This window comes from Onychostruthus taczanowskii, unplaced genomic scaffold, assembly GCF_017590055.1.
Source record: "Onychostruthus taczanowskii isolate IOZ18803 unplaced genomic scaffold, ASM1759005v1 scaffold6, whole genome shotgun sequence".
Taxonomy (NCBI): domain Eukaryota; kingdom Metazoa; phylum Chordata; class Aves; order Passeriformes; family Passeridae; genus Onychostruthus; species Onychostruthus taczanowskii.
The window spans coordinates 7,881,578-7,942,525 of NW_024503679.1; the positions used below are offsets into that span (position 1 = coordinate 7,881,578).

At 40.0% G+C, this 60,948-nt stretch overlaps 3 protein-coding genes across 3 annotated transcripts; 2 read left to right on the forward strand and 1 right to left on the reverse strand.

The window, feature by feature from the left end:
* The first annotated feature begins 18,822 nt into the window (after positions 1-18,822).
* On the forward strand, positions 18,823-27,018 carry SLC24A5 (solute carrier family 24 member 5). Its single transcript, XM_041418446.1, has 8 exons — positions 18,823-19,005; positions 20,315-20,398; positions 20,488-20,591; positions 20,909-21,009; positions 21,771-22,054; positions 23,009-23,215; positions 25,975-26,076; positions 26,624-27,018. The coding sequence occupies exons 1-8, from the start codon at positions 18,939-18,941 to the stop codon at positions 26,944-26,946; spliced, it is 1,272 nt and encodes a 423-aa protein (XP_041274380.1). The 5' UTR covers positions 18,823-18,938; the 3' UTR covers positions 26,947-27,018.
* Positions 27,019-27,302: 284 nt separating this feature from the next.
* MYEF2 (myelin expression factor 2) lies at positions 27,303-44,610 on the reverse strand. Its single transcript, XM_041418444.1, is given in 18 exon segments — positions 27,303-27,835; positions 29,563-29,614; positions 29,725-29,927; positions 31,155-31,226; positions 33,485-33,583; positions 33,862-33,930; positions 34,005-34,055; positions 34,256-34,357; positions 34,508-34,571; positions 34,657-34,706; positions 35,131-35,284; positions 35,976-36,167; positions 37,034-37,127; positions 37,239-37,246; positions 38,518-38,570; positions 39,779-40,008; positions 44,442-44,571; positions 44,574-44,610. Coding segments are annotated over 18 exon segments (1,824 nt in total). The 3' UTR covers positions 27,303-27,671.
* A 13,046-nt stretch (positions 44,611-57,656) lies between these two features.
* On the forward strand, positions 57,657-57,905 carry CTXN2 (cortexin 2). Its single transcript, XM_041418799.1, has one exon. The coding sequence runs from the start codon at positions 57,657-57,659 to the stop codon at positions 57,903-57,905; it is 249 nt and encodes an 82-aa protein (XP_041274733.1).
* Positions 57,906-60,948: the final 3,043 nt, after the last annotated feature.

Below are 60,948 nucleotides of genomic sequence, written 5' to 3' on the forward strand. Positions count from 1 at the left end.
AAAGCACTAAACAGCTTCCAAGGTTGTTTTCCTAGACATGGAAGAGGATTGCCGGTGGGGACATACAGACCACTTCCCATGGTTATTTTCTGCACCTTTTGGGAAAGTTTTCCTTTGTCTATCTGAATTCATTTTCACAAAGTACTTGACAGCTTGGCATAAGCTTGATATATTTAGTTTAGTCCTTGCTAATTACATAGCACCTCAGCAATTGATTGTAAACTAGCCATATAAATTTACAAAATAGTTACCTCAGTAAGACATTGTTTGCAGCAACCCAATGAATAAAACTTTAAATCAATGCTTTAAAAGAATAAAATTATACTTTTCTCACTGCTAGTGAAATTGCAGGCAACTTAATTAAGACTATCTTATTAAAGGCTGAGCAAAATTCTCTGCCAGAAAGGAGGCTTAAAGGTGGGTGGAAAAACGAACATGATATACAAGAAAGGCAGTACTCGTCTTTTGGCTACCTACAATGAAAGGTGGCTCCATGGAGTAACACAAACTTCCTAGGAAAAAGAAGTTTTCTTCTAAGGACAAAAATTTTCCCATGCCAGAAACATCATCCCAGGAAGTCCTGTTTAATAAAATTGCAAATGCAGTAAAATCCCCTACTGTCTTCCTGATGGGACAATGAAAGTCTCAAGTCATCAAGGACAGTCATCAATAAACAGCCATCACAGTGACTGTCAACTGTCAAGGCTTGAGTTAAAATAGCCCTCTATCTCAAAACTTGAGTCAATGTTGACAAAAGTTTAGCAAAAGACTCAAAAACACATATCCTCTCTGGAATAATGGGAATAAAACAAAACTCAACCAGCCAAAAGTCACCAGGCCAAACTACAAGCCAATCAGCACAAGAGAGGCCAAGCTAAGCATGATGAAGCCCAACTTCAACCCTGACAACAGTCAGGCATGACCATTTATAAACATTTATATTCACCAGTCACCATCAAATTTCTTTACAATTCTATATATTACACCTATATTTAGGCAAATCTCTCTCTTTTATGTAGGATAACTTAGAAATAAGGTAGGCATATGCAACAAATTCTAATAGAAAATACACCTTAACATGACTAAGAAATACACAAAATGTGGACCTGGCTGTACAACACACAGCTTCAGAATTCCTCAAAAATTCTGAATGAGTTCAACCACCATCTCTCCTGCATCATATTGCAGTATTGAGGCCCATTTTAAAATTCTCTTAACAAAAACATCCTGTAGCATAATCTCAACCAAAACCAAGATGAAAACCGAATTAATGTTTGAATAACACAATTACTTTTTTTGGCAAAAAAAAAAAAAATGCAGGCTTAGTTACATATCACTACAAAATAATGGTGGAATGAAGTGAAATTATGATGTCTATCACCCCTGAGCCATCTGAGCTGGTTTCAGAAATGGATACCAGCAGGAGAACAACTAGATCTCTGAACTGTTTAGCCACTGATAGTTAATCTCGTTTACTGTCCTTTCTCCCCCTCGTACTCTTAAATCTGGACTTCAGAGAATGCACATTAAATGATTTAACAGACCTCAGTGCTGTTTTCTCCCACACCACTGTAAAATAGCAGCATATCACAAACTTAAAAATAAATGTTGTACATACAGTAAAAAATGGCATTTATTCTCTATTAATACAAGAGTTTCTGTCCAGTTCAGAATTACTCTTCAAATATTAAAATATTTGATACAGTATTAGAGATTATTTGACATATGTTTATGAAGTGTTGCAGAGTCAGCTGGTGTTTTGAAACAAAATACAGTAAGTGTTTCTAAGTGAATTATCATTTGTCTATAGTACTCACCCAGTATGTAGAATTTCAGAGGGAATATTTGAAACATCAAAGAGAAATCAGACTGGCATTTACAGTTACTAAGCTCAATATCAAACAGCTTCCATTTAAAACAAACAAACCCCACCACACACGACACAAAAGCTTTAAAGCTGTTTTCTCTTGCTCGGATATCCAAGTCTCTCTGACCACAGAGCAATTCAAGGTTTTCAGACTCAGGTGAAACCTTGTAACAGAGGCTGTTTCTCAGGCATCCACAACTACCATGTAGGTAACCAAGTGCGCTGGTACCACTTTGGCTTTTTGTCCAAAAAAAGAAGAAACTTGTCCTTATTGTACTGTAAATATTAATTCACACTCCGCAGGCAACAGAAACCAAACAAGATAATTCTGTAATATGCAAATCACCAAGGCTGCACATACTTTCAAAGCCAGATTCTGAGAATATTATGGTTTTGATAGATTTAAAGATATCAACAGACATTACAACTTCTATTGCAAGAAAAAACAAATAAAGCAAAATAAAGCAAAACAGTTACTTACCTGTACTAATGACTGCTTCTGCATTAACAAATTAATTACCTTTAGGACCAAGAAAGGGTATTAAGCAAGTTCTGGCACGTATTCACTGCACTGGTCAAATGGGAATTAGCAACACTTACTCATCCACATTCAAAGTGGAATTTTTTTTCCAAAGATATAACCCACCATTTAAACAAACTATGGTCACATTTTAGGTAAGATTACTGCTGCTGCTATTTCTGCCATGAGTTTTTAATCAGTTCTTAGCCACTTATATCACTGAAGAATCAATAAGATGATAGCAAGCAATGCTTTCCTGGACACATAATTAACAAAGCCCTGGTCCATCTAAGTCACAAATACAGATTGTACAGAACAGAATGTGTGAGAGAGAGGGAGGGAGAGAATCAATTATAAATGCATCTAATTTGGCTATAATACAAGCTGCACATGTGGACTGAGAAGAGTCCACGGCCCACAGTGTGTAAGCTGTCGCCAAATTGCATTTTGCTAATATTTCATATCTGTAGCCAGCAAATTAACCAGCCAAAGTGCCTCCTGCCCAGGTAGCTATGCTGACTGTGTTTAGATATCAGTTAGACAGCTACAGCTTGGTTTTGCTTAATGTGGTTTCTCTTAAAATTTCGACAGCTGGCTGAATGCTCTAGCAGCTTTTAGTCAAATTATTGTGAGGTTTCAATTTTCATCTTAAACCCTGCAGAAAGGAGGGGTTATAATCATATTATGCTAATAAATAAGCAGTGCTTTCAAGGTCAACAGAGGAAAGAGATCATAAAATTATACAAATCAAAAATATAAAGAAAAGTCTTAAGCAGGCACAAGTTCTAATTTATTTCACATTGATGCTTCACACTAGTGGTCAAATAAGTGCTGTTTTGCTTTCATTTTTGCCATTCATTTTGATATCCTGAGGTATTGTAACCAGCAGGAGGAGAACATTAGCTGTGATGGACCATTTGCTTCCTGAGAACTCTTAAATTCACCAAATGTCCTCACTGCATATTTGGGTATATAATGGTAGAGATATACCTGAAGCAGACAGAAACCTCAGAAAAACATGACAACCTTACAGTCTACTCAACCAAGCTGATTCCCTGAGAACAAAATATTTAGAGTATCTAGCCATGACTGTTTCTATTTCAAACAAGGTATTATGGTAGTAAGTATTATTTACACACATAGGTAAATTGCTACATCCACAATGACCTAGCAACTTAAGTATTTTATTACTAAAGTAGATTATGTTCCTTTGGAACTTGATACAAAATCAGCTGCAAACACACAGGACCTATCACTTCAGTCAGAGGCAGAATAATTAGAAATGTTGATAAGCACTGCTGCTGAATAATAGCCACTCCTCTTGCACCTGAGGTTCATCTTCGTTTGGATATTACTCCAAAGCATCTGGATTTTTCTTGACAGTTTTGAGATTAGGAACTAGAAGATCACCAGGATTTGGTTGGTAAAATTTTCTCTCATTCGACATTTTAATTATATTTCATATTCAGTGCAACAAGAGAAAATCAAAGTAAGATATTCAAGTGCATGAATGACCTGATTTTTTTTTTTTTTTGCCTGTATCTGTATGGATACAGCTATCATCAGCATTGGTATGGAACTAAGAACATAAGTTTTTCCCTAAAAGAATTAAGTATCATTTGCACACCATATTTACATGTACTCCAATAGAGAACGAATGAGGCAGCATGTGACAGAAGCAAGCTCTAGGGAGATAGGGTCACTCCATTAATAACTCCACATGGACTGCAACAGATGCCATCTCCTGTCTCAGCCATTAGCAAACACTTGATCATTTGGTCCTGTTTTGTTTGCTATGTACAGCATAATCAAGAAAATGACTTCTCAAGTAACACTAATCTTTAGAACGTTATGATTGTTTTACTCCTACACAGAACATTGACACTGTCCTTGTTTTAAAGGCCATAGAAATGGGAGGAACTTGCTAAACTCATCCTGCCAGCACTAGCAGAGGCAGCAATGTGCATTTGTTTCTCAGACTGCCCTCTGTGCTTTGCAGGGTCACTGTTTCCAGACAGTTGTGAAGTATCCACCTGCAGACAGACAGACACACAGCACGGATCCGTGCAGCACTTGTGGAACAAAACACAGAAGGAAACAGTGGTGAGCTGCTGAAGGGCAAGGGAGAAACCAAACTGCTCGGGAGTAAACACAATAATCCACATGTGCCTGGAGCAAACCCCAAGTGGCTACCACACAGCGCTGCTTCAGAGACCCACTTCCCACCATTCAACTGCCAAGTGAAAGCCACTAATAGCACAAACCCTAGAAATCACTGGATGTAGAACAGTCACAAAGAGAAATAAGATTAGTTTTCATCCCCCTCCAAATTATCACAGATCTTCAATACAGAAAACTATTCCCATCTTATGAAAATCCAAGTACACTAATAACAGTTACAGAAAAAGTCACCATACACTGTTGCTTTAGCTGTTGGAAGTCTCTACTCCTACCCCTGGATTTTAAAGACATGCTTGGCATGACTGCTCAACTAGATCTGGCTGAAGATCTTAACAGGCTCACTCTGCGTGAGTACCAGCTGAACAGAAATTGCAGCCACAGCACCCAGCCAAGCATGTCCTGCCCATCACACAGAGCTTGCTACTTTAAACCAGACAAGACTGCAATAACCTCGGGCTTTTAAGACAACAAATACTAATAACCAGCTGACACCAGCAAGTCCTGCTTTCTAGTGTTTTCACTTTTGTATGTGTCACCTCAAGAATCATCACATTTTTAATTGCTTCAAACACTGCAGTGATGGTGCCAAGGACTCTTATCTTGAACTTGTAAATCACTGGTCTTGCTATGAAATAGCATCACAAGGAAATGTTGCTAACCATGGCTAAACACTACCCACAGTACACCTGTCAGACAGAAAAATAATTTCATTTTTTTATATGAAGTAAGAACCAATTTATTGAGGGGGAAAAAGTAAACTGTAGAGCTTTATTGCTACCATAATCATTTTCTGTTATCTGATTCTTTCTTGACTGACTGCACACACAACTGCCTATAAACATCTATGGGAAGTACATAACGACAACTTGGGGAGGGGGAGAAACAACCTTCACCAATCTTCCCAACAGCTTTTAGAATTACCCTTTTCTCCCTCAGCTTTGGATAGTATATGTGGACATAAGTTATCTGAAAAATAGCTGTAGCCTTTTTTAAACTCCCAAGGTATAAGCTGGTATATATTTCCTTATAGCAAATGATATTGTTTTTAAACTAACACATATTGAAGCCAACAAATATTATGAAGAGAGCAGGTGATGTAGCTGGTGACATTAATGGGTGTTAGAGAATTGCACAACATAAGGAATGCAAAAGTGCTTTATTTTCAACAGTTTGCACCCAACGACAAACACCTGGATAAGAGATTCTCTTGACTCTGGAAAATAAAAAACCCAACAACAAACAAACACAAAAAATCCCAATCCAAAAGAAGCAAATAAGGTAGCATCAAAAAATGAGTAAAAACACAGACATGAAAGAGGATTCGGCCTCTGTTGCACAGATCCTCGGGGTGTCAGGCACTAGCTATGCAGGGTAAAAACTTGTATGGGACACTGATTCTAACAGCTCAGAGATGATACACAAGGGCAACCACATCACTCAAAAATTATTCCCCAGTAGGTACCATTTCAGATTGATAACACAGCCACTATAAACCTCTTTCAATTAGATCTCTCTGTTGTTTCTCAATTCCAATACAAATAAAAATTACACTGTTTTCTATCTCTATGGCTGATGTGGGTTTCACATGGGTTCAACGCTTCAAAAGACATGACAAAGTGGGAAATGGCTGTATCACTTTATGAACATTGTGCATAGCTCAGTTTGACTGCTCAAGACAGGTTTTTGTAGGCAAAGCCAAAGAGGGGTGTAGGAGGAATCTGACAGGAAAGAAAAACTATGAGCTAGAGAAGGAGCAACCCAACAAACATTCAAACTACAAGAGAGAAGCTATTAGCTGTGAAGAGACAATCTGCCTGCAGCCAGCAGTTACTTGCTTTTCCCAGGGCTAAGGGAAGAGACACAAGATAAATAAGTAAACAAACACATTGGTCCATTGAAGAAAGGGAGGAGCAGGGCTAATACATCGACTCTTTCAGAGGATGCAGCTGTCAGCAACCAATCCAACCTGTGGGACCTGGAGTCAGCTGGCAAGAAACACCACAAAGAACGGTCAAAGCAGCAGTAAATGCAGGAAGGCCCTTCTTTTTTACTGCTGGGTGAAGAAATAAATTAACATGCTAGGCTTTGCATAGATAAATCCTACTGGGCAAAACTGCTCCAACCACAAAAGGCAAAGCACCTAGGGAGATGAGAGAGAGAGTCTGACACATGCAAGAGCATATCAGCAGTACAGGCAGCATCATAACAGAACATCAGCAACCAGGCTTGAGAGCCAGAGGCAGCCCAGCCATGCAGAGCAGAGCTCAGGTACAGCCAGCCCATGTGAAATGTTGTCCTCATGCCAGCCCAAGCCATAGTACATCTCTTGGGCTGGTCAGGAAACAAACCAGGGTCAGAGGCCCACAGCTGCGTAACTGTCTCCATATGGCTCATCAGAAACATTAATCTCATTTCTCACTGATTCCCAAGGAGATGAAAGAAGCATGCAGGTATAAACTACTCTCTTCCCTACCTGCTTGCCTTAAATAATGAAAATAATTTAATGTAATAACCACTTCATGCCTCCCTTGGCACAGAAGCACCATGATGATTTCTACCTTATCCACAGCATCAGCCAAACACATCCTAGAAACTGCTGGAGCTCTTCTCAGTGCAGTGCAGGTTGATGATGCTCAGGATGGTCAAATATTTAGCCAATGTTATTTGTATTCAAGCTTTCATAATACAAATGTTGTAAAATAAAATGTTCTCTTTTCACAAAAAAAAAAAAAAAAAAAAAAAAAAAAAGTCCTATTGGAATACATTTCCTTGCCATGTGCCTCACTTACCATGATTTTTTGCTGCTGGGCCGAATGCAAGAACAGTTCTGTTTTTCTGTTTTCCAGATTCCAGTCTTGATTTTCTCTGGATGAATACTGGAATGAGCAGACTGACAAAGGACAATGCAGTTAAATCCTGTTTAAGAAAAAAACAAGGTCAAAATATGGCATGGCAGCAGGTTTCCTGCTCTACCAGCAATATTAGGAAGGCTATAACATGTTCTGCATAGGTAACAGTTGTGGTTTATATCCACACACACATTTGCAAGCACTGTCCCAGCAATACAATGAACAGGAGGTGCAGTTCCTCTCAAAGAACCACGCTTTGAAAAGTTGTCTTCTCTGAACAGCTGGGGGAATGCTCTCCCAGTCCTCAAACAGGCCATAAAACTAAAGACTTACTAACAGCCTGGAAGAAGCTGTGTTGCAGTACTACACAACAGAGCCAGTTTCCTACAAGCCATTTTCAGTCCCACGTTGCAGGAGATTTTTATGCTGTCAACTTAATAATGCAATAAAAGGCAGAGGAGAGCTTTAGTTACAAGTATCAAAATATAAAATTCTACCACAGATAATGCTGGGAAGATAAAGTCTCTTCTCACAGACTAGAAGTGACAGCTTTGCATTAGATAGCAGCAGTAGATATTCAAAAGCTCCAGGAAAACCTGTAGTAAAGGCACCAAAAATCAAAGTGCAGCTGCTCTTTTTACTGTTTAAATCATTATATATTAGCAACAAATCTTGTTGTTGGCCAACACTCAGAAATGGCATATGGCCAATAAAAGGTTCAGTGGAGTTTTCCATCTGTCACTGGAATCAGCTATGGCTCCAGCTCATACATAGTAAGTTTAGTGTCATAATTATTTGTGTACTAGATGTCAACCACTCAGTCTAACATAATCATTTGACTACACAATTTACTAAATATACTGCCCAAGCAAAACACGCCATAACCGCGGAACTGCAGCCCAAGAGAGGCATTTACAGGGTGTAAGACCAGCATGAACCAGAGATAAGCCTGTATGCAGAGGGGGCTGGCTTGCCACAATGGGCTATGCAAATCCAAACACACCAATGGATCCTCTTGCTGTGTATCTGAGACAGTAAGAGGCACCATTCTCTTACTAAGTCAAAAGTCAAACACCAGAAAGATACCAAGTCAGTGAGTGGATGAGTGAAAGTAGACACAACATGGTTTTTTTGTACCTATGCTTGCTCCTTACAGAATCTAAGCATATGGATTTACTTTGCTCTCTTCACAGTCCTGCCAGCACAAGAAGGCTGACAGACTAAGCTTTAAACTATTTTGTTTCAGGCTGGGTTCAGGAAATACCTTAGTAAGAGTACTGTCTGAGGTTTCTTTAATTCCTTCTACAGCATTTTCCATTCGTTTTTAACAGCTATGGAATAACATTTTTTCTCCCTCCCCTCACAACACTCCAATGCTCTGGATCCTGCACTGATAGGTCTTTAGGACTGTATTTAAATCTGGATTTTCCAGACACTGGGATTTGTATTTTCATCAGCCAAGAGCGACAGTCTGCTTGGTCCCAGATCTGGGTGCAGGCACAGGCAGATTTTTATTTTTTTTAGTTCAGACAGAAAAATCTGTAATACTCCCAAATGCAGAGCTTTAACAAAGTGGGGGACGTGGGAGCAGGGAGAGAGGGGGAAGAGTTCTAAGTTATGCTGGAAGTCAAACGCAAGAACATTTTTGTGCAAGTTTGCAACTGTACTCTCTCTTCTCTAAACTCTACATCTGCTCCAAGAGGACTGCCAAAGTATTTTCAAGCTACTGGATCTGACCTGTGGCTGGCTTTTAACATTTAGAACCTGGGAAGCTGGGAGCATGGTAAAGAGGGATGTAGGAATTCACTGAAACCTTTTAGAATATTTAATAATCCCTTTGCGGGTTGGTCAGAATTGGCACAACTTCACAGCAGTAAGCTGATTTGCACAGAAATGGCCTCATGGCTCTAACAGATGCTAACAGCTCACAAGAGCAATTTTCTGCTGCAATCAAGGTCCTATCCATAGTGTTGTTTTGCTCCAAACAGGGTTGAGAGTAGAAACAGATTAATTAAAAAAAATATCAAAACATCTCAAATAATGAGAATAACTTAAATGCTCAATTCAGTTGCTGAAACATTAGTTTTATTCATCAGAATTGGAACCTTAGAGTAACCAAAACACTCTGTGAGGCTAGCAGCCATAGCAGGACCTATTTCAGAGCAGCAGGGGGGAAGCTGAGGATACTCTTGAGCATCCAAAGGTCAAATACTCACAATTAGGGAACCAGACTGGCTTTTATAACATTTTTGAATTCTTGGACAGCAGAAAATCCCATTAAGCAGATTCAGTATTCATTATGTCAGAGATTAATAAATTGAATATTTTTAAAGTCTGTTTATATTTGCACTATTTTCTTTATTGCTTCAATATTGAAAGAATATTTAAATTAGAAAGTGCTTGGAAAAAATTGTTTTCAATAAGATATTTTAAAAGTCTTAAGTCCTCTATTGCTAATTGTTTGTCCTGTCTTAAAGTTTACAGATTGTGATAGGTATCTTACCAAGAGCATCAACTCATTAGACAGGACATAAATACACCCCTCTGCCACAGAATCAAAATAAGCATCTGACAAAAAAAAAAAAAAAAAAAAAAAAAAAAAAAAAAAAAAAAAAAATCAGGTTCCTTTAACTAGTTCTGGTTCAAAGACCAGTTCACATGAAAATCCAAGAACCCATCTAAAGCCATTCGTTGTTCCAAGTGATTTTGACTTGGCTTCAGTGGGCATAAACACCAGAAAAGTACAATGAGAGGCTTCACACAGTCTTAACCCAGCCCAAGTTTGTCAAACACTGAAAAAATCAAGGTGTATTTCCAGCTGAAAGTATGGAGACAATTCATAAAGCTGAAGTTCTCATGACTGCTCCTCTTCAGAGTAATGGAAAAAAATGGGGAAAAGTGGTGGAGAAAAACCAGTCCATTTAACTACATATTTGTCAGCATGCAGATGAAATCCACCAGCAACAGACTTAAGAAAGCAAAGTACTAGCTCAACATTTACAAAAACCTCTGAGCCAGCTGTTCTCATTCAAATTGAGTGAAGAGGGTCAAATGTGGGCATAATGGATAAGAGCCAAAGCATCTGAAAGTAGGTCCATTGGATTCACCATTCTGCAGTTGTTACTAACAGAGTAACAACACAGTATTCAATTTCTAGCTGATTTGCTTATATCCCCACTATTTTTTAATCCCAGCTGGTGGCTTTCAGCCTGTTACACTGAATCAGCTGTTCATTCAGGCAAACTCTAGCTGAGAAATCTTTGGCAATGGATGGGAATATCCAAAAATCATCCAGGAAAAAGTAAGTCATAGTTGTTTGTAAAAACTTACTATGAGTAAACTAGTCAGCAGTGAAACAGCTTTCTTGGTTAGCAGAAAGAGGACACCAGCAGGAGACCTGGCTGCCATTTCCATCCCCTGCTTGCAAGAAAAATGGTCCATGAAAGAAGTTATATAAACTTGCATGTACTGGGCACATTGTTTGCATGGCCGTTGATTATGTTTATCAGTGACAAATTACTACAATGAAATGATGTTCCTAGTGACCAGGGAACAGATGCATAAGCTAGAAGCTTTTAGATTTCATGACATGCGAGAATATGAGATTTCTGTTTTAGCAACAGAAGGATATAATAACTGTTGTATCCTGAGGGAAAAAGTTTCAGCTCTAGCACATCAGTTCTTCTGTCAGCAGAACATGATTCTTGTGAAAGATACAGTATTATCTATATATTCTGTGCTAGCAATTAAGGCATCAATATGTTCATTTTTTAAGGTCTGATAGAAACTTAAAAGTTGCCTTACAATATTGAAAACATTATGTTCCAGCATATACAGCAATGACAGAATAACTATTAAATGTGTGAGGTTTTAAATATTCTCCATCTCACAGCAGAGCTTTTTAAAGCTAGCATTGTGAAGGAATCAGTAGTAACCCCACAGAAGTTTATGTCAGCTTTAGAGATACTCAGTCCTTTGACAAAACACAAACTGCATTTCTGGTAATATCTCATGAGGAAGCAGGGGGGGCTGCACCAAAGCTCTCTAAAGCGACCCACTCTCAAAGATTGCAATAATTCTATCTTTTAGTTGTCTGCACTGCTCAGTGTGAGCAGTAATAGCTCTGTCATCTCCTCTGCAGAAGCACAGAATTGATTTTGTTCCTTTGTCCTCACGTTAAGATTACAGTATTTCCAGGGAAAAAGCAGGCATCTACACATATGCAGAACTTGTATTCTGCATCTGTTCTCTCTTATGTTGAGAGAACTGATTTACCAAGAAGCTCCAGCTGAATTTCAGCCTGTTTTCATAAACTCCATGTTCACAGGTTCTATCTATCTGGACCACCTTTTTGGCATACAGCTGTTCTTTTATGTTTCACCAGAAGGTTGCTCTCATCTGTTTGGTGCCCCAGACAACCCCTTCACTGCAGAACTGGCTTATGCTCTGCTGTCCAGCCAGGTTGCAACAAAGGCCTCTGCCCTGACAAAACTGTCCACTCTTATTTTCTCCTCCTCAGCAAAAGCACATCCAAAAAGCAACCAAGCTGATTTTTTCCCTGTCAGCCTCACCCCTAAGGCTACACAGGAGTGAAGGGAGGAAGAAAAAATTTACATGAACATCTGCACCAAAAACTGAAGGTACTTTAAAATCAAAGAAGTCTCCTCTAGACTGATGCACAGTAACATAACCCAACACACACAAGCAGAATTTTGCAACACACTGCCTTGTAACAATCCATTTCTGAAACAAATATCCTCAAATCAACAACATCTATTACATTGTAAATAATGTTAGTACATGATGATGTTACCTGGTGAAACAACTTGGTAGCCTATAAGATAGAATTGAATGTGTCCCTTTCCTAGTATGTCACTAATAATTATTTTTCTAAAGCTTGTTCAGTTATAGGAATACATGAAAAGAAGCAATTGTGTTGCAGAAAACATGATTTGATGTTGTTTATACAGACACTTATGTACTGAGAGTTTATTTTATCTCCTGAGATATCGCTGAGATTACAGGACTTGCAGGCAATAACCATAAGAATAATATTTTAATCATAAGAAGAATAATTTCCATTTTATATATGTAGAATATAAATTTCTAAGTACTTGTAAATTCAAGGTCAGCTGAAAGTTGCCAGAGCAGCTAGATTGTTTCATTAGAAATGCAATGAAAACGAAAACCAGCAAAACTTCAACAAACCCAGCACATGCACTGAGACTACAGAGGCTGTGAGACACAGCCTTCAACACACATCTTGTTCTCCAAAATGTTTCAAGAGATGTACACTGAAAGGACAGCAGGTAGCAGATGAAGCCAAGCCAGAGCAAGAACTGAAGTAAAAAATTTCAGAGCAAACAGGCTTCAAAGAGTGGAAGAAACAAGCTTATACTCTAGTGTATGTACAAGCACAACAACTGGTTGAAGTGTTTGTGTCAACAGGAAGAGTAAAGCAAGTGGGAGCAAAAGTCACTGAGACACCAGAAGTCCTTGGTGCACAAAACTGGCAGAAAACAGAAGCTTAGAAATTGCAGGCAAGGAAGGAGTTTTCTGCTCTGTTTCTCTTTAGTCCACAGAAACAAAGCTTTGAATAGTTGAGGGAGGGGAGGGAAGCAAAACACCAATCAAGGAAAAACCCACCCAAGGTGTTAGCAAAGAAATCCATGACTCACTCATTGCCAGTATCTACTCCCATTTACGTGTTGTGGTGTATTTACCTGACCCCTGGCGTGACAGTGTAGAAATAGAAGTGAATGTGTATTTGGGCTATTCATAAACCCCTGGAGGGATGGAACAGAGCAACCTGAAGTGATCATGGTGCAATATTACTATTATCCATAGGATGCCCCTCACAAGCCTCGTCATTTTGCTCCATTCTTTGGCCATCCTGCATTCAAACACCTGACTTAGGTGCTTGAAGCAGGCTGGCTCTTATTTGAAATCTTTTTAGACTGTCTGCAATCTTTTGAGCTTCACAGCCTTAAGATGTTCTAAAGGCCCTATTGAGACACAAAACAAGAGCTATATAAAGAAGCTTCTCTACAGCATTATTACTGGTTAGCAATAGCCCTACTCTCTTGGTATATGTAGGTATTTATATATGAGTGTAGGAAGTCTTTGTGGCAAGATTTTCTGTTGTGATCAAGCTTGTCAACCATCACCAGTTTCATGATACCACAAACACTGACGTTCGCAACAGATTTCAATTGTCTTAACGAGAACTTGTAACCAAAGGAAAGCAGTTAACATGGAGGAGCACTCAAATAATACTGGAGAAGTTCTAACTTAAATCTCAAAAATATTTAATCTGAGACATGTTTCATTTCCAGTTTGAGAGATTCCTTCCATGTCCTAAATGGATGAACAAACCACCTGGTGAGCAAACTAAGACCATGAGAACTGCTGTAGAACTTTACCACCTAGGCAGCAGATGAAGTGAGGGAGGTCTTTGGGCCTCAAGATGGAAGGTGCAATTTTGTGCACTTGAATTGCTGGGAAAATAGAAATCCCCAGGCACCAAAATGAACAGATTCAATTTTCTTCAACTAAAAATAGTACACCCTCCTTTAAGCAGACATTCCCTTGAACTTGAATTCACTTGAGAACCACAGAGCAAAAACATTCTGCTAAGGAGTTTTTAGCTTTTTTGACATTGTGGGTACCCATAAGATTGTGGGTACACCTTTATCTAGCTGTGAGCCACACCATCACACGTGATGCCTGTACTCCACAGCATACATGAAAAATATTCCACAACTGCAATCCCCACAGAAGAGCAGTCTCAACAGCTCCCCACCCTCACCCACCTCCCCTTGATCATGTCATCTGAATGCTTCCATGGGCCACATGCCAAAAATATCCATGTTGCTCACATTCTTCTGAGAGCAGGCAGACAGCATTACTGAAAACCTGGAAGCTCCCTACATTTAGCTCACATATAATTAACACAGTAGTCTAATTATGGACCACCTAAAAACATACAGTGTTCACAGCTCCACAGCTTAGAGTCAACAAAAAGTATTTGTCACATGTGTAAGGTCTGAACACAAAGGCAAGGAGACCTAGAATAAATTTGACTCACATCAGCCTGCACCAGCTACCACAAAACACTCCTCAGCTCAGCACCTTCCCTGGCTGTCACCAGGGATTGCAGTTGAGTTGGATCTTCCAATGGACTTCAGAGATATTCCCAGCAAGAACATTTGGATCTTGGAGCTAAGGGTCAGAAATCAAATCCTTCTCTTTGACATTGTTCAAAAACTATGAATGAACCTATCACCCCTTTCTTAAGTCATGAGATTACCTTGAAAATAGTACTGTCATGTGCTTATTTGCCTCCAGCATTAGATGTTCAGATTGCCCTTTTCAAGCTTTCTTTACAATTACTTATTTGAAAAAAAGAGAAAGCAAGCTCTGATTCTTGTGTGGCTAATGTACGTCAAGCTGATGCTTTAAGAAGAACAGCAGCCATCATGAGAGTTGGCAACTCTCAAATTGGTGGTTATGAAGGAAAGAATATTAAACAGCTATCATCAATCTATCTAGACCCAGGAAGTGAGCCATGAAATGCTGACAAAGGGGAATATCTGATCTGACAATGACGGTATATTTATCTTTTAAATGAAGAATAATGGAGTTACACTGGAGAGACTCATTTTGACTTTGCAACAGTATTTATCTCATCACCTTAGGGTGGTATCTGAGCACCTCAGGGTACGAGAATTTATTCTGTCAGCTCTTTTAAAGGCTACCGTTTTACACACCAGAGATGCCACAGGAGCTACACAAACAGGAGAAAGGATTGTGGAAACTGACCTTCTGAACAACCCTAGTGCAGCCTCCCACCACAGCAGTAGGCCAGGTACTCAGTGCCCTGCTCATCCTCAACTTCTTTTCTGCCCAACAGGGATACCATCAGATTCTCACAACAATTATGAGGTTTGGGGTATGTTTTGAGGATGAAAACATCTTCACTTATTGTGTTCCGCAGCACATTAGACCTTGTGACAGGGAGCATAAGTGGTGTGCACATGCACAGGCTGTCACACAAGAAAAGCACAGCAGGGCACGGGCTCTACGTCCTGGGGCAGGAACCAGAACGCTGAGGGACAGCTAACACCAAGCTGCCCTCACTCAGCCCTGGGGCTGTCTGAGCACCCTCATCCAAACTCAGACCTGAATATTTTTATACAGACCTCTACCAAAAACAAAGTCCCAAACAAATCCCAAAAACCAAAACCACGAGGCAAGTATGATGCAGACACTGATCTGTTTTAATCACTGTGATTAAAACAGTAGGTTGCAGCTTGAGTTATAAGAAAGATTGGAAGTGTGTTTATAATTAAGGAAGCCAGAAAAACTCAGGATTTATACATAGGAATGATCACTCATACCTAAGTAAACCACAGATTCCTTACAGGGATCTATACCACCCTTTCCTTCTCCCAAAAAGACTGGACCCCACACCACACAATGATACTTTTTTGTTGTTATTTTAAGCTAATTATGAATTCATCATGCCATCCCCATATCTCTTTTATCTAAGGACTGATCCTACCAACAAGGACTAATGCTTTGCTTAAGTTCTCATAAACTCACCTGCTTTTTTCCCTCACTATCCACGGTCTGTCCGCTCAAATTGTGAAAAAAGTAGAATAAAAAAAATTTCAAACAATCCTAAGCAAACTCCCTTCTTATAGAAAAACTCCTTGGTCCTGTACTGAAGTCCCACTCTCCTCACAAGAAAATGGGTTCTGTGGAAATACAATAGCTGATCCCAATTAACATTTTCTCTCCCACCTGTGCCCTAAACTGCACCATAAGAATATCATTTGTGACTCAGCTGGAGTCACACCTCTAGACAGCCCGACCTCCTTTTGCTTTGTTGGGCAGCAAACCAGCTGTCCTGAGCTGTGTGGGACACTCAGATCCATTGTAGCCAGCTCACATCAGGTTATAATCACTGGGAAAGGAGCTGCAGCTGCTGTAGTTTGATGCTCCCTTACTCTTTCTGAGACCTGTGCTCAGGTAGCCATAGCAGCCTTTCAGCACGTCCCTGGTGGAGCATTAGTGTTAACAATCTGACTAGCCAAGTCACCAACTCTCTCCTTCAGAAGCTCTGAAAAATTTATTTCTTCATTATTTTTACTACCAGAGAGTAGAAATTTACCTTAACACAGCCAAAAAATGCAGAAGCACACATTGAATCTGGGCTAATATTTGACCGACCTGAGCTTCACAGAACGCTGCCTCACACTGCAATAGCCCAGACCTGGCAGCCGGCAATGCTGAGACCAAAGCCTGCTCTGGCTGCCTCCGTTTCTGTGCTGGGTCAAGCATGCAGACAGGCAGCACGTGGTTCCTCATGCTGGGACACCGGGAGGTTTTTTTGGTTTGTTGCTCTCTCCAGGGGTGTTCTTGGCAAGGAGGGTTCGAGCGCAGCACCCTCACTCAATAACTTCTCAGCAAACTAAGTGGACTTAAGCCTTCAGTAAAATCAAAGCTCTGGCTTTGCTTCAGCTATGCATGGAGAGGGGTTCCTATAGAAAGGAATTAGAGCTTGGACACAGAGTAAAAGCAGAGCAGAGCAAAAACTTCAAATCCTGAAATCACATGACTGAGCTTTCCTGACCACACAGTGAACAGGTTGCTGTACCAGAGAGCTCGTTCCCATCAGAATGGCAAGCTTATAAGCACTTTAAAGTAAAAAGCACACCAGCAAAAAATAACTACTTTGAAATGCAGCAGCTGATATTGAAAAATTGTGCTGGAGTTTTAAGAGTAAGACAATTATATGTTTCAAGGAAGAGAAGCAGTGGCAAGGAAGCCACTTACCTTGATAACAAAACCCTTTCTGTTGGCTTGTGTAAGGAAAGATCCACCAGTAATTTAGACAGGGAATTTTGTACTGTTTTCTCTGGTGGAAAGTGGGATTCAGAAGAAAATCCTTAAATCTTTCAAGAACAAAATTATCTATTTTTTCCTGTAAAGCAAGAGAAGCAGCATCTTCTCTGCAGCAGTCTGATTTTCAGAGAGCATGCAGAACTCATCTGTGAAAGTTAGTTGACACCCCTAAAAATCTTGACTATTAAAATCATTCTTGCTCTAGTAAAAAGCATTCTGGGCCACAGAGGGATCAGAAATGGGCAACAGCAATTGCTGAAGAATTTGTTGTTCCAGGCAATTTTTTTCATTGCTTCATTGTTCATACTGTAATAGTGGCTGTATGTATGCTGTTTGATTCAATATAAAAGGAAAATACCACTTTGTCACCTTATTTCATGTATTGTAGAGCGGGATTGATCACGTATTAGCCAAACACCATGCAAGGAACCTGAGGAGTTTAGAGTGATTAGACGCAATGAAGCAAAACAATCTGTTCTTGTTTGCACTTCTTGCTTACAAATGCGAGCATCAGCCCTGCACCTCACAAACAAGTAATAGAACAGACACCCCAAAACTCCATTTGGTATCACGGGGTTGCAAATGTTTCTGGAGACATGTCTGCAAGTGATACAAGGGAAACAACTCTCCCTGAGAAAGCACTGACAGCGGAAAGGGCAGGGGTGATGACTTTACAAAGCTTAAAGACTGCATTTTACTCTTTAATCTCCGGTTGTACACATGATTTCATTGTGGGGAGGTCACCAGACAAAGGAGTTCAGTGAACTGGGTCTGAAGGGAGGAACTATGTGTGGGCCTCAGCTTTGCTCTTGCAAACGATTCACATAACCGGCATGGCCATCTGCCCCGGTGAGGGGCGAGCCCGGTGTGACACAGCCCGGCACAAACACCCTGGGAGTCGGTGGGAATAAGCAGAAATTGTCACAGCAGAAAAAAAGGTATTGAGGAGTAAACTTAAATTCACCTTCTGCGTCCCGTGACATCACACAGCACCTGGGTATCGAGGCCGAACACGCCGCGGCCAAGACTTTCGCTCTCCCCCAAACACAAGGCAGGATGGAGCACGGGCTCGGAGGCGCTGTCCGCACACCCCCGGTCCCTCGCTGCCGGCGGCGAGGGCGGAGCGCTGAAGGGGGCGGTGGGGCCCCTGCGGGATGGGGCGAGCCCCTGAGGGGCGGTGGAATTCGGGGGGTCAGGAAAATGTTCAATCCGCGGCCTGGGGAGCGCGGGCCCAGCGGCCCGGGGACCCCGCGGGTACGGGGGGACCGTGAGGGGACCGGGGACATCGGGAGGGCACCGGGGTCCCCTCCAGTGCTGCACAGCCCGTCCCGCGGGCGCCTCTGCCCCGCCGCAGGTGTGCGGCGCTCTGGTGGCATCGCTGCAGCGGTGCTTGCTGTGCTAAAGAGAGAAATCCACCGGAGCTCCAATCCGCAGACGGCCCGGGGCCTGGGGAATGGGAAGGTGTCAGGATGTGTAACAATTTTGCACTCAATTTTCAGAAAACGGGACGCGTTGCATTCTCTCGTCTTCATCGGAGTTTCCTGAAGGATTTTTCACACCGCAGGAGAGGAAGGATGGAGGAATCGTTATCTACTTCATAATTATACTGTACATGTTTTTGGCCGTGTCCATTGTGTGCGATGACTACTTCCTACCTTCCCTAGAGATCATCAGTGAATGTAAGTGACATCCTGACTGCTTTCCTGAAAAACTGAGAAGCTTGGCATAAAACTTTCTCTTTCAAAAAGCTTCAAAGTCAGAGTGCTCTGACAGAAAACTGAACAAGTTTCACTTTCCATGCACAGATGTGCCCATAGAATGTTTAATTTGGTACACAGGATCAATATTTTATTGAAAAAACCTAGTGATTACACTGCACATGTATTCATTTAATATTTGCTTTCTTTCTGCCTGGAGGAAAATCTAAAGATTCCTCAGTATCACCTAAACTGACAATTTAACTTTGTGTCGCGCAGCACTATGTCCAGGTAGCTACTAGTAAAATAAAACTAGGAGGGATGGTGATTTTGAAACCAAAATTCTTTCTAGGGTTTGTTTTTCTTTAAAAGTAGTGATGAGCTATTGCTAACATATTAAAAGTATGACACAGGAGGGACAGGAATTCTATGGTTACCATGGTTCTAAGAAATCTAATCAACCTGCAACAATTCCCCTGGCTTCAGCAGACCACTGAAGTAAAGAGATGGTCTTGGCAGGGAGTTCAGATTTTCACTGCCAAGAATTAACAAAATTCCCTAGGGAAACTCATCCCTGAACTGGAAAACCCCCTCCAAATCAGACCACTTACAGCAAATGTAAGCTCACATACTGCCATAAGAGCTGGTGTTTTGTTTATTGATGGTAAATGAGCATTTGTCAGACTTTTGCCATGGTCAGCCATACGTCCCTGTACTTTGTGTGCAGGACTTGATCCACAGAGTGAGTTACATTCCAGAAAGTCAATTTGCCAGAACAAAAATCTCATTTCTCTTAAGCAACACATAGGCTCTTATACTGTTCATACAAAATGAAAATTTGATTTTAAGATCACAGCACTGGTTTGAATTTAACTAATTTTTCTGGTATGTGAAGACACAGTAGTACAGATTTCCCTGGAGGATAGATATAATGGTTTTGGATCATACAGCAATATCACACTACAGTCCATGGAACTTCCCACAATTATTACCAATAGGAAACAGTTAAATCCTGCATACAAATACTGATTTTACGAGAGATTTAAACTAATTTCTGTAATGAAGTTAGAAATAAACTAGCCCAATAGATCAGGCTAATTTTCAATATATTATTTTATGAGTCTCATATAAAGCACTGACTGTATGGAAATAAACTTTAATCTACTAAACTAGTAGATTAAAGTTTATTTCCATACAGTCAGTAGCTAACATTATGTACTAGTGAGAGTAAAGAGTACAGACTACTGAAGTATCAAAGGTTTTTAAGCAATTCTTTTTGTTGTATCCTCAGGCCTTGGCCTCTCACAGGATGTAGCTGGAGCAACTTTTATGGCTGCTGGAAGCTCTGCTCCAGAGCTTGTCACTGCTTTTCTAGGTAAGAAATGTGTTTTGAGTCCTTATAAGTTAGAATTCTTTTCCTTGCATGCCAAACTGAAACATACCAGAGAGTCATTGTCCTTACAGGAGCTTTTGTGACAAAGGGAGATATCGGTGTCAGCACCATCCTTGGATCAGCAATATATAATCTTCTTGGTATTTCTGCAGCTTGTGGGCTGTTTTCCAGTGTGGTACGTATCAGCTTTGATAGTTCTGCTCCCAAGAGCCAAATAGTTATCCTTTCTCATTTTCCAACAAAAGCCAAGAGAGACTTACTATGACAACTGCCAAGTTTATTATTTAGTAGCAAAACCAGCATGTAATCAGTTTTAAGATAACCTGCTATGAAAGTTTTTAAAAACACTAACTTGTTAAATATCATACTTAAGTCATTCCTAAGAATCTTTAATTTTTACATAATATAGAAACAACATATTGATGCAGCATTTACAGCACTTAGTGAAAGTATTACAGAGAGGTTTAAGAAAAGTACATGACTGATCTGCAGGTTTCGAGGCTATCCTGTTGGCCGCTGTTCAGAGACTGTCTGGCATATACCATCAGTGCAGCAGCCGTCCTTGCCATGATATCTGACAACAGAATTTACTGGTAAGAGCACAAGTAGTGTTGAATTCCTGTTGACTGGAGATTTGTGAGACAGTGTTTTCAAAAACAAATGAAAATCCCCAAGCCCCAAACTTCAAGTAGCCTGAACTGCCGTTCACTAACAGAAATAAACATCCTGTTGGCTTTAAAAAACTTAAAAAGTCTCAATGCTTGTAAAGATTATTACCTAAACATTCAAACTCTACATATTTATGAAGTTTGACCTGCATAGGTTTGCCTGTAGACTTCACAATTTCTGTCACAACTGTTCTGATGTAGCAATTAGTGTTCAGCATTTACTTCTTGTAAGCCTTTCTTTTCATAGCAGCATTGTTCAGAAAAACATTTGTCTGCCAGGAGATCATGAGTTTCTGATGTTTTAATTCCTCCATCAACACTGAAACTCCTGTTACCTCAACAAGACAGTCAGGTCCAGCACTAAGTCTCTTGAAGTTTATAATTTAAGCATCACATGAAGACTCAATTTTGCAAACATCAGGAAAATGTTCAATCAGTAAGATCCCCTGTAAAAACATGCAGCTATACAATACACAAACAAGATTCTGCAGAGGAGGGGAGTTAATCAAACTGCTGAAAGACATAGGGACACTCACAAACTTCCATGACATTAGCCATACAATTGCAAACAGATGCTTTTGTGTGTTCTCCTTTTGCTATTCATGCAAATTTTCTCTCTCTCTTCTTATGCCAGCAATTGGGTTCTTTTATACTACATGTTATATAAAACTTGTTTTTCATTCTAGGTATGAAAGTGCATCCCTATTATTGATATATGGGTGTTATATTCTGGTACTATGTTTTGACATTAAAATCAACCAATACCTCATGAAAAAGTTTAGTCCCTGCTGTACGTGTTTTACCAAAGCTATGGAAGAGAACGCGGAGCAGCAGCCGCTGGTTGGATGGAGGGACGAGAGCGGACCTCTGATCCGGCAGCAGTCAAGAACAGACAGCGGAATTTTTCAAGATGAGCTGGACTACTCTCAACTTTCAACAAGCTTACACGGGCTCGATGAAATCTCTGAAGGTACAGGTATTGTTAAGCTGTATCTAGCACTCCACATGCCTGTCTGCATCAATTCTGATCAAGGGCAGGTTTTCAGATAGTATTAAGATTTTGCTCACAAAACCTCCAGCCTAGTATTTAAGTAGATCATTATTCTAACTTGGAATATAACACTGAGCAAAATCAGAGTGATTGTTTTCATATGAAGTTCGTTGCTAGAGGAATGCAAGGATAGTTGCTCATTTGTGTTGTAGTAGAACTTCTGTCTTTGTTGTGTGTATTTGAAACTTCTCAGCAACACTGCTTGTAAAATGCACTATCATCAGCTGAAAGCCACACAGGTAAAGTAATATATACACTGTTTCCTTATGACAGGGGCAGGTTCATAGCCCAAAATATGCATAATATCAAAAGTAAAGGGATAGCTGAGTTGTGGCCACAGGTCATGTTTCCTCTTAGGCAAAAAAGAGCAGTTGGTACTTACTCTTGTTAAATGCTATGGCCAAACCCTTATAAAGAAATTCATTTTTCATCCACCTTAGTTCTCCCCTGGTGATGTAATAAAAAAAACATTTTAATCATAGAATACTAGGTTGGAAAGAGATCTCAAGGATGATCTGGTCCAACCTTTCCTGGCAAAAGCATGGTCCCAGATGGGCCAGCAGCTGTTCAGCTGAATCTTAGAATTGTCCAACACTGGGGAATCATCACTTCCTGGGGAGATTGTTTTACTGGTGATTATTTTCATTGTGAAAAATGTTCCTCTTGTGTACAAGCAGAATCGCCCCAGAAGTAAATTGATTTCAGAATTTTGTCCAGAGACATGTAGGTACTGGGTAATACTACAGCTGAAACTTGAGAAAGAAGTATTTTTCACTTTTTTTCAGTATTCTCACAAGTAGAGGACAGTAATATACTGTATGCTATGGATTCAAACTTGATGCTACAATTTAAAAGTTACTTTTTCTTCTACAGATCATCCAAACGTCTTTACTATGCCTGAAGCAGATATGAAGAGAATTTTGTGGGTGTTATCCCTTCCTATTATCACATTACTCTATTTAACTATACCAGATTGCAGAAGACAGTTTTGGAGGAACTGGTTCATGGTGACATTTTTAATTTCAGCAGCATGGATTTCTGCAATAACTTATGTTCTTGTATGGATGGTAACAATAGCAGGTAGGTACCTAAAGTGGTGTTGCTACACCAGTCAAGAATCACTGAAAGAGTTGTGTGGTTTCTCTGTGAGGTCCTTGTGAGGTTTCCCTTTAAAAGTCAGTTTAGCAACTCAGAGTGTGCTGTAAAAAAACACAACAAAGGAAAACAACAGAAACTTATGTTTGACTGCTCAGTTTACCACCCTCTTCTATCCAATTGAGGAACACTTTGTAGAGTTTAGCTGCTTCACACTGCTTACCATCACCTGAATGAGATCTCCATGTCACTACAAAAAAACCCGGTCTATTTTTAAAAATAGAGTTTCACTAAACCGCTTCATTAAGCAAAATAATTGGACACACAACAATAAACTTGTCATGCTGAAGACTGACAAACATGAAATCCCCTAAGACTGGAATTAGAGGTCAAAGCTTTTGGAAAAAATCCATAATTTCTATACCTGTGTTTTTCACAAATGTTACAGTAAGAGATTTGGCATTAAATTCACTGCCAAAAAACTTCTCAAATGCGTTTATTAAATATTCTCGGAGTTTGTATATGTGGACCTCTTACAAATCTGCATCATAAAGTGGGGCACTAAAAGGATTGCATTTAAGTGAGAGAAGGGGCATGAACTTATATGTAAAAACCGTCTCCTAAAAGTACTTTGAGGTATTAAAGGTCTCCTCATTTCATTGTTTCTCCAGTCAGCTTGAAAGACATCCAGTTTTTATATTTAAGAACAAGCAGAAAATGAAACAAACTCTACAGAAATTTTTCAAAGCTTGCCATTTTCACATTATAGCTCACTAATCCTACCTAAGCATTCTACTAGTTCAGATATGAATAACTCCTTGTTCAGTGCAGGAACAGACCTACACATTCAGTAAACCTTTGAGAAATCACTAGTAGATCACTGGATATTATACCCACCATGTTAACCCCTTGGTTAAATAATTTTCCACTTGTACCCAAAGAGCAAGGGTTCACTGTCTGGATGCTAGAAACCTTTGAAACAGGATTCAAGTCAACATTATTGCTGTTCTACAAGACAAAGCATTAATTCATATGAAAGTAGGTATGGTGGAGATTCAGAGAGTGTATTAGTTCATTTTCAAGAGTCATCACAGCTAGTACTGGGGTCTTCAGCCCACTACTTCTAGGTAAATTATATTCTATTTACATGTTAAAACACTACAAGTTAAACACACAATATATTCAAGTCCAGGCTCTCATGAAGGTTGAGAACTCAAAGGTTCTATCATTGCATAATCAGTCTACTAGAATGTCACAAAAGTATCACAGCTGGGCACTAAACTGGGATGGTCAAGAACAAACCTAATTTAGTACATCTTTCTGTTGCTGGCAAAGAAAATTTGACTACTTATAGCAACACATTGCTACTGATACACAAAATTAACAAAAGCCTAGAAAAATAAGACTTTTCTGGTCAGTTGCTAGAAAATAAACCACTACATATGAAATAGAAGATAAATCTATCTAATAAAATGAAAAATTAGCTTCTCCTGAGTTTATATTTTGTCTTATAACCTTCAGAGGGCTAGAAACTAATGTTGGGTACATAAGGCTGGTTCATTCATATTTCACCTTGGTTTGAACCATTATTTTCCAGCCTGGATGGTTTATAAAAGCTGATTTGTTGGTCCCTCATCCTACAAATCTATTAGAACTGATGGAAGGATAAAGAGAGTACAAATTCTGCAACAAGATCATGTTAGTACCTCTGAAATCAACAAACAGTTTCAAACATAAATTTACTGGGCTGCTCTAGACTAAGCTGGTAAGTAATAGACAAGCATTGCTGACCTAGCTTAGCGTACTGCCTCTTACATAAATAAAATTGCTCTTATTAAATATGTCAAAATATTTCATGTAAGAACTCAGATTTCAACAATAAAAATATTAAGATACTTTTTAGTGAAAAAAATGTTTAAGAAAAAGTAATTACTTTGTAGCTTGACTAGAGGTATCAAATACTTCAGCATATTGATGCATCTGAATGGTACAACTGCTGAAACAGTTTTGAAGAATCTAAGAATTTAAGTTAGAAATTAATATGGCTACAGGACATTTGGGGCTAAGAAAAATAGAGATTAGGGAAAAATAAGCCGCCCTTCTAATAACAGTTTAAAACTTTTAATTTAAATGAGTATTTGCCTAAAGGAATTCACACTTCTAAGGGGTTACTTGTACTTACAAGTCATATAAAAATTCTGCACTTTGATTCTTCCAAATCACTTTCTAATGGTAAAGGCATGTAGTTGAGACAGTATTCTCATAATGTCTTAATGACTGTCCTTCCCAAGAAAATTGATGTGCTTTTTCCCCTCCCCCTGAGGGGATTAAAAAGAATGATTATAAGAGTTATTGCTTCATGAGACTTTTGAACACTAACAAGGAGATGCCCAAAACTCTAAGAGACTATAGTATTTTCTAGAAGTTGAGGGGACCAAAAAAAGAGTAGTAATTTGTTAGACATTTAAACTTCTACTTTATCTGCAAGAAAAAAATCGTAATTGCTACTGTCTTGACCACTGCAGACTTGAAGAACAAGGAAAGGATATTTGTTGTTACTCTTTGTTTTAACTGCTTTGTGGTTCAGTCACCTCACATGTAGTTAAGTTAGCTGATACATTCCATATGAAATTACTGTATGATTATTGATTCTTTCTCCAGCAAACAAAGTCCAAAGCACTTTCAATGGATGAGCCCTAAGTAAAACCACACTTGCATTTTCTACCTTTATTTCTCAACTGCAGGTGAAACGCTGGGAATCCCAGAGTCAGTCATGGGTCTCACATTACTTGCAGCAGGAACCAGTGTACCAGATACAGTTGCAAGTGTGCTGGTAGCTCGAAAAGGTAAAGATTTAGTATTTAGGCTCATGCCAATGGATGTGTTTAAAAGGTACTACAAAAAGAAAAAATTCTAGTCAATATTTTGATAAATTCAAGGACTAACCTCAAAATCCGTGCTCCACATTCTAGAGCTTAAGTTTACTAAAAATAAATAAATAGCTTACCTGAAAAAGCTGTGGCTCAGACATTTAAAAACTTCTCAGAGTATCTCAGAGAAGTATTCTAGATTGGTTTATTTGTTGTTGATTACGTATTACAGTTTTACTGCAGAACACAGCTGTAGATCTCAGTATTTTAAACACAACTGGACTTTATAATAGCCTGTCTAGCTTAACTTTAAGTGCAACTGTGCAGATGCTGGTGATTTAGGGAGACTTTTTATGGTTGTGGTACCCATGTTCTGTAGAATCGTGACTATAACTCTTCCAATGCAAAATCTGAAAAGGGTGCTCTGTGAGAAACTGAGGGCTGGCAGTCTGTTCCTCCAAAACAGTTTGCAAATTTCTTGCAATACAATTAAGCCAACTTATTTGTATTTCTTCTTTTACAGGAAATGGAGATATGGCTATGTCTAACATCGTAGGATCCAATGTATTTGATATGCTCTGTTTGGGAATACCCTGGTTTATAAAAACTGCCTTCATAAATACATCAGGACCCATAGAAGTGAACAGCAGTGGTCTGACATACACAGCCATTTCTCTTATCTGTTCTGTTGGTTTTATTTTTCTGGCAGTTCACCTGAATGGCTGGAAAATAGATAAAAAATTGGGAACAATTTGTCTTGTCCTGTACTTAGTATTTACTGTATTATCAATTTTATATGAACTTGGCATCATAGGAAACAATCCTACAAGGGTCTGTGGTAACTAGTTTTAATCAGTGATTATGCTGATGAAAAAAATAAAAGCAGGAGAAAAAGATCAGTTTCTTCATTTAGTCAAAATAAAATTTAAAAAACCAACTCCGAACTCCCATTGGGCTCTAAATCTTATATACAGAACTAAGTTATGTCATTAAAGTAATATTAAGTAGAACAAAAACATCACAGCCTAATTGGAGCCCTTTCTTTTAGAGTCAAGAATTACAGTATGACTACAACGCACATATAAAACCAAAATCCTGAAAAAGACATCTACTTCTTACATTAGTGTTGATACACACATTTGGCGGGGGGAAAAAAAAAAGATCAGAAAACACTAAATAAATCCCACTATGCAATCTGGAGATTAACAGAGAAAATGGCTTATTTTATTAAAAACAGTATAACCATTCATTTAAACTGAATGACTAGAGACACTTGGCCTAATTTTCCAAAGGCACTGAGCATCCAAAGCATCCCCGGTCTATAGGGACCTGCAGGTGCTCAGTGCCTTTAAAAAAACAACAAAAATCAGGCGAATTGTCTTTAAAAACCAAACATAGTAAGATTCAGTTAACAAGTATCACAGTATATTAAACACTATACTGTTAAAGGCTGGTGGGATTTAAAAGTTCCTTTTTACAGCTTTTGTAAGCATACAATGTTACTAAAAATGACTTACTAAGACAGAGAAGCTAAACAGACAGAGGAATGTTCCTGAACACACAGTTTTAAATTATGCATTGCGATCCAAGCGGACATCAATTTCTCTGCCACTGATTTTTATGCCGTTCATTATCCTACAGGCCTTTTCAGCAGATTCTGGTGAGTCAAATCTGACTGTTCCACAGCCCTTTGATTTTCCATTCTCCATTTTTATTTCTGCAAACATTACATGACCTGAATAAATAAGTTAAACAGCAGTTATTTCAAGTCCTCAGTGTACTAACAACTTAAAGAACTTAGAAGTAATAAAAAACCATTTTTAAGTATAATCTAGGGGATCATTTGAAATTGGCACTTTCAGACTGATGGTACATTCACTCATTCAGGCAAGGTGACACGGGACAGCAGGAAAGAATCCAAGTCCAGATCCACTATCTCGAATCTTTCCTGTATTTGACCTCAAGTTTGAAACAAAGTGCCCTGTAAGACTCAGGGAAAGGTTTGTTTTTCATACTGATAGAAGTGTGAGTATTGATAGGCATTAACCGAACTGTAGCTTAATCCAGTCCACCCTGTTCATCACAAAAACCTACCAAGCAATAGTCACAAACAGGCAATTTTGGTAAGAAGCTGCAGAGCAAAATTAAAGCCTTTAAAACTATAATAAAGTTACCAGGCTGGGCGTGGTTCAAAAGTACCATACACTATCCAGTTCCTGCTGAGCTTCCTTGAGGATGGACATTCAACTCACAAGGTAATATTTTTATAAAGATCTACTGCTGAGAATGTTCAGTTCCCTGGAGCTAATGAGTTTTTGCTTATGGCATATTGTACCACACCCCTCCTAAGCCCCTGAATGTCACTAGGAACAAAAAATTTTTCCCTGAAATACAAAGCCTTTTATTTTTAAATATCATGTAAAACTGTCCTTTCACTGAAAAAAACTGAACACTGGGAAACAGTCTTTGTATTTCTTTATGATACTGACATGAACACAATCTGTTGCTTATAATTCTTAAAAGCAATTGAACATAACTACTACATCTATTAGCCGACAGAGATAATGAAAAAAAATTCTGAGCTATCTGGAAGTTGCCCAAGAGGTTAAGACTTAAAAAAAAGAAAGAACCTGTTGTGCTATATCCTCCATCTACAAAGAAAACATCAACAACTTGTAATTTTTCATAATTGAACTGCATTTGATTTATATCAAATCTGTAAACATCTGTATGATGAGTGTCTCAGGCATCAGTAGTGTGTTTTAAATTATCTCTTCCGTCTACCCAAAATAAGAAGTCATCCTCTAATTCAGTTAAAGCTCTCTGTTCTGAAAATGTCTTTTCAAAACATGTCATGTATTTTGACACTCAAGCTTTATTTTTCGCTTATTTCTCTGAAAAGACCAACTTTTCTGAATTAGATAAAACCAATTATTTAATGTTTGGTACAAAAATTTATTTCTTAAGATAAAGGGGACATCACAGCCTGCAAATACGCTAATCAGGATCACCTAGATGTATAAAACCTGTAATACTGCACTGGCAAAACTACTAACTGATTTGATGCAGCACCGTTTCTAAAGTAATGCAGGACCTGGACACATACAAGCTCCTGCACATATTTAACTCATAGGAAACACTACATTATATACTTTTCCTGGCCAGGGAACACGTCAGAAAAAAAAAAAAAAAATCAAAGAGTAATTTTATTAAAGGAATAGGTTCAAGGTTATAGCAAGTGAGCACTCAGAGCCAACAAAGCCCATAATGTACCTTGGTCTTGTGTTCTTTCATGCCTAAAAAATATTTATATAACTCAAGAATGCTGGGTGAAACAAGAAAAATAAATCTAGCCAGACTCTTCTTCAGAGTCAGACAACAGTCTTCCTGTGGTTATCTAATAAACACCACGTAACACATGAAGTCCATGGAGACGAACAGGGGTAAAGCTCATATACATACCACATTGACTGAATTTCTCCTTTAGCTTCTGCCAGGTCAAGTCAAAAGGAAGCTAAAATAAAAAAGTATTATTGATAACAAAATATTACAACGAGAATAAGAGCAGGTAATCAAACATACACACAAAATAAGCTTGTGGTTCCTATATATTTAATTGCTTACATTTCTCACAAATATCTGGTTGCCTTTAGAGCCTAATCTCTCTCTCATGCCACCTCCCATGGGGCCAGGCCCAAATCCTCGATCGATGTCCATGTTCCTGTCCAGGCCTCCACCCATGGCAGGTCCCATTCGATCAAAACCGGAACCCATCCGATCCATTCCCATTCCTCCAGCCATATTGTTCATACCACCCATGCCACCACCTACACAGAGAAAGAAATGGAGGATAAAATAAAATCTTCTTTTAGTAATAAACACACAGGTATTCGGTATAAAATAAAGTTCTTTTTTCAGGAGAAGAATAACTTTATTAAAACTGCTGTAATATAAACCATAACTTTTATACATGCACAGTGATTTATCAAGGAGAATGGCTAGTATTTTAAGACAAAGTATTATACAAGATATAGAGTGTCAGTTCTAAAATAGTAAAACAAAACTGCATCAAGCTATTAGTCATACCATCCAATGTAGCAAAATGTTGAACACAAGAATTCAAAGTCTGTCTTGTTTAATTAAAAAAAATATGACACCCTTTACCAAAAAGATCAAATACATAACTGTGGCGATGCTTAGATACAGATAATTTGACCAGATATATTATTGTTTATTTGGCTTCCTTCATTTATATTCAGCTTAACTTAATGCAGCCATACCCACAAATAATGACAAAATCTTCTAGAGAAGGCTTTTTTTTTTTTTGCCAAGAACAGAAGTTACCGCAAGTACTGTAAAGAGCATGAACTTTCCTATGTGTCATGGTTCAAACCCCAACAAAAAGTACATACATGGAATAAAATGTATTAATTTATTTATACAAGTAACTAAGAGTAATAGCATTCAAATACTATAATATTTCTGGATTCATAATTAAAAATTAATGTACAGTAAAATGATCAAGATCATTCATGAGGGACCCTCTCTTCAAGCCTTATGCTTTCTAAGATTGGCACTAGCAAGATTTTAGTTTCTCATCTGCTCTAGCATGAGGAAATCAGAGAGCTGGTGCAGTACAAACTCAGTATTGGAGCTTTGCACAAAATTAAACTGGAGGATAATCTGAAATTCAATGATTTTTTATTTCAGTGATGACAGATTACTGAGGTTCAGCTTCATGAAGTTTACTCAAATAACTGCCTGTCTTTCTTTCTGAAACACAAATTTACTTTAATCACTTCTCCCTCCAAACTAGAAGTTGAAACGATTCCAAATCTGAGATTTAGGGAAAGACTGTATTAGCTAGTTTTCCTCTGAACTTTTACCTCAACAACACAGCTTTGAAAACTGTTAGACTTGTCACATGCAACTGAGTTCTACTTCCCTCAACAGCAAGACACTACACTACAGCAAGTTCCTCTGATACAAGTAGGTGTACATGGTATTGTTACATTGCCTACGCATTTATGTTCTATTGAAACAAGTTAACCTACTCATTCCAGATCTTATTGGGCCCATGCTAGGTGCTCCCATTCCTCCTGCAAAAACACCAATCATTGCACCACCTAAACAGAGAAAAATAATGAAGTGACATACACTGAAACCACCAGTTAGTGAAAAAAAACAAAGCACACGCTAATGAAGTGCACTATTCTCAATGTTCCCTGGCAATGTTTTTTCTATAGGGGCACTTTAGCATGTGCCTTTACTATCCAAACTAAACAGGAACACCTTGTAAGTAAAGTTAGTCTCTCCTTTTCTACTACAGGACTTAAGCTACTCTGATTTCTTTCTAGCTTTTCTCCCCTCTGACAGCCTGCCAGCAGCACAAACATGGTAAAACTAAATGGGTCATTTCCCACATTGGGAAAAACAACCTCAAAATTCCATGCTTCATCTTATATGAACTTGACAGTATAAAAAGTCCATAATTCTGCTGCAAATCAAACATCCTCAATTCTACTCTGATACTATAGCCCTATCAAAGACACCTTCCTTGATTTCACGGTTACTAAAACCAAATGCCTTCACAGTATTTATTTTTAAGATACCATTAACCTAAATACTGTAATAGGAGTACATCAGGGCCTTCCCTGATCAAACACAGGATCTGTTAAAAGTCCCTACAATTTCCTTCCATTATTTAAGGTGAAGCTGGGAATCTCTAATCTTAGTTCTCAGGACACTATTCAAATGGACAGATCACTGATAGTTTGTAAATTGAAGCTTGCTGGATCCACTGAACGAAAGACACCCACATCAGTTTCTCGCCGTGGCCATGTTCATGAATTTTTCAACCAACATGTTACCACCAGAAGACTCAAAACCCTACTGCTTGCAGAAACATTTATAACTTAAGTGGCCTTGCATTTTCACTCAGGAAACAGATGTTTATGCAAGTAGCCAGAGTGAAGGCATACACTTGATTTCTAAGACATTCATTCCAAGGCATTAAGACCAGCTCAAAGGACAAGCTTATTATGTTCTTACCACTTCTACACAATTATCACTACTGAAGAGAAGCACACAACAGTTACCCTTTGCTATGACTTGCCTCATCTAATAAAAATATTTTTTAAAAAATCAACTTTTAGACCAGATGAACCTTATGCTCTTAGGAGTTCTTCTCTTCCAAGGAAGTGAATTAAGGGAATGGAAAAGTACAAGAAACAGGGAAGAGGAAGAAAGCTGTCTCCTATAATACATTTTGTGCTCAGTTTCAGGCCCCTTACAACAAGAAAGACATAGAGGTACTGGAGCGTGTCCAGAAAAGGGCAACACAGCTGATCAAGGCTCTGGAGCACAAGCCTTGTGAGGAATGGCTGAGGGAGCTGGGGTGCTCAGCCTGGAGAGGAAGAGACTCAGGGAGGACCTTTCTGCTCACTGTAACTATCTTAAAGAAGGTTGCAGAGACATAGGGTCAGTCTCTTCCACCAAGTAAAAAGCAAAACAACAAGAGGAAATGGCCTCAAGTTAAACCAAGGAGGTTCAGATTGGATATCAGAAAAAATGCTTCACAGGAAGAGTTGTCAATCATACGAACAGACTGATCAAGGAAGTGGTGGCATCACCATCCCTGGAGGGATTTAAAAGACATGTACACGTGGCTCTTGGTAACCTGGTTTAGTGGCAGACTTGTCAGTGTTGGGTTAAAGGCTGGACTCGGTGATCTTTTTCAACCTGAGGGATTCTGTGATTCATCCAGGTAACAGCATAGAAACAAAAGGCAAGAAGGCTCTTTTGTTGAGCCCTTCCATGCCTTTGAAGATGGAAGAGTAACTCATTCGAGGGAACCCCACTGCCAACAAGACATCATCTATTAACAAAATAATCCTGGCTCAGTTACAGAAGAGGCCAATACATACCATTCTGAGCTACAGGAGCTCAGAAGGTAGGAGAAAAACTGAAAGCACCAGAATTCAACACTCCTGTCCAATGTGACCTGATCTGCAGTAGAAACAGTCTTACACCATGCATTTGCAGAACAGGCTCATGGAAGTTACAAAGGCTGTACATGGACACCTTGATCAGGATTATCAGAAGCATATACTTCAACACCCCAAAGATTTAATATGCCACAAAACATACAGTATGAAGGTAAATGCTTTCCTTGAACAGCTATTCCATACATATTTTACAGAGGGAAAAAAACCCTCCACACCTGAACCCCTGTCTTAAGTGGTGACTGTAATGAACATTCAGATTATATCCTTACAGCAATGACTGGGGGAGAAGAGACAGAAGATGACTAAATGAAACCAGGTCTCCTTCTAGCAAAATTCTTCCAATACTATGTCACAGAAAATTTAACAAGTTACCATACCCATCCTTCCAAAAGACTCTCCAAAACCACGGTTCAATGCCATGTCACCACGGCCAAATTCTCTTTCCATGTTTCCTCCCATTCCACCACGGAACATTTCTGTAAAGAACGAAGCAAAAAACCAGGAATGTTCTGTTATTTACATCTAAGTTGATGCTCCTACAACACTTGTTTCACAGCCGCTTGTTTAAACAGAAGTGAGTCTAATGCACAAGTCAGAGGCACCTATTACACACTCAACTATCCTACAAGTTCCTAGGCCTCCACTCATGCAACTACTTCCTTTGAACTCATTTATACTGCCCACCCCTAAATGGAGAGCTTTCAATAAATAAATATCAGCAACTCATAGGTGTACAGGAACGGTGTTCAACTACCTCCCATTCTGTTGACTCCAAATCCTCCCATGTTAGGCATTCCTTCCATTCCACGAAATCCAGGAAGCCCTGCAAAATAAGGAAAAGTGTTTTCTATACAGTATTAAAGAAAAATCTAATGCAAAAAACTTCATTGCACGTACCGCCTCCCATTCTACTCATTCCACCAAATCCTGGGCCGTCTATTCCCATACCTTTAAACCAAAAAGATAAAGAACACTTAGTACACCCTAATGAATTTTTAAAAAGTCAGAGTTAAAACCTCAAAAGCACACTAGACAAGGCTTGCTTTGTCAAAAGTCTGTCATTTTTGCAAACACAGAAATTACAATTTTAAACTTTAAAATTTTTAAATGAGCTTTGTATAACTTAAAAATTAAGACTATGGATTTACCTCCTGGACCCATGCTCCCCATTCCACCACCCATGCTCAGCTGTGTTGCACTGATGGGCTGTCCACCTGGTCCAAGTCCCATACCAATGCCACCAAGACCACCTCAAAAACAAAGAAAAGTAAGTATGATCAGAAGAGAGACCTTCCTCTGTATCACAGAGACCACAGTCAGCAAAATTACTGCTAAACTGTGCAAAACCACAGATCACCATATACTAAGCGCAAGGAGCAGAAAACAGAGCAGGCACTCACGAGGTAATTGTGAACTTTTGCTGTCCACAACACGGAAGTCTTCATGAGGAACTGATTTGTCATCCTGACAAAAAACAAGGATGTTATGCTATGATCCCTTCAATGTTTTGGCAGAGACATGCAAGTAGAAAGAAATGAAAGCAACTTACCATTTTAACATGCATGGGTCTATCAAACAGGAATTGTCCATTGAACATAGCTGAAGAAATGCAAGTCAAGGAGTCTTAAAAAGGCAATTTAACTGTTTCTGAAGAATCAATGTAATAACTTTAAAAAAAAATTAAATTTTTGTACAATTACCATGAGTCTTATCTTTCCCTACCTTAGCTTTAGAAACCCAATTCAAGGGCCAGAAGATGCAATACAAGCTGTTAGGTACACTGAAGTTAGTTTCACAATCGTCACACCGCCAGGTATTTTAATTTTGTTCAACATCATGAGGAATTTTTAGAATTTAGCAGTAAATTCAGGTATTACAAATGTAATCTGCACAGTATTCACTCTAGTCTCTATAGGGTAGCTACAAAGGCAAATAAGCACCATTTGCAAAACTACGCTGCCAGAACCATTAAAGATTAATCAATATATGATCAATTATTTTTGAAAACCAAAACCAAGGATACATATTGCTTGAACAGCTTCAATTGCTTGTTCAAAGGTAACTGTCCCCATTCCTCGACTCTTGCCATCTTTATCTTCTTTGATGTCTGCACGCTTCACAGTTCCAGCAATGCTGAATACCTCCTTCAGTTTCTTCCAGCCAACTTTGAAGTCAAGCTTAAACACAGAAATACATCAGTGATTTCATTGCACATCTCTATTCTGCTATTACATTTGGAAGAGATTTTCTGCATTGCTGTTAACTCTTCATTGACAAAATGCTTGATAATTGTAAATAGATGAGATTTTGTAATATATGCACACTGTGTCAAAGTCCAAAAAGTCACCAATTGTACATGTATGACACGTATGTACATGTATGCACAATATGTACATGTATTTTACTCTAATTAACATACTACCATTGGGCTGGTTCTTGAGAAGAGTAGCTGTAATTCCACAAGACCTCATATAAATACAGTAGTCTTTTGTGCTAATAAAGAACTCAAACCACTGTATTTGTTGGAACCTTATCGTGTTAGTCTAAAGTAACCAGCAAGATAAACTGAAGTAAACTGATGTATACATTTAATAAAAAAGAAATGCAATTGTAAATAGTGAAAAATGCATTAAATATTTTTGAATCAACAGATGACTGCAATAATTAGAAGTCCATGTCAGTCTCAAGAGTTCAGTGTATCCTTCCACGTCCAAAATCTGAACACATACCCAACATTTTCAATTAAATATACTAACTGTGAACTATTTCAACCTCCTCTTTATATTAAATCTGAACTACACAGGTATAAGACGTGTCACAAAGATCAAGATCAAGCACTAAAGTTATAAAATACAGTTTTAAGCTTACATTGGCAACAAAAATCGTGGATCCGAGCCTGCCTGCTTGCAGATTACTGATAACCTCAGGAGGAATGTTTGGATTATTGAGAATAGAAGGTGGTAAATTCATCATTCCAGGTGCTGCATCAGGTCCATGTCCTCCTGGAAACTGCCCTCCTCCCCGCTGCAGTGCCCTACGAGCATGTTCCCCTTCAGGATCCTGAAATGTGGGCACAAACAAAGCCACTTAACCATCAACAACTGGACTGGCAACAAACAAAATGGTACTATTTGAAATTCTGCACAAACCCATCAAAATTATCAACTAATAAATACGCTTGTCCATGTCAGAGGGATCATGAACTGAATTAGCATGGAGACCTAATTCCCTCACCTCTAAAGGTGGGTCCTTTCAGATGAGGGTTGAGGCATATTGGCAAAGCACTTGTTGAGGAAGCGTGCACTGCCACTTCACATGCTGTACCTAGCCTATGGACAAGTAGAAAAGATTTCAAGCTAAAGGACTGTCAGTCTAGCACTTTCTTCCAAGAATTGAATTAATTTAATTAGGTGGTGGTTTTGTATTATTTATTAATACCATTATTAAAATTGTAACAGGACAGGAAGAACTGCATCAGATACCATCATATACTACAGCACTACAATAGAAATGTTGACATTATTTCATTTTCTGGACAGCACAACTTCTCTATTTCCAGCCCCATCTTTGCACATATGTAGTGGTCTAATAATTAGCTCATTCTGTGTCGTATTTTGAAGCAGGTAAGCAATGTAAACATAGATTACCTACACTGGAAAAACCCTAAGGTAAGAATATGAAGTAAAGTTGTTTTAATAGCTTTAAACGGCTTTAGACTATTTTGATTTTAGGACATGCTTTTTGTCAATTTACTCGGTATGGTATCCAACCTTCTGCAAGCCAACAGGCAGTTCAGCCCATGAAGAAAATTTTACAAAACATGAATCTGGAAATTGCACATCTAAGATCTCAAAACCCTGTATGGTCATCTCAGTAGCTTTAGTATCTTCACTATTTCAAATTCAAAACAGCAGCAATAAACATACCTCTTTAATATTCAGGGGTCTTCCGCTAAGATCATATTTGTTCATAGTGTCTAATGCCTTCTTAACAAATTCTTCATCTTTGAATTCAACCACACTTAGAAAGAGATCAAAACATTTAGAATGTTAAAATAAAGTTTAACATGTCAAAAGTAATAGAATGCTTGGATAGCAGTGTGCTTCTACACACATAAAAAAAGAAACTTACCCACAACCCTATATCCACGAGATTTGTCATCACATGTAAAGAGAAAACAAGCAAGAAAAAAAAGAAGTCAGCACATATGACAGACCAATGAAGATTCCAGTTAAAGATCCCAGCTCACTGTTAAGTAACTACACAAGTTATTTTCAGCTTCAAAATCCAAAATATATGCTCTTTAGTGGTAGCCAATCTGAATTTCGCCTACGTTCTCAGCATACATACCGTTCAAATACAAGAGAATACATTGTCTCTTATGCTCTTTGAGTCAAACCAGAATTGGAAAAATGCCACACAGATCCATGTAAGGACAACTGGGAAGAGGAGGTGGGAGGGAAAGGGTGGAAAGAAAATAACCCCAAAACATAACCAAAAACCAATCAAGACACTCATCATGTCATTAAAAGTTGTCCACTAACTACAAAATTAAAATCTACCTACATCAAGTACACCACTACAAGGAAAAAGCAATCTGCATACCTCTTCAGTACTACAACATAATTGAGAAATTACCTTACAAGAAAATAACCTTATTGACTGCACCAGCATCCTTCTAATCAAGCAAGAGTTGAGGATTTCTTAAAGCATAGCAAAGCTGACAGCATGTTTTAGTTTTAACAAGTATTAAAGAAAATAATTTACAACAATTGATACTACCTCAGTTAAGACTCAAACCTGCATTTCTCACGTTCTCACTGCAGGTTTGGAGCTGCTATTGGCCAAACTTTTGACTATTATTAATAAGACAGAGGAGCTTTAACAATCTTCACTATTTGTGCCTCATTGCAGGCACTCTGTTGGCTACCAACCATCTCCATCCATTTAGTTTTAAGAAAGTAACTACATTAAGCCAGTGTTTTAAAGTACCAATCCTGCAAAGCTGTGAAATCAGGCACTTCACTCAGTATATTCTTAGCTAATATTTTATACTTATTGGCCCCAAGAAGAGCATCCTACACTAACAAAATTTAAATAAAATGATTGGTTTATTGAACATCCTTTACATGAAACAGATTTGTACCAAGACAAAGGTGTTGGCTAAAAAGAAGAATTAAGTAAAAGCCATTTGTTAACATTTACAGAAGTACTTTGCCCCTTACAACCAACTAGTGTGAGTTGCATGAAGGTGTCAGACTACTTCTAATAGAGAATCCTCAAGGCTACCTTAATGAAAATCAGTGTAAAAATGAAACTTACTTTCCAATAACTGGTACAGGTATTATACAAAAATAAAACTGCTGAGGAACTTTTAAACCTCTAGCAGATTGTTGCCCACGGCACTTACCCTTGATTTTCCTTCAGCATCCTTAAACAGCTCCACGTATGTAACCTCACCAACTACATAAGACATACAAAGGGAAAATACCAAGAGACAATGCATTTAAACACCAGCATCTTTCTTTACTGTGCCCCTGTGCACAAGTCTACAGAGAATCACCTATTATTCACCAACAATCAAAACCAGACCAACCATACCTCCTGTCAATGGCTATATAATTTAGCTAATTTTCAGAAATATGCAGCAGCCACATTCTCAAAAGCTAAAAACAAACAACTATATTTAACCTAATTCATACTACAGATCATATTTTGGCCAGTATGATATAGTTGGTGAACAAATTCAGATATACACAGTCCCTTAACCTAACAAATGAAACTTCAATGTTCACTGAAAAGTGTTACATTTATCATCCTACTCACAACACCTGTTTTAAGGTGACTTTCTACCTGAATATCTTCAATCAAAAGTTTGCCTTCAATAATAACCAAATTTACACATCAAATATTTCACAGCAAGCGACTCACTTTCTAAAGTAGGAAGTTTAAGTAAATAAACCAATCAAATAGTCACGTCACCTTACAACAGATAAGCCAGCAGTTACAGAAGGGGGGTCTGGCATTTTGCACAGCCTAAAAGCCAAGTGTGCTTTGCATTACTTTTGAAGAATCAATTTTTCAAGGAAAACACAGAACTAACTTTTTACAAAATCCATATATTATCGTTATTTTACCCCAAATCTGAAATAAATTTTTGGGGTAGTCAGGTTTCTCTATCAGAACTGCAACAATAGGAACAAGCTTTTAATACAAAGCTCCAGACAAACAGTCATGGCAGTAGTGACAATGCAGACAAAGTTAATGCCACAGCCAGATTCCACCAAAGAAATACAAAACAACTTTTGAAAGACATCCCTTATTATTCAGGTTAACACACTTCATGTGTTGCTTAAATACAAAAGCCCTTAGAGAAAAAAAAATCTACAGGAACTACAACTAGACAAAACACAATCTCTTTAAGAACTCATGAGGTCATGCATATACTCTCTACTATCACACCAGAATGGCAGAAGATTTGAGCACTTCATTTACCCAGCCTACCCTGCAATGCAATTGTCTCGGATGAAAGAGGGGGAAGGGAGATAGATGTACCAAGTACAGGCCAAAACAAAAAAAGTCAAACCAAATCTGTGTGGCTCAAAGGACACATGGGTTGCATTTAAGCCCCACTGGTTTCTGTGTGAAGTGTATTACAAGGAGTAAGTTACCTTTCTCTCTCATCAGGTCTTTAATAGCTTGCCATTTCATGTCATACGGGATGTTGCTAATAAAAACTCTATTGCGATTAACAGCCTTCTTGTCTCCAGAGCCTGCATTCTTCTCCTTTGCATAGGGGTGGAATTTATTCTTGCTTCCAAGAGAAGGGATTGCCTTTGCTTTTGCAACAAACTTTTCTTTCACTGGTGCTTTCCCTTCTTTTGCTGTCTCATCATTATCCCTACATTAAAAAACAAAAATCCAAACAAAAACACTGTTAGTCTTGTGTTGGATTAGACTACCCCACTTCCCACCTATATAACTGAGTATTTTCTATGCTATTGGAACTCCCAGGATGTCAAATGCTGCTTTTCAAATTAGGAAAAATAAATTCATGCTATCAGAGTAATTCCAAAATACACTGCTTTAGCAAAAACAAAAAAAATGTTCCAATACTAAGTAAAGAAAGTACATCTTACTAATTCACTAACATTCCATTTCACAGAATCACAGAATCCTAGAATGGTACGGGTGGGAAGGGACCTTAAAGAGCATTTAATTCCAATGGGCAGGGACACCTTTCACTAAATCCCCTTCCTCAGGGCTCCATCCAACTTTTAACACTTCCAGGGATGGGGCATCCACAACTCTGGGCACTCTGTGCCAGCACATACTCTCTGTCAAGACTCAGAAAGATGGAAGTATGAAACTACTACAAAGACCAAAACAGAAAGGGTGGAAAATGACCTCAATACCCACGCCTTGGTGCTTTGGTAATTTTCACACCTCACTTGGACAAGTTACAGGATATTCACCGGAGAAGTGGGAGCAGAAACAGCCTAAGCTGGAGAGTTGAAACAGCTCGTGATGCTTAATTCAATGGAGTAATAATATATCAAAATCAACTCCACTAGGTTTGATATCAAACTATGGGTTTTATTCACAATTTGTCCCAGATTACTGTTAGAAATTAAAATCCAACTAAGAGCAACAAATATTTATTCAATTTCACCGCTTAACACTACTAGAATTTGAAAACTTGTTAAATGCATAGGAAACAGCTGTATTAAGCCATGCTATAAATCTAAGACTAATTAGGTAACTAGGTATTATCCACTAAAAACAACAAAGCAGACACCTGGCCCTCAGCCTTTCAAAACTTCACCAATAGCACCAAAATTCTCCTTTTAAAAATTTTTTTAGATGAAAATGCAAGAAAATTGGCTGCTTTTCTTCCACAGCAGTCCAAATCCCAACTTCAGTAAGATCATACACTTTGAACAGAATTAGAAGAAGTATCTGTAACTCTTCAGCATTCCTGATATTGTTATTATCACAAGGTCATTTAGCATGCCAACAGAGGCTCAAGGAGCCTGAATTGTTACTTTTAAAATGCAGAACTGCTGAACTGAAAGAATCCACTGAATAAAATCACACAAATGTGATCCACTAAACAGATGCTACTTAGCATCTTTAAGTAGACATCACTGTCTACTTAAAGAGAAACTTTAAAAGCACTTTTACAGAAACATGTATTTCAAAAAGCCAGAATCAGCATCTTAATTTAGAACAATTAGAAGGTGATATCCTACAGGACTGACAGAAGTGAATGATTGTGAACCCTGCTTCTTAAATTACATCACTATCTTTACTATAGTTCCTACATTTTAGAAGGCTTAGTTTTTATCTCACTGAGACACTTTGGAAGGTTTCAGGCATTTCAGTTTTACAACCACAACATATGGCAAAACCAGTGACTTTGATTAACTGACAAGTTTTCAGCTCTCTGCATAGTTAACAAAACAGTGAGTAAGTGGCAGTGCTGCACTCAAAAGCACATTCAAGGAGCTTTTCAAGAAGCTAAATGTATTATCTACTCAAGGCTGGACATTTTTCCAGGGAGTACATTTAAATACATCCATACTTCTCCTCTGACTTTTCCCCCAATTTTGAAACACTCACATGGTATTAACTTCACAGTCCTTGTGTTTATATGTGGATTAAGACTGGATTAGCAACTGGGAAATGCACAGATACTCCCCTGGGGCAAGCATTTGTAAAATTTAAAACATCTCAAGTCAACAACATGTTATCTGGTTCAAGCTTTCTCCAAGTCCCTCTGCATCATCCCTCCTCCACACCATCCTATCTGTGTGACAACACAATTCTTGTGTGGCTGTGTAGTCAAGTGAAATGAAGGGAAAAATGCAGGAACTGGAGGGATCCAAGGGAGGAGGCAAAGAGCAGAGTATCAGGTCTTCCAGCCAAATCAGTTCCTTCCAATCCAATCCCATCTGCAAATGCAAAACTCCTGCCCAACAAGACTCCTAGTAAAAATCTGAGTTCTTCCTTAAGTTTTAGGATTAGAGCAATGGATTCTCTTCAGCCTTTTAAGCTCTTTCCTGCTTAAAGGATTATGAAACAGCCCCTTGGTGCTCAGTGCAGGGCACAGGATGAGACAGCTCTCCAAATATGGAATCCAGAGGCTCTGCAAGACCCGGCTGTACAAATCAGCAGAGAGCACAGAAGATACAAGCCTGGCATAAACTCCTAAATCTGGGAAACAAAGCCACACTGCACTTGGTCTGGGAATCACAGCCAGGCTGCTGAAAATAGAGGATTAATTAAAGAAACAATCCTTCTCGCAAAACTCATCTGCCAAAACAGCACAGGCCAGTGACCAGGCGGAGGCAGAAATCCTTTTACAACTCTTATCCTTCTCCTCACACATTAACAATCATTTCAGTCATAAATACATTCAGAGCAAAGCCACATTACTCACCTACAGACCACAGTAAAGACAGACTCAGAAATTATAAACTGACATTTTCATGGGGAAAAACAATAATAATTTCTAATCTTTACCTTTTATGTGAGCTACACATTTCATACATTAAATTAATATTTGCCTGTGAAATCACAGACCATCACTGTTCCTAGAACTGGAAAAAAAGATGTCTACAATTAGTTCTTAAAAAAAAGTGCATATGCTCATTGATTTGAAAGACCAATTATACCTTTTGGAGGAAAAAAACGCTTTTGAACTTTCCATGAAGTTTTGAAGACAAAAGACAAGCAAAACTAGAAGCCTATAAATAATAAGCACAAGATACATCAACATGAAAGCCTTCAAACTTGAATTTTTAAAAGAAACTTCTACTCCTCCTCACAAGTGTCCATAATAAGATAAGCAGACAGAAATGGAAGAAGTTCACAACATGTGATTTCAAAGCACATGGATCATTTTAGCTTTGTTGTGCTGAACAGTTCCACCTCCCAACACAAAAAACTTGGGGAAGTGCGCAAACTGAGTCAGGATTCCTCTCCAGTTTTTAATCAATGCTAAGCAAACCAGGTTAATAATATCCTTTTTCTTTCAAGTAATACATTTCACCCACAGACTGACAGCTTAATCCTTTGTACACCCGTTTGGGGGAAGATTAGAAACTGTATGTGAAAGAATAAGATTTGAATCTCTGTTACCAAGATCCCCCCATTACTTTCAAACTTCAACTTCTACCAGGTAGAATGACTGTGATTTTTCATTCGCTTGTGAGGTTTTGGAGGGAAAAGAAGATACTGTTGACAAGAGGGATACAGAAAAAATACTTCATTTCAACAGTAGCAACCTCAACAGGCAATAAAATTTCTAAGCCGAAAAGAGGCAAGAAGGGTGACAACCATCCTGTGAAAATTCAATTCTAATCTGCGCAGTCTGGAAGCCGAGGGCCAGACTAGGGAAAAAGAAAACAAATCCACAAATTCCATTTTACAGTCAAGTGGAATTTTTAGCTTGTAAAGTAAAATAAAATTTAAAGGGAGTCAAGTAAAGGCATGAAGTACATATTTATTCCTCCAGCTTTATACTGAAGATGATCCCATATGCATTTTTAAACACAATAGTATCAGAGCAGGGCTGCTTAGAACATGTCAAAACTTCACCGACTCCAACAGCTTTGATGTACTGTAAAAGTAAGTCTACTGTAAATGCATTCTGCCTCCAAGATCTGAATGAGATTGGAAGAGATATTGAAATTCCAACGATCTAAGGCCAAAATCTAAAGAGTGACAACCCTCAAAGCCTGACATCAAGAACCACGCACACAAAGTTATTCATGGTATTGTTCCAGAGAGCTGGTATTTCCAGCTCCCTCATACTAAATTCCTTTTAGACCTACTATAAAAGGCACAATTTTACTTACTCCGTGTATGAAAATGTTACTTTCCAAGAAAACTTCATGTATGCATGTGCAGGGTTTGTTTTCAGAAAGTAAATTACTATAGGGCTGTCTTACTATTCTCACGTAAACAAAGACTAGTTCAACGGCTTTACAAATAGCAAGAAGTGGAAACGTAAACGGCACCAGAAGCGATGCGGAACGCTCCTGGAGGGGTATCCCGTGGGAACCGCTCCGCCAGGTACCGGAGCCCGGGGCTCGCAGCCCTGCCCTGCCCTGCGAGGGGGCCTCGCACCGCCCAGCCCTCAGCGGCCGCGGACCAAGAGCCGCCGCCTGCCCCGGGCCCGGGCCGCGGCCTCCCCGAGCTCCCGGGGCGGGAGGGGCCCCCCGGCCCCGCGGAGGAGGAGCCATGGGGGCGGGGGGGTCCGGCCACCTCCTCCCGCCGCCCCCCCAGCCGCGCTGCCCCCGCTGCCCTCCCGGCCCTGCCCTCACACACATTTTGACGCCATTTGCGCTGCCCGCGCCGCTACCGGGTGCCGCGGCCGCCGCCGCCTCCTCATCCTGCGGCGGCTGTTGCGGCGGCTGTTGTTGCGGTGCCGGCTGCTGCTGCTGCTGCGGCGGCGGCGGCGCGGCGCGGCCGCCTCCGCCCTGTCGCTCTCCGCCATCTCGTGCCGGGCCGCGGCCCAGCGACCGCCGGTTTGAAACGGGCCCCGACCGCCTCGGCCTCGCCGCGCCGCGCGTGCCAAGTCTCGCGAGAGTGCCGCTCGCGGCCGGGGGAGGGCACGCGCGCCGAGGCTTTGTGCGTTGCCATGGCGACGCGGGGTCGGGCATGGCCGGCGCTGCGCCTCACAACAGCCGCCTCCGCTGAGACTCTGAATCACCCAATGGCAGAAACAATTCGGGTGGGAAAGACCCTGAGATCTTCAAGTCCACCCTTTAATATAGCACTGCTAAGTACAACACTAAGCCGAGTCCCCAAGTGGCACATCTTAACGTCTTTCAAATCCCTCCTGCAATGGTGACTCCACCACTTCCCCGTGCAGCCTGTGCCTGTGATGGACAACTCGTTTAGTGAAGAAATTTTTCCTAATAGCCAAGCCAAACCTCCTCTGGTGCAAGTTCAGGCCATTTCTTATTACACTATCACGTGTTTCACGGAAGAAGAGACCAACTCCCACCTGGCTACATCCTCCTCTCAGGCAGTCGGAAGCGATAATGTCCCTCCTGAACCTCCTTTTCTCCAGGCTGAACACTCCCTCAGATGTTCCTTACAAGACGTCTGCTCCAGACCCTTGATCAGCTGCCCTTCTCTGGACACACTTCTACACTTCAATGTCCTTCTTGCTGTGAAGGGCCCAAAACTGAACACAGGATTCATTGTGCAACCTCACCAGTGAGAGTAGAGGGGAATGATCGCTGCTATAGTCCTGCTGGCCACACCATTTCTCATTAAAAAATCTTGTATGATCTTGTTCCAAACATTTCAGTACCCTTCTACATTAATAAGATTCCCACATTCATCGTGAACTGAAGGCTCCCAAATGATGAAGGATTTGGACACAAAATCAACGCTTAACCTGTGATGAGACAGCTCAGACCAAATGTAGAATCATAGAATATGCTGAGTGGGAAGGGACTCATCAGGATCATCCAGTCCAACCCCTGGCCCTGCACAAAACTCCCCAAGAGTCACACCATGTGCCCAAGAGCATTGCCCAAACACTTCTGGAACTCTCTCAGGCTTGGTGCTGTGACCACTTCCCCAGGGAGGCTGTTCCAGTGCTCAGCCACCCTCTGGGTGAAAAACCTTCTCCTGATCTGACCTAAACCTCTCCTGACTCAGCTCCGTGCTGTTTCCTCCAGTCCTGTCACGGGTCACCAGAGAGAAGAGATTGGTACCTGCCCTTCCACTTCCCCTTGTGACAGTGTCGAAGATCCCAATGAGGTCTCCCCTCTGACTCCTCCAGGCTGACCAAGTGACCTCAGTCACTCCTCATAAGGCCCCAGACACTCCACCATCTTTGTTGCCTCCTTTGGACACTCTCTAATAAGCAATATTTTTAAAAGAAGAAAAAAGCATCTATCATTTGGACAAAGTTTAATCATTTTACTAACCACAAGTACAAAAACGTTTCTAAAGGGGTAGCCAAATATTATATAAATATCTATTATATAAGGAAAGCCATTCACTCCTCTGCAATGAATTTAGATTGGTGGCTTCTGGTTGCTAACCCACAGACCTGTATTAATGTGGCTTTTGGAAGTAAACTCCTTATGAGCTGCTGGGACTCTGTTTTGTCTGTCCTCATGATTGTCATAGCAGATGTTGGTAACGTGAAATTTTGGAGAAAGCACACAAAGCTACTGCAAAACACCCCAGTAACCTCCATTCCAGATGAAGGTAGAAAGGCATGTCCAGAGGTCTGATAAGAGCTGTAATTCTGTTCACATATTAACCATAATTAGATAAATATCTTGGTATTTGCGATAATAATCACTGATGGAATAGTTAATGTTTACTTGATATTGCTGTCATTACATTTTACAGCGCTCACTTCTTCAGGATGAAGGGGAGTAATTCCCACATTCAAGTTACCAGACCCTCTGATTGTGCTTTGCACAGAGCATCTCAAGTGAGGGAATCCTCCACTCCCTCAAGCGGTATTATGGCACCAAGCAGCTGACACTGAATTCCTGTGCTGAGGGGCCTGTGGATGTAACAGGAGTTGCTGACTTTCTTACACACAGTATGCCCCCTTGTTCTGAATAATCCACTGGCTGTTTCAATTGCTGCCTCCCCATGTTTGTATGCTTTTTGGGCCCGTTGGTCTGGCTGAGGTGAAGTCAGTTTTCCCCAGAGCAGCCCTCAGTGCTGTGCTCTGAAATGGCAGCTGGAAAGGAGTTGGTAACACGTTGGTGTTTGCTGGGACAGCATCACAGCTGTGTCTCCAGCATTCCCCACTCACCAGTGGGCTGAGCGTGGGCAAGATCTTGGGACAGGACATAGCCAGGACAACTGATCCAAACTATCCAAAGGGATATTCCACACCCTTTGGATATGACGTCTGCACAGCAACAAAAGCCAAGAAAAAGGAGAGGCAAGGGCAGGGAGAGAGGGCATTTGTTATGACATTTGTCTTGCAGAGCAACTGCTATATGTACTGCTTCCCAGGAAGTGGCTGGGCATTGCCTGCTGATGGGAAACATTAAATCTGTTTTCCTTGGCTTCTATACACAGTGTTTGCTTTATTCAACTGCCTTTATGTTGATCCATGAGTTTTTTCCATCTTGTTTTCTCCCACCCCATCCTGCTGAAGAGTGCCAGAGCAACTTGGTGGGCACCTGTTGGCCAGCCAGGATCGACCCACCACAGCCCAGTGTACATGGTTTTGTACCAGTAAACTCTGCTGTCACACAATGGGTTTTGCAGTAAATACTCAGAACTGCACAATCCATACACATCCAAAGATGAAGAGGTGTTTTGTATTAAGGCTGCAATGGGGCTAAAAGCCTGGAGGAGTTATGGTAGCTTTGCCCTGTCTCCCTCACACCACAACTCCAATTTAGAGCATTCTGTTCAGCTCAGCTGCCTATGTCAGGATTTTTATGGGAGTCTTGCCTCCTATTCTACAAGTCTCACACACAATCACTCAGTATTTCTGTCTTCAAAGAACAATAATAAAAATGGGAGAGTAATGCCACAAAGAGCTGTTAGGGACCTGACAGGGGTGAACTGAAATTTAAAAGTAGAATTTTTTTGATCTACAAAACTGTGTTGAAAAATATTTAAGTTTTTCCCTAGGAAGACTCTTGAGTATAAAATGATTGAAATAATTATTGTTTTTTAAATCTACCTACCATAGTTAAGTGAAAAAAAGGAAACCATTATCTTTCCATGCCATTTCCTGTGCTGAGAAAGTCTCCTTTGTTACACACTACTGGTCCCTCCTGAGAATATTTTTAAATTATCTTTTGATATATGGGCTTCCAACATCTCTTCTGCCTCTGTTCATGTTCTTACAGGGGACAGACAAGATTTCTGAGGAATGTTCTTACTAAAAGGGGATCCTTCATTTAGTACAACACTGTTACAAGTGTTCTTGATCTCCTGTCCTAACAAATTCCTCTTGTCATTCCCTAATGTAAATAGTGCTTCACAGTTATAGGTAGGGTGTATGGCATAATGGCTGTACAGTCTTGGCAAGCACAGAGTTGACAGGACTAATTTACACACAGAGTTGAGGATCATGGAATGTTATTAATGTTCTTGCATATATATGTAAATATAAGCAACTGCAAAGGAACTACTATTGAAAGCGACTTGTACAAGTCATTACTGAGGTAAAATAATTATGTGTATTTTAAGTATCAGCATTCTTTTCCAAACAATAACTCTCCAGTAAATTCAAGTCTCATGTCCTCAGTGACAAAAAAGGCATAGCATCCAATATGCTAATGAACAAATATGTATCATCATCCTTTTAGAAAGGACTTTAATTAGTCTTTGGTTTATCTCAATATATATTTTTTTTAATTTTGTTTCTGGTTAAGTCATGATCAAAAGCAGTTCATCAATACTTTTATCAAGTGGAACTTGTGAAAAAAAAATCTATGTTGCTGAAAGTCAGTTTGTACAGAACTTCATAAAATGGGAGTTGTGAGCCTCATAGCTTTTAAACCCATTTGACTTTTTTTCATAGATGACTGTTGTCAGTTCTCACCAAATGATGCCTATATGGTAGATATATCTTCTTCTTTTGTATGCCATGGTACCTAAATATGCTTAACATTTTTCAGACCCTGTCCCTTATCCAGGAAGCCCCAAGAACAGCTGGGGAAGGGTTCCTTTAGCAATATATTTGCTTTGTAAATATTTTTTTACTTTCATACCTTATTTAAAGATTCCTTTTTGCACAGACACAAGTATTTCCAGACCAGTCTGCACTGCCTCAGGCTGCACCCAACCTACACTACTTTACTTTGTGCTAAAAAAATAAAACTAACCCTACTCTGCAACTGGCACCCTCTTTTGCCTACTTATAGTGGACCTATAGTAAAGCAAATACTGTTTTCCCCAAAGGCTCTCTTTGCACTTAAGCATTATCTTTCTGGGCTGAGAAACAACATGGTATCAGTCACACAGACCTGCACTACTTGATCTGCAGGGACCTAACTTCTTTGTCCCCCATGGCAGGCTTACATCTCCCTAAGTGTCGTAAAATTTTTTTTCAGTGGTGTGCAACCATTGACCACTGCTTGAGTCTCAGTCTTAATAACCTATTTTTTATCCCTAAAAGGCTGCATAACACGAGGCTTTTGGTAGCGCTTTTACTGTTCCTACACGGAAACAATTCACATTACCCCTCTTCCCCCCGACATTACTCTAGCTGCTGAATTACAAAGGAAAAAACAGAGCAACCTGCTTTTTTGTTGGTCCTTCTTCCACTGTCAGGCTGAGTGCCCCTAACATGCCCACCACCTCTGCCTTTCAAGTGAGGCAGCAAACACCTCCCTCCTGCAGCTCTAAAGGGAACTCATCCTTCCCTTTGCCCTGTCCCCAGCTGGCCTGAGGCTCGCCCCAGTGCCGGGGTGGAAGAGCTGGAGATGCGCCGGGGGCCATCTGCCTCCTCATGGACCAACTCTCCCGTCCCACCCACACAAGGTGGCACTGTTGGTTTTCACTGTATTCATGCACTCTTCCACCTTCCCCAGCACTAATACTGATTGGACTTAAAGGGGGTGATTTTCAACCTTCTTCCAAATCCCTACGCTTTTCCTAATTGAACAGTGGACCTAGTCAGACATTTAACATGTGGAGACTGATTTGTAGGACTTGTTTTCCAGCCCCATTCCCAGCAGTCACCAAAGCAGTGCCCTACAGACCCACAGGGCTGTAGACTCTATGTTGCTGGTAAAGTCAGTCTAGTAAAAGCACAGCCTTTGAACAAGCACAAATAGAGATTCAGATATTTTAAGACTATGTTTAAAAAACCATGGTAGAATAGAGATGTTTATTCTTTTAAAAATGCTAAATACCTTGAATTAAATTACATTAAATAATTCCAAGTTGCAACTGTGATCAATACATAAATATATAATCCACATATATTATGCTTTTGCTGTGTGCCTCTATTACTGCTTTTATCTCCCCTATATACTATTGCTTTCTGATTATGCATATTCTCAAAAAACTTGCTTATATTTGCTTGGGAGGGAAGTATCAACTTGATCTGTTTCTTTTGTGTACAATATTCTTCCCTGATTCTACCCACTTCAGCCCATTTAAAATTTCTAGCAATTGAAGGGAGAGTTTGTTTGCAAAGGAACATGCAAAGAGCTGTTTAAAGTTAAAAGCAAGTTACAAGGGAGTTAGTTATCCCTCAAAACAGTTATATTTTCTTGACACCTACACCACTCAAGTGATCCTTAAACTTCAAAAGTATTGACCAGCTAAGAGCTCTAAGACTGCCACATTGCCTTTCACTGACTGGCACCTACTTGGCTTTAAGTGTTTTGCCCAACCTTAAATTAGGCCGGTTGAATTTGCCAACTCAACATAACAAATTACTAGATCATTATAAAATCTCTATTTGTGATCAAGGGCTCTCCTTTGAGGAAACACAGCACTCCCTAAATAAGGATCAAATCAACAGCAAATATGACTGAAGTCAGATGAAAGTGATAGTAGCTGTCAGTTGAACACAAAAGATGGATCCTGATTAAGAAGTTGAAAGCAAAGAGGAGTGAATGCTCCCTTTGTTCATATATCCAGAATGATTCACATACACTGCTACCCATTTGCCTTACCAAAAAATCACTTCTCTCATGCAAAAGAAAAACTTGTGAATTTCAAGTGAAAAAGAAATGAAATGTAGAAAAAGATTGTTATTCCATCACTTTTCCACTTTAAAATATACCATATTGAACAGAAAAACAGTGCTACTTGTCTGTTGACAACTGGTAGATGAAGAAGGAGACTCATTCCCTATTGCTGGCTTCCAGAAAAGTGAATCTTAAATATATAAATTCAGAAGTCTTCAGAACAGAACATGGGTGTCAGATTCCTAGAAATAAACACATGATTTCAGCAACTTCTGCCATGCCAGAGTACAAAAGGGACAATTATTTTAGTGTTAAAAAAAAAATCCTTGAAGTTCAATCCTCTAAGAATAACATGACAAAAGGATAATGTATCTATAAGGAGTAATATCCCACAAGTAAACCATTTCCAGGAAAATGGTAGTGAAAGGCCCAGCATCCATGTCTAAATTCTGGCAGAAGAGGCAAGAAGCATCCCCTCAGAATGTGTTCCTATTGTCAGTGCTGTCCCTCATTCCCAGCCACAGCAGTCAGAGTGGTCCTGGCTACTCCCCAAGTCATATTTCCAATAAGGTTCTCCAAGTATAGCAAAGCTCAGCAATTACTAGGAATCCCTGGATTTCTGTCACTCTCCCTTAACAATTATGCTAGGTTGAGGAGGCATACTGAAATTCTGAGATCTTGTCCCAAAATTTCAAACTACAGCTTTCAGTCTAGTGAGAGACCTTCATGGGGCCCCCAGGCAAATCAGGGACAAGGCTAAAAAAGAAAACTAGAGCTCCTTAGGAACAGTAGGGGCTCTATATACATATTCTGAAAGCACAATCTTATACTATTTAAAACTATCTATTTATAAATTCTTCATGGATCTTTAAATATGAGAGGCACTTCAAAAATTAGCTTGATTTACAGACATTGTTTATCACATGACTAATCATGCAGCATTAGAAAATCAAACCAATAACCATTAGCAAGTACATAGTTAACCATCAGTTTAACCATTAGTTTTAACAGCAGGAGAAAGCTGTATTTTGACTCAGTACTTGGAAGTTCACTGCAGTCACAGCAGAGGAATCGGGCATTAAAATGGCAGGCAAGGCAAAACCCTGTTTTTCTCTAGATCATTTCAAGAAGGTTTAACCTATCGTAGTGTTATTTCAGCAAGAAACATGAGGAGTTTTAAAATAATTTTCCATAAAACAAAATCTGTTAGTAGGTCTACAGCAGTCTCATAAGTCTCATGATGCATGACTGTGATACAGTCCTGCTCCACTGACCCACGTGCATCCCTGCAGGGGTGTATTCACCCTGATGATTTATAAATATGGAATCACTATCATTTGAAAGAGATTTGTGATTTATTAATGAAATATACACAGATTCAGCTTTGGGAAAATGAATCTTCTTTCCTAATCCAACTTAGACACCTGCTGTTGTGGTAAATAGAAACCTCTCTAATATACAACCAGCATCAGCTAAACGCGGCTAATGAAAGGATATAAAGCGAGGTCTATGCTTTAATCGTTATTCCTATTCGAGCTGCTGGGAGGACCCGAGGCCACACTGCGGGCACAGCCTAAGAGGCTTTCGGCTCAGCACGCCCCACTCAGACGAGCGTGTGGAACCCGCCACGGCGAGCAGCGGCCCCGCCGCACCCAGCGCGGCTCCACAGGTCCTGCTCGGCCCCGGCGGCGGGGCTGCGCCTGTCGGCGGTGCCGGGGCCCCTCCTGCGGGTACCGCAGCCCCGTTCTCCATCACTGCAGAGACCACCCGGCCTCCGAGGCCCCGGTACCCGGCCTGGGCGGCGGTAGCGGAGCGGAGGAGGGAGGGCTGCTCCCGCCCCGCTCCGCAGCGGCCCCGGCCCGGCCCTTACCGATGCACCGCACGTAGTGTTTTGCAGGAAGTTTCCACGCTCCTGGGTTTAATCCGTGAAAAGCGGGGCTGGAGAGGAGCGCGACTGAATAGCGATGGAAAGGGGCGGGCGAAGAGGTGGAGGAGGAGGCGGTAGCAGCAGCGGCCGTGTTTAATTTTTTAATTAGGGCGGTTTGAGCATCTCCCGGCGGGTCGCATCGCCGGGCGGCGAGGGGAGCCCGGGCGAGCTGCCCCCGCCGCCCGGGACCACCCCGTGCCCCGAGCCGTCGGGACTCCAACCTGGACTTTGGACAGCTGGCGCGGCGGGCCGGAGGCGCGGAGAGCTCCGCGCTCCGCCACCATGGGCAGCGCGGGCGCGGAGGACAAGGGTTCGTAGCGCGGGCGGCGCGGCGGGGCCGGCGGGCGGGGCGCGGGGCTGACCTTGCGGCGCCGCCCGGCCCGGCCCGGCCGCACTCCGGCGGGGGCACGGAGGGACGGAGGGAGAGGGAGGCACCTGGGGCGGCGAGGGGAGCAGGGCAGGGGAAGCGCCTAAATCTGCCTTCCCCGGGGTAGCGCAGCCCCTGAAAGCGAAGGCTGGGCGCGCCATCCTACAGCAACAATTGCTTTGCAGGTGCTCGGTCTCTCTCAGCCTCCATCCCCTGGGAAGCAGGCAACACTTTTTCAAGTTAAGGATGATGCTAGTAAACCTTTTATTTTCCTGCATTTCTATATTATCCAAATCTAGACCACGTATATGAATTCACAGCACAGAAGCTCTCATCCAATGAAGACTCCAGGTTGATATATTTACTACAGATAAAATCTTAATTTGCAATTCATTGCTTGTTGGAAGGCTGGAAGTATCACAGCTCAGCTGCTGCTTCTTTGCAGGGGAATGCTGTTTATGTGGAAAAGTGTTGCTTGCACCCAGAGTTACCATGCTGCAAAAACACTGTGTGGGGCTCTCTTTGCAGAGCTGTAAGCCATGTCTTCATTTGCTGAGCATCCGTGTCCTGGCCTTCCTACCTTCACCTCCCTGAATGTCTTAGAACCCATACCCTGAAGATACAGTGTTCTCCCCAGCAATTTAGAGAATACAGGCACGCAGTGAGCAGCACATGAGTATGACAAGTCGGCTGTGTGGTCACAGTGCTCCTTTTGCAGCATTTCTGGCCATGTGTTATTTACTCAGGTAGCTCAGACTCTTCAGAGAACTCTATGCTGATTTCTATTTCTAGTCTATTTTATAGGACTTCACCATTGTTAATCCTTTCATTTTACCACCTTCTACGACCAATTTCTGTAATAGCATTTCTGGAATAGAGTTTTGTTTCCCTGAACAGATAGTTAAGGGCAAATGAGGTGCTTCCAAAGCTCCCAGAGAATACCTGTTTATATGTCCCTTTCCAAGTTAGGTTTGCTGTTACTCAAGCACAAGCTCAGGACGGAAGCTATTCAAAGTACTTTCAGAATAATCACATCCATGAACCAGCAGTTGGGCTGTAGACATCCAAGAAGAGAACAGATGGCCACTAATGTGGTCAATTTTGTTACAAACTGTCATTCAGGAAGTGAGTTTTTAGGCACCTGAGGCTTAGTCATGCCAAGAGGATGAATGCTCCCAGCTTGAGATCGTGTAAAGATGCTAGTTTCCTGAGTACTGAGCCACCAGAAAAAAATCCTGTAGGGGGTTCTGTGAGAGAAGGACTGAAACCCAGAAGCCCAGGAAGATTATCCTGGTTATTTTCTTGATCTTCTTAAGTCTCTCTGTAAACCTGAGAGTAAAGGCTAGGTCTGAAAAAAATGACACCCTGTCACCCCAAACCACCAAACAGCTGAGGCTGGGATCTTCACACCAAACACTGGCAGAGTTGGGCTGGTGATTCTGCTACAGAATAAGAGTTTTGACATCTTCCTTCCAGCTGCCTCACAATACCTGGTGCCCATGGTGTTCCCCTTCATCACCCCACAGGTGCAGCCATCACCCCCAGCTCATACCTCTTTTTCTTAAGCTGTTTTCCTCATTCCCATTTTCTTGAGGACTCTGTTTCTTCTGGCCTCAGTAGAACTTCCAGTGGCCTTTTATTTCACAGCAGGATGTTAAGGAGCCTTTCTTTTTGCCAGTGTTTATATGGATAACAAATAAAAGGAGGAGAAGAATCCTGACCTGTAAAAAAACAGATTGAGCTCTGTCTAGGGCTAGCCCCCACAAAATGGCTCTGCAGATTATAAATTATACAATGCCTGTCCCCATGATGCTGTCCTAAAGGCTATCTTTGAGGATTTTGGGATCCAGGCCAGGTTAGTTAGCATTCAGAGTCTTCTGACTCAGGACTTTGACAGATACACTGCAGCAAAAGCAAAGGTACCTGACTGACTGGGAGAGGACATCTAACCTGTGTGCAGCACTAAAATGTGAAAGCAATAAAAGGCACTCAAGGTACCACGGGTTTGGGGATACATAATTAGAACAAAATTTCCTGTCAACTTTAAGGCTTCAATTACAGTTTCTGAAATTCAGGACAAGGAACAGAAGCACAAGAAGCTGTACATTAGAGTTTCCCAGAACCAATTCCCTGCCCCCCCCCCCCCCCCCCCCCCCCGGCAAAATACACAGAGTTTTCTCCTGCAGCTTTTTCAGGCAAGCTTTTGTTAAATAAGACTAAGATATCAATTTCTCCGCCTTTCAACATCAATCAAGCTTTGCACTGAGATTTGCCCCATAATGTCTCCTGACAAGCACATAATATACAAACAAATCTCATCTAATTCCAGTGTGTAAGCTGCACAATTACTAAGACTGGAAGTCATATTCTTGGAAAATTACTCTGTGGTGAAGAAATGTTATGTCAAACACAAACCTATTTGTCTGGACCAAGCCTCAAATTCAGAGTTCTCCATGTCCAGCCTACCCCTAATGTTCTTGTCAATATCTTTCAAGAGAGCAGTTGGGATTTTTGGGTCTGGCTTTTCCAGCAAGTGACTATGTATAATTTTCCTGTGTAAGCCTTGTTTTTAATTTTTATAACCCACTACCCTAGAACTTTTGGGAAGTATTTTTTTTCCTTGACTGGCTTTTTCTCAAATCAACTAACTTCTAACATAAATTTCTGATATTGAACTTTCTGTAATTTTTTTCTCCTGCAGAAGGTCAAACTTAATAGAAAAATTGGAAGCATGCCCAATGAAAATCCATATAGCAGGTGGGCCTTACCTATGATGTATTTTCAGAAAATAAATATTGTTGTTGTTGACATTATTTCTAATTCCTATAGGCTGTATCTGGATTTTTCTTCCAGCTTAACTGGAATTAAAACAGCATGACCCAAAGAGCAGAATATAATTCAAAACAAGGAAAGATCTCACACACAGGTCTATAGAATAAACAGAACATTGGTTGTTATGCTCTGGTAAATGTGTAAAGACTGTCAGGAAACATTTAATAGCTACTATACTGAGCTTTATTGCAAAAAAAAAAAAGAGACATACTAGTGTTTTGCCCTTCTGCTCTTTGTTCTAAAATTTTTGTTCTTTAGGATAACAGTCAAAAACCCCACAAATTTTGAAGTGAGAGAGGAGACACCAAACAAGATAAAAGTTCTGTCCATTTCTGTCTGCTCAGGAATACCAAAAGTTATTTTTACTTTTTCTGTTGTTTTTACCTGTAGGCTGACTCAGAGCATGGCTCCTCTCAGCCATGGCTGCAGTACAGAGCAGAGATACTGGAACTCCCTTTAACCTGGCTGAGCAGTGCAGGTACCTGAAGCAGCGTAGCCATGGCAGCACAGAGCTCTGAGTGGCCTAATTACTCTGCCAAGAAATAAATGGATACTGGCAATTCCCTGGGGAAAAAAGAGGTTGAATTGTTAATAAAAAGAGTTTCCCCTGAGGCATATTCGTTAAATAGGTGTTAGCAAGAGCCAGAAAACCTCAAGTTCTAACCTTAGAATAAAAATGTCTTTGTCCTTTGGCACTTTTGATGTCCCAGCCTTCCAATTCTCCCACTGTCTATAGATACAAAAGAAAGATGTGATTGCAATATCTGATGGAAAACCTAAAATAAAGCAAATGATCCCCACCCCCAACTAAAATCTATCTGCAAGATCTCCTTAAAAAGACGAATACAAGAAGTTTCTCCTTTCTGGAAACATGCAGAGCTCTCCTGGTGGCAGCAGTGGGGTGGAGTTGCTTGAGCATCCTGCTTCCCTAGGACACACATCAGGGGCAGATCTCCTGTTTACTGTGCCTGTGAAAATGGCAGGGTATGTACGGGGAAGACCCAGGAGAAGAAACAAATGAGAGCAAGATTTAGGGGAAGGGAATTTAATTCTGTTATCTGTTCTTCTGCCAATCTTTGCTCATACACAAGAGTGGACGTGTATAGAGAAAGGTGAAGGGATTTTAGCAATCTGCTCACTTCCTTACCAGTTCAAAATATACCCAGCTTTTTTTTTTTTCTGAAACTGGAGCCCAAGACTTCAGTAAAATTGCACACACAGTCTTTTATTTTACAAGTTGGATCTATTTACGTAGACTCTGAGCTAAATCAAATAAGTAAAATCCACATTATTTAGCTGAAATTGCCTTTGAGGTCAATGCAAGTTTAACTAGTTTAAGCACAGAGATGTAAAGCCATTTCAGGAAACATACCAGGTTTCTGCATGTGAAAACCTTAGAGATTATTGCCAAATCACAATCTGTAGACTTGTTCCCAGTCTGACAAAATGCTGTTTTCAACAACTGAAATTTCTGTTTTGAGGAGACAGAAAGTCAAAAAATTGTGAGTCTGCTGTCTCAAAACAGAGGCCAGTAAGTGAATGCTGTGTAGAGGCTAATAGTTGCAATTTTATCACATTAATTTAAACGTGAAAAAACAGGACACTTCTGAAATCCACGCTGGTTTTCATTTTCAAATGTTCATCTGTTACAGCTTAGACATATGCACCCCATTTAGAGCTAACCACACTGATTTGACGTTTCTATGCAGGCAAAGAAGCAATAGAGGTGAAACTCCCACAGAGCCACCAGGATGTGATGCCCAATGATGAGCAGTAATTACTGCAGCAACACTTCAGCCAGTATGAGTGTCAACGAAATGTCTGCCTTCCCTCTGACTTTAGAACAAAAAACTGGCTTTGCCTTTGTGGGGATTTTGTGTGTTTTCTTGGGACTTCTAATTATCAGATGCTTCAAAATCTTGCTAGACCCCTACAGCAGTATGCCTTCTTCCACATGGGAAGATGAAGTTGAGGGGTTGGATAAAGGAACATTTGAATATGCTCTTGCATGAAAACTCACAGAATATCCTGCCTTAAATTCAATGTTGATTTCATTTTGGAAACCAACTGTTGTTACATTTGTTATACATACCTGCATTTTGAAGATATGTTGGTGGCGTCCATTTTGTCAAATAAATATTTGTTTCAAACTCAAAATGTACTTCATGTTGCTTTTATTTGATGAACAGTGGAATGGTAGATAATAAATGGCTGACAGCAAACAAATACACAAAAAATCACTAGAAGTTACCATGGCCAGTATTTTAAGGATCAGATGATATCTGGTTCTTCAGAGGAGGATCTCATGTCTACTGTGTCTCATGACAGGCTGAAGAAAAAGACAGGCTCATGAATGGTGAATGTTTAAGTGGTAGCCCCCTTCTCTCTTCATCCAACACAATTTTCTGAAAGTCATTGTCTGTACTTGTACACTGAGGATACAAAAGTGGAGAACAACAAATGGTTGTGGCTTAGAGGAGGTGCCTGCAGGAGGTGTGTGTCCATGTTTTTATTCCACTTGGTTACAGAAGATGATTCACTTTAAAGTGAAACTTAAACTGTCTGGTTAAGAGCTCCCAGTAGTAATTACACCAGCCTGGCAAGGCCAAAGCAGACACAATCATGGCTGCTTACCCATTTTCACCCAGCCCTCAAGGAGGGCTGGGGTCCAGAGCTCTGTACATTCCAGCACTCTCCACAGCTGGTTCTTCTGCTTGTGCTCCAGCAGTTGTGCACAATGTGTGATCTGGACTGTCACTGATGAACTGGTCATGGGAGAGCCTATCAAAGCCGAAGTGGAGGAGCGAAAGCAGAGATTCAAATCTGGATATTCAAGGTCACCCTCATACACACAGCTGTTTAGCAAGTGTGACAGTACTTGACAGAAATTCAATTCCGTTTTTAAGAAGGCTGGCATTAGAATTTTAGGCACTGTCACTTTTGCTAAACAGATCTGTTTGCAATGAGGAGCTAAGACAAGGAGATCAGTTACAGCAGTTTTCTTTTTCCTGTATTCTGAAAAATACATGTTATTCCTTTTGCCCTATATACTAGGCAGAGGCAGACAGTGGAACAGCAGACCTCAAGTGCCATTTGGAACATAAAATACTCGATTGTACAGGGAAGGACATTAATCTCCTGTCTGAAAAATACAAGAGATGAACAGCCAATATTAATTGACACCGAGCCCATTTAAATTATAAAACATACAAATTTTTTGAATGTAAGGGCTTTCAACTGCTTCATATTATACATAAGAAAAAATTCCAGACCCTCAGAGATTCAGTATATTGCGTTTATCCTAGTTAATTTAGCCATAAAATCCAAGGCAGATATCAGTACAATGATCCATGTGATCTGTTATTGCTGGATAGGATCATCCACTGCAGAGACCTGACACTGCCACTCTTTTTATGTACATCTAATCAGCACAGCTGAGCTCTGGCTGTCAGGTTAGAGTGCTGAAGGTACTTAAGTTATCTGGGTTAAATATAGCTCAGTTATCTCTAAAGTACACAGCAAACACTGCAAAAATATCCAAAGAACCCCAATATTGTCTTATTTTGTTCTTGACCCAATCTATTGGTGGCAGCAAATTATCCAATTCCCTTCTAATCACAAAGCCTCTTCATTTCCTGCCTGCTCTTTTCTTCATCACAAAAAGACTAGGAAGTCAGCCTTCCCAGAAACAAAACAGAGAACATAATTTTTCAAAGGCTTATTAAACATACAGAGTAAAACTTTAAATAGGGTCAGGAGTAAATGGTTTAAAATTGCTTGTAGGACAAGAGGACCCCTCAAAGAATGATCCCACTGACTTCACTGAATCTTCTGCATAAAATGCACTGAGCAGGTCCTGTCCTGAACTCTTGTTATCTGCATGATTATATATGCAGAACTGAAAGATAGAGGGAGTATGATCTGTGCAGAATCAGGCATAGCAGGGAGGGAAATGGAGATAACAAAAGTATTTTCAGGCCCCCTTAGAAATTTCACAATGCCATAAACCCAGTAATTGTAATGGTAGGTACATTTGCTGGTTAAAAGTTAACAAGTTAAAATGCCTTTCTAAATCACCATCTAGAAATGTTTTGAAAGACAGGGATTGGATGGTCTACTCAGTATATTAAACAGGAGAAAAATCTGGCCAATAAGACAGAGTCTGTAGTGCCTCAAAGAGAGGGTCACACTATATGCATGAATAAAAGAGGCAGATTGTCCTTCCCTAAAAACACAGGACTGAATGGTAAGTTCAATTACCCTGAATAAGGCAGACTTGATTATATATGCATAATGCTGGAAAACTAAACACAAAGTTAATGGCAAATAACAGTTCAGAGATGTCTGGAAATACATTGTGAAAACCTAAGTATTATTTTCAAGAACAGCAGAAAGGTAAGAGATTTTACTTTTCCTAGCAAAATACAAATATGGAAATAAGACAGTGAAATGACAGAATCATTTTACTTGGTAGCAAAAGTTTCATTGTCATCAAAGAATCAGGATTGCATTCAGTCATGGAGATGGAAACAAACACAGTTCTGACCTCAGTGACAGAAGATTTGTCTTTGCTCCTTCATGCCTGAAGATGAAATACTTCCTTGCAACTTTAAAAGGCTGAAGGAAGCAGAATAGTATGATCATAAATGTGTAATAAGAATAATAACAATAATAATAATACAAAGCCAGTAGAAGTAAACTAAATAAATGTAATATGTTGCTGTGAGGCTTATACAATATTAAGCAGGAAAACTAACACAAATATGAGGACTGACAAAGTGGTGTCTCAGCAGAGAGGTGAGAGCAGAATATTACCTATAGCTGATGGAAGAAATAAGAAAATATGCTGTAGCTGTAACTTATACTGAACATGGAAGGTATCTGATTATCAGCTCTTCAAATTATAATTTGGAAATGTGATTTTAGAGACAATTTACACTGCTGAGCTATGAATATTGATGTCGTATTTTATCTCTCCATGCCAAAGGGCCAAATCACTGAGAAATCTAAATTGAAAAAAACTTTGGGGTTCATCTAGTCCAACCTCCTGCAAAA

Bases quoted from the DNA above. Each gene is read 5' to 3' on its own strand.
- SLC24A5 (XM_041418446.1), top strand. From the start codon at position 18,939: ATGTTTTTGGCCGTGTCCATTGTGTGCGATGACTACTTCCTACCTTCC. The intron at 22,055-23,008 runs GTACAGGTATTG...TTTCTTCTACAG, and splicing joins GCTCGATGAAATCTCTGAAG to ATCATCCAAACGTCTTTACT. The intron at 23,216-25,974 runs GTAGGTACCTAA...TCTCAACTGCAG, and splicing joins ATGGATGGTAACAATAGCAG to GTGAAACGCTGGGAATCCCA.
- CTXN2 (XM_041418799.1), top strand. From the start codon at position 57,657: ATGATGAGCAGTAATTACTGCAGCAACACTTCAGCCAGTATGAGTGTC.